This window comes from Schistocerca gregaria, chromosome 2 (assembly GCF_023897955.1).
Source record: "Schistocerca gregaria isolate iqSchGreg1 chromosome 2, iqSchGreg1.2, whole genome shotgun sequence".
NCBI classification, from domain to species: Eukaryota; Metazoa; Arthropoda; class Insecta; order Orthoptera; family Acrididae; genus Schistocerca; species Schistocerca gregaria.
The window spans coordinates 1,008,966,276-1,009,038,364 of NC_064921.1; positions in this window are offsets into that span (position 1 = coordinate 1,008,966,276).

Below are 72,089 nucleotides of genomic sequence, written 5' to 3' on the forward strand. Positions count from 1 at the left end.
AGTATGAGGGTTCGCTGGAAGGTAAGAAACTCGACAGGAGCCGCTAGATGGCAGTGCTTCATCGCCAGGAAGATACGCCCGCCGTGATGGCTTATCAGCGAAAGCGACGGCCGCTTTAAAGCCAGCAGCACAGCAGTTCGGCCGTCGACCCCGGAGCTATCATCTTCCGACGGATAGACGATTTACGACACGTTGTTCGACACCTTGAATATGCAGGCAGTATCGAAACACTTCCGTGCCATAGGTGCAATGTTCCCCAACAACTGATGGACCGTTATCACAATGACATGTCCTGCCCTAAGTTCACCTTAGTACATTGAATATTACCCCGACATTTTCGATCCCAGAGGTATAAAGGACCCACCTGAAAGCTCACACCAGTCCATAAGTGTCTAATAAAGAGAACATTTCAATTTACCAGCAATGCTAGTATCACAGACCGCTTACGGCGGAAAGACTTCAGTACTGCACCTCCGCCGGCCGCGGTGGTCTCGCGGTTCTAGGCGCGCAGTCCGGAACCGTGCGACTGCTACGGTCGCAGGTTCGAGTCCTGCCTCGGGCATGGATGTGTGTGATGTCCTTAGGTTAGTTAGGTTTAAGTAGTTCTAAGTTCTAGGGGACTGATGACCACAGCAGTTGAGTCCCATAGTGCTCAGAGCCATTTGAACCATTTTGAACTGCACCTCCCTCCTACACACACACACACACACACACACACACAAGTCCCCCAGTCAGTAGTCATTTAGTTGCGTTGTTTTACTGATATCGCTACACATCGGTATATTCACTATTTCGTCCATTGAACTGGGTTATCGGCGTTCCACGCTCTTTGCGCTCTTTACGTAGGCGTTTTGGACATCATCTGTATGGATGCCGCGATATAAAATCGAATACTGCGAAAAACGTCAAATCACTACTCACTTGAGCAGTTGAGTGGAACATCCTGTCATGTTAGTGTGTTTCAACTTCCTCATAGCCTTCACAGGTTGGACCTCCTTGGTAGTGACAGTTACCCAAGCGGTTGCGCTACACCCCTCTCCTGACGAGCGTTTCGTTCGTCACCTCACATGCAGCCAGTGAAGGACCTACGCTGCCAGCTAACTGCTGTTAACTGTCATTCTAACATAAAAATTAAATGTTTAATAGCCTAGAAGTACTCAGATTATGGAGCAACTAATTTTCTAAAAGTTTTGAGACAGCCATTAGGGACACCTAGTCTTCTTTATAAGAGAGCATATATTTTGCTGAACCAAATGTTCACTATTTAACAAAAAAAGTGAAACCTGTCGAAGACATGTACAAGTAACTTCGTACACGTGGGAAGTGACAGGCAGAACGGGCACCAGAATGCATTAGTGTTTTTTGTGTTTACTGTTGTTACTAGGCCTGGTAGGCTACACAAGGGGCCTGAAGAGCGTCAGGCACTGTTAGATCACTGTGAAGGACAAGGAGATACTGCGTACTAATTTGAGACAGCGCTATCAGGACATCGTAGATTTCGACAGTGCCCTCACTGAGGGTCTCCATTTGGCTGGCTGGTCGAATCGTCACGTATCCACATTTATCTGGTGTTCAGATGCGACAGTGTCACACTGTTGGGCTACATAGGCACACGACGGCTGGCACACTCGTAGTGAAGGATATAGTAGACCACCTCTGACCACCACAAGGGCGGATGACCATGCTAGGAACCAAGCACGCTGTAACCCATTCACATCTGCGCCTGGCATAATAGAACAAGAACTCCCTGCATTATTCTGTATCACTCTGCCGCCGACCTCGCCCACCCCCGCTACCCTTTTGGTCGGAAACTTGGAGTAGCAGGATTTGGGAATTACTGTTCTCTGCGTAGTATGCCGTGAAACCACTACATACACGGCGGCGTTTGGATTGCTGCCACGAATGCGAAGCACTTATTGCGGTCGAATCGCGTCGCACTGAGTTCAGCGATGAATAGAGATTCTGTATTACGCGGAATGACAGTCATTGGCGAGTATGGCAGAGGTCCCGTTCCTTTAATGTTTTGGAGAGTATAAGCGGCGTTACTACTTGCGTTGTGGTGTGGGGAAGACATCGGGCGTGACTTTTGGTCATGGCTGGTGGTGACTCAGGCAACTGTGACGGCACAACGTTGACACCATGCGCTCTCATGTGTTACCTCCTATGCGGCAATACCGTGGTGCCAGATATGAGCTGGACAATGCTCGTCCACAGATGCTATGTGCCTCTACGAACTATCACTTCACGTTGAGGTACACCCGTGCTCATCAAAATGTGCAAATGCGTTACTGATGGAACATGAGGCCATTTCGGTTGTACACTCCGTTCCAGCGCCAGTATTCAAGATATAAAGGACCATTTACATTATTTGAGGGTCTGCGTGCCTCAGGAGAAGGTACAGCGTCTAAATTACGCCATTCGCAACCGAATCAGTGCATACATTCTCATAGTTGAGAACAAGGTGCCACGTACTTGATATTGTAAAATAAGCGAAATAACATTTCGTACACTCTGAACCAGTGAAGATTCATTTCGTTTCCTCCGGCCTTTCGGGGTCTGTCATCTTATTATCGGGCGGTGTACTAAACCAGCTACGCAAGTGACCCTGACGGGTTTTTCACTACTAAACCATTGCATTAACAAACCTGTTCAAAGGGAAGAAAATACTGCATTTACTTGTGGATGCTGTTCACGAAGTGTGTAACGATAACTGTACATTTGGGCTTTCCTCAATAATCGGACGAAGTCTACATCTTGTTACTATGCAGACAGTCATGTAAACAGTCATGCATCTGAAATTGGGTATATAGCGACCGGAATCTGACAAGACCAGGAACGACTCGGAAATCAATGGAAGCATACCGAGGGCCTTCCAACAAGTCGCCAGGTGGACAACAACTAGCAGAAGATAAATGGCGGAAACGTAACGGTAGAGAGACAAGTGCAGCGAGCAAACCAAGATCGAAACGGTAGTGAATAGGATGCATCGACGTAGATACGGAATAGAATCTCAGAAAGTAGACATCCTGTTTGGAAGTTTCTATGATTATACCGTGAACGACGTTGTCAATTTTTTTTTCATATCAAAGCGCATTTTCTTACGTGTCTACAAGGAATGGTGTGCCACTTGCAATGCGAACAACTGTAAAATTACCCCAACCGCCAGGCATTAGAGACGAGTTTCACCCCTCATTAATAACAATCGGTTCGAAGCACAACGGAAATTGGTACTGTCAGTCAACACAGGACTAATTTCACAAGGTTTTAAGCGGTCGTAGCGAGAGGGTATGCACGCGAAGGACACCCGAAGTTGTACGTTTGGAGCACACCTTGGTCGTCTGAGAATATCGGAAAAGAGCAGAAACGAAGCGTTTGAGAAGTGGTTTCACAAAAAATTTTGAAACTTAGGTGGACCGATAGAATAAGGAATGATGAGATTCTCCGCGAAATCGGTGAAGAACAGAATATACGAAAGACAATAGCAGGAAAACAGGGCAGCATGATAGGACTTGTGTAAAGTCGTCGGGAATAACTTCCATTGAACTAGGAGGAGCAGTAAAGGGTAAAATCTGTACAGGAAGACAGAGATTGGAAAATACCCAACAAATAACTGAGGACGTTGAGTGTAAATGCTGCTCCGAGTTGCAGAGAATGTCACATTAGAGGAAACGGAGGCGAACAGCATAAAACAAGAGAGAAAAACTGATAACTCAATAGAAGACCACTGATATTACTGCTCTCCTGTCTGATTCTGAACGTTTTTGTTCTTAATTTTTTCGTCGGTCAATTGAAATTTGTCTTCCGTCGTGCAAGGGCTTTTCTTAGTTAACTTCCCTGTTCCTACGTCTGTCTGGCTATGTTCTGTGATTGTCCTTTTTAAAGATATCTATTGCTCTTTAACTGAGGTCCCTAAGCTTACACACTACTTAACCTAAATTATCCTAAGGACGAACACACACACCCATGCCCTAGGGAGGACTCGAACCTCCCCCGGGACCAGCCGCAGAGTCCCTACTGTCGTACTCATCATCCCATTATCTATCACCTGAAAGAACTCCTAAGGGAACTCACAGTTCCTCATTACTCCGGTACCCAAATTCTTTACTCTGATTTTTCCGGACGATTCTCATAAACCTGAGCATACACCTCATCAGTAGTAAATTGCGATCCACGTCTATATAACACCCGGCCTTATTTTACTACACTCCTTGAAATGGAAAAAAGAACACATTGACACCGGTGTGTCAGACCCACCATACTTGCTCCGGACACTGCGAGAGGGCTGTACAAGCAATGATCACACGCACGGCACAGCGGATACACCAGGAAACGCAGTGTTGGCCGTCGAATGGCGCTAGCTGCGCAGCATTTGTGCACCGCCGCCGTCAGTGTCAGCCAGTTTGCCGTGGCATACGGAGCTCCATCGCAGTCTTTAACACTGGTAGCATGCCGCTACAGCGTGGACGTGAACCGTATGTGCAGTTGATGGACTTTGAGCGAGGGCGTATAGTGGGCATGCGGGAGGCCGGATGGACGTACCGCCGAATTGCTCAACACGTGGGGCGTGAGGTCTCCACAGTACATCGATGTTGTCGCCAGTGGTCGGCGGAAGGTGCACGTGTCCGTCGACCTGGGACCGGACCGCAGCGACGCACGGATGCACGCCAAGACCGTAGGATCCTACGCAGTGCCGTAGGGGCCGCACCGCCACTTCCCAGCAAATTAGGGACACTGTTGCTCCTGGGGTATCGGCGAGGACCATTCGCAACCGTCTCCATGAAGCTGGGCTACGGTCCCGCACACCGTTAGGCCGTCTTCCGCTCACGCCCCAACATCGTGCAGCCGGCCTCCAGTGGTGTCGCGACAGGCGTGAATGGAGGGACGAATGGAGACGTGTCGTCTTCAGCGATGAGAGTCCCTTCTGCCTTGGTGCCAATTATGGTCGTATGCGTGTTTGGCGCCGTGCAGGTGAGCGCCACAATCAGGACTGCATACGACCGAGGCACACAGGGCCAACACCCGGCATCATGGTGTGGGGAGCGATCTCCTACACTGGCCGTACACCTCTGGTGATCGTCGAGGGGACACTGAATAGTGCACGGTACATCCAAACCGTCATCGAACCCATCGTTCTACCATTCCTAGACCGGCAAGGGAACTTGCTGTTCCAACAGGACAGTGCACGTCCGCATGTATCCCGTGCCACCCAACGTGCTCTAGAAGGTCTAAGTCAACTACCCTGGCCAGCAAGATCTCCGGATCTGTCCCCCATTGAGCATGTTTGGGACTGGATGAAGCGTCGTCTCAGGCGGTCTGCACGTCCAGCACGAACGCTGGTCCAACTGAGGCGCCAGGTGGAAATGGCATGGCAAGCCGCTCCACAGGACTACATCCAGCATCTCTACGAGCGTGTCCATGGGAGAATAGCAGCCTGCATTGCTGCGAAAGGTGGATATACACTGTACTAGTGCCGACATTGTGCATGCTCTGTTGCCTGTGTCTATGTGCCTGTGGTTCTGTCAGTGTGATCATGTGATGTATCTGACCCCAGGAATGTGTCAATAAAGTTTCCCCTTCCTGGGACAATGAATTCACGGTGTTCTTATTTCAATTTCCAGGAGTGTATATGCAGACAAGCAAGAGACCAGGAAAACACTCACTACGAGGGTTGCCCAGAAAGTAATGCATGGCATTTCTTTTTCTCTCCACCGAAAACAATGCTACGAATACGAAACGTTACGTAGGTATTATTTGAAGTCTCCTGTGTGAGCGTGACAAGTTTCCGTCACCTCCGACAAATAGCGTAGCTGCAGTACACTTTAAAAATGGCGTTTATAAGTGATGTACGTTTCAAGCAACGTGTCGTCATTGAATTTCGCACTGCAGAGAAAGGAAACTGTGGGGAATATTCGCAAACGCTTGTGCAAAGTCTAAGGGGCATTTGCTGTCGACCGAGGTACACTTAGTCGCTGGGCACGGAGGGTGAGGTCAACAGAAGGCGGTTCGGCGGAGCTCCAGGATTTGCACCGGTCGGGTAGACCGTCTGAGAGTGTCACACCTGACACACCTGACCTAGCCCCCTCGGACATCCACTTGTTTGGACCATCAAAGGATGCATTTTGAGAACGATGAAGAGGTGATTCACACAGAGAAGCACTGGCTCCTCCATCACAACAATCTGTGCTACCGACAGGGCATACACACCCTTGCAGGAGGAAGGCCATAGAACAGGATGGAGATTGCGTGGAAAAATAGGGTTTGTAGATAAAACCCCGTTCCTTCATGTTTGTAATACTCATTATGTTCAATAAAGAGTTGTTGAAGAAAAAATGCGATCCATTACTTTCTGTGCCATCCCTGTATATGCAAAGTAAGTATGTGTTACCTCTTCTTCCAGTTCTACTTTACTGTGAAAATGGTTCTAAAGTGTTAACTGAGTGGGGCTATCAATTTCGTTTCTTAACATAGACTCTTATTAAAATGAAAGAACGAACCAAGGTGCCTCAGGCAAACAGTCGGTGTACCAGTACGTAACAAGATAAACAAGAGCAGTCGCCAGTCAAAACAGGGCAAATCATAGGCAACATTAATAGTAACGGTATGCAGAAGGACAAAAATATGGTCTCCAGTCGAAACAGGAAAAATAAATTCAGAATAACAATTTATAACCTTCAAACTACAGAAATGGAAACTAAACGACTGATGTTCCTTACAATCCGGCAGCCAAGTAAAATATAGACACTAAGCATCAACCACTTAAACTCACAATGAAGTTGGCAATCGTTATTCTCTATCTACAGCATAAAAGGCCACGTCCTGACTCAATGATTGAATGACTGACTGATTCAACGTCGGCCAGGCCAAACCCCTAAGGATAGAAACTTGAAATTTGTAGAAGGTGTCGATCTTATATTGTTGATGTCGTTTGAGAAGGGATTTTTCGAAATTCCAACCCTAAGGGAATGAAACTTGGATGAAGGTTATTTTAAAAAAAAGTCACTATTAAGGCAATTTTGAAGCTAAACGTACGAAAACTGGTATTTGGTTTCTCGGTCAGAAATAAAGGAATAGGTTTTTCACCATTTTTTCAAATGTAACCCTACAGGATCCAAAAAGTGGTTGAAAGCTTTTTGTGAAAATATATCATTATTAAAGACCTACTAACGTATTTTTAAAGTTACATCTATAAACATTGGTACTTGACTTCTCGTTTAAAAATTACTTGTTTAAGTGTTTTTGGAAATTTAACCGCTAAGGGTGTAAAATAGGGCAGGGGATTTTTTACGAAAATATTTAGTTGCCAATACATTTTTAAAGCTAAATCTATGAAAATTTAAATTTGGCTTCTCAGCTAAAAACAAAAGCATATGTGTTTCACTATTTTTGGGAATTCAATTCGTATCGGGTGAAACACAGGATGAAGGTTTTTATGAAACTGTTTCATTGTGCAAGCATTTTGAAGCTAAATCTATGAGAATTGGTACTTTGCTTCTCTGTTAGCTCTGAAACATACTATGTCACTATATAGGAAATTCAGCCACTAAGGGACTGAAACAGAGAGTGAACGATTTACGAAAGTATTTCATTGTGAAAGCATTTTAAATACTAACTCTTTGACAATTGGTGATGATTAGCTTCTCGGTTAGAGATGAAAAAAGACGGTTTTCATCGTTTTTGGAAATTAAACTTCTAAACAAGGCATCGTTTAAGAAGGAATTATAGGAAATTCTACTCCGAGGGGGGAAATAGCTGATTAAAGTATGTAGCAATTAAGGTAATTTAGGAACTAGAACTAAGAAGACTGGTCTTTTGTTTCTCAGTAAGAAATTAAGAATTGCATGTGTCAGCATTTTTGGAAATTCCGCCACAAAGTGGGTAAAATACTTGGTGAAGATTTTTTGAAGTTTTTTGTACATAAATAATAATAGCAAATAGCTACTACAGAGCTATGAGAACTGGTGTAAGAGGTTCATGATTAAGGAATTTGTTGCTAGTGCACTAGAGCAGGTGTAATTTCGATGTATTGCTCATGCGCTGCCTGCGATATGTAAGCTATAAGATAATCTCAGGCCAAAGAGCAGTGTTGTCAGCAGTGTAGCAGTTGTAGTAGTTGTTGCTAGCGAGCAGTCTGGTGTATCGTGTTGGCTGGGTCGGTCGTGGTGGAGCGATGGCGGTGCCTGAGCGTTGTAGCATAAGGTAAAAGCAGCCTCGCGCATACGTAGTATTGTTATAGCAAGTGCCATATAAATTTTTTAAAAAATCTCTTAATAATAATCTTTCTCATAAAAAGTAGCTTTTGACAATCATTCATTTCAGTTTAAATAATTTACTAATTTCTCCAATCTATGGTCATTCCGATTATTGCAAACAAAAATCAGTTGTTCTTTTTATACATGACAAATCTATCGGTCAGCATTGCACTTGGTTGTTCCTGAAAAAATTCTTATAGAAGCAGATATACACTCCTGGAAATTGAAATAAGAACACCGTGAATTCATTGTCCCAGGAAGGGGAAACTTTATTGACACATTCCTGGGGTCAGATACATCACATGATCACAATGACAGAACCACAGGCACATAGACACAGGCAACAGAGCATGCACAATGTCGGCAGTAGTACAGTGTATATCCACCTTTCGCAACAATGCCGGCTGCTATTCTCCCATGGAGACAATCGTAGAGATGCAGGATGTAGTCCTGTGGAACGGCTTGCCATGCCATTTCCATCTGGCGCCTCAGTTGGACCAGCGTTCGTGCTGGAAGTGCAGACCGCGTGAGACGACGCTTCATCCAGTCCCAAACATGCTCAATGGGGGACAGATCCGGAGATCTTACTGGCCAGGGTAGTTGACGTACAGCTTCTAGAGCACGCTGGGTGGCACGGGATACATGCGGACGTGCATTGTCCTGTTGGAACAGCAAATTCCCTTGCCGGTCTAGGAATGGTAGAACGATGGGTTCGATGACGGTTTGGATGTACCGTGCACTATTCAGTGTCCCCTAGACGATCACCAGAGGTGTACGGCCAGTGTAGGAGATCGCTCCCCACACCATGATGCCGGGTGTTGGCCCTGTGTGCCTCGGTCGTATGCAGTCTTGATTGTGGCGCTCACCTGCACGGCGCCAAACACGCATACGACCATCATTGGCACCAAGGCAGAAGGGACTCTCATCGCTGAAGACGACACGTCTCCATTCGTCCCTCATTCACGCCTGTCGCGACACCACTGGAGGCGGGCTGCACGATGTTGGGGCGTGAGCGGAAGACGGCCTAACGGTGTGCGGGACCGTAGCCCAGCTTCATGGAGACGGTTGCGAATGGTCCTCGCCGATACCCCAGGAGCAACAGTGTCCCTAATTTGCTGGGAAGTGGCGGTGCGGTCCCCTACGGCACTGCGTAGGATCCTACGGTCTTGGCTTGCATCCGTGCGTCGCTGCGGTCTGGTCCCAGGTCGACGGGCACGTGCACCTTCCGCCGACCACTGGCAACAACATCGGTGTACTGTGGAGACCTCACGCCCCACGTGTTGAGCAATTCGGCGGTACGTCCATCCGGCCTCCCGCATGCCCACTATACGCCCTCGCTCAAAGTCCATCAACTGCACATACGGTTCACGTCCACGCTGTCGCGGCATGCTACCAGTGCTAAAGACTGCGATGGAGCTCCGTATGCCACGGCAAACTGGCTGACACTGACGGCGGCGGTGCACAAATGCTGCGCAGCTAGCGCCATTCAACGGCCAACACCGCGTTTCCTGGTGTGTCCGCTATGCCGTGCGTGTGATCATTGCTTGTACAGCCCTCTCGCAGTGTCCGGAGCAAGTATGGTGGGTCTGACACACCGGTGTCAATGTGTTCTTTTTTCCATTTCCAGGAGTGTATATGCGTTATCCGGCGACCTTATTGAGGTAAGAATTTTCTGTTTATTCAGAATGATCTTTCAGGGCCATGACGCAGCACTGCTGACGTCTAAAATTTATCACTTTAAATTCACAGTCAATTATTGAAAGGTTATAAGTGAGCCATAATTTTATTATTGAGAGATTTGTCATTTTTTTAACTGTTAGGTTACACAATTTGGTGTTGGGAGGTTACACTAAATGTCAATGTTATAATTATATTTGTTACTGTTGGGAGGTTATTATTCATATTAATCTTTTGTGGGGAGGTTACACTTGTCTACAAACGGCCACGATCTTATTTCTTTGTGGGTTTCTGAGTAGTAGTCCGTTATATATCTGCTCTTATTTACACTATTGTTAAAGGTAGTATGCATCTGGCGCAACGCATTTACTAATTTGTCACTCATTCTTTCACAGATCATCGGCAATTTATTGCTCCTGGTTGTCACTGTAATTGTTCCATTCTTGCTTTGTCCTTGTTTGATTCAGTGCTTATCGTTGACTTGTGAATATGCCGCGAAAAACTGCTAACAGTACATCGCGATCCGTAACGAGTGAAAATGCCGATTTGAATAATTTGACTGATAATACTAGCGACACTCAGTGTCTTAATGATAATCCTCCATTTACAGACCATCAGTGCGTACCGACCACCAGTAAAGATTCTAATCTAAATTATGAGCAAAGAAATTCAATTGTGTCCACTGTAAATTTATCGACAATTGATGACGCGACACTTTCCGTTACAATGAACGCTGCCCATTTTGAAAAACCTGATTTGCAAAGTTTACACAGTGGACAGACAAATGTTTCTAACGAAGGTGAACAATATACACAAAACGCGTCAGATTTATTTGATTACGGTGTAGTGACCAACAGAGCAAACTTTTTCGTGAGTCAGACAATGACCTAATGGTTACACAAAACGCGACAAATGCAGATACACCAACACACAGCATAGAAAATAGAGTCGCTAATTTTGACATGGATCAAGTTATGGCAGTATTGCTAAAACTTAATTAAAATCTCAAACAGTCGAAGAAAGACCAAGACGACAATTTCAAACGACTTAATGAATCGAGCAAACAACTTAATGAAAATCTCAAACAGTCGAATGATAAACAAGACAACAATTTCAAACAACTTAGTGAACAGATTACAGCCGTTGCCGTGCAATGTCATGGTACTAAAGAAAAATTACGTGAGGAAATTAAGGCTTGTGCTAGGAACAGTAGTGAAGAAATTAGATCTGTGGCACAAGAATTAAGTAATACACATGCAGCAACAACCAAATTACTTAGAAATGAAATTAGTGCAGTCGCTAAACAATGTTCTGAAAACGCAACACAGTTACGCGACGAGTTTAAATTAAAGTCACCAGAACTTTCACGCACACTGGATGCGAAAGTAGATACGAAATTAGAACAACAAAATAGCCAAATTGACGAACGTTTTAATCACCGCTTACAAAACAGTGAAACGCTTTACCGTAAATTTATACAGGAACAGAATAAAGTAAAGAAACAAGTCATGGAAACAATTGCTGCACAGAGACAGGAAGATAAGCGTAAAACGTTTACAAAGGCAAAAACATGCGTAGACAACAATATTACCACAGTATCAGACGAAATCAAACAGTTGAACACCGAATTGCATGGTGAAATCTCCGATCTTAAAGCAAAAACAGAGACACACACATTAGAATTTCAGACAGTGACCAACAGACTTGAAAAGTTGGAACGAATACAGGATCTCGATGCCATCAAAGCAGACGTTAAGAAATTGAACAAAACTACACGTAAAATACAAAAACAAATTAATGCTTGTGACACTAAAAACGACGATCATGCTAAAGCACTGACTGAAAAATTTGATAAATTGGCCAGTCGTATTGACGTTATCGAAAATAACAATGACATCAAATCAGACGATACTTCACCAGTTTCCTTTAATCAAACACCCGAATTCCAAAATTTACAGCAGACAGTCAGTGAGCTAGGTTCGTCCAACAGTACATTGCGTAGAAAATTGTCATATTTACAAGAAGTGTCTGCATATGCCACATTCTGAACATTTGTCACATTTACACATCCAGTATAGTTTAGGTAATTTACAGAGAGTATGTGACTTAGATTCCGAACAGTCACAGACAAACAGATTATCATACAATCCTGAACCTGTTCAGACATTCAGAGACGATAATTTGCATTACAAGCACTTTCTATTCGCTAGGAAATTTTAGGTATTTAAAAATGACAGAACGCAGATTCACCCTTTGGATTGAACAGAACAATTTAGCTTTGCTTTTCCACCAACGTGGCCCATAACACACAAACTTGAATTTATTTGCAGTTTTTTGGAAGGCGAACGCGAGACAATGTTGTTCGGTAGAAGAATTTCAGAATGCTTTTCTGTCAGCGTATTGGTCGAAGACGACACAGCGCGGAATCAAGGATCAATTAAATTTTCACACTGTCACGCAATTTTTGAACACATGGGACAACAAAACCAATACTTAAGTGAGCCATGCAGTGAATCAGCACTTATCCAAATATGTATTTCTAAATTGCCACGATCGTTAAAAGTATTACTTTTAACAGGACAGCAGAAAGAAAATATTTCGGCATTTAGAGATCTGTTACAACTTTTGGAAGTTCAGCAATCTGATTATTTTTTCATAAACAAAAATTTTTCACATCATAATCAAGGCCAACCAACATACAGTAACGCTATTTCAATAGCAACGCTATTTCAATAGCAAAGGTAATAGACGCCCCAGGAACGATAACCTCCAGAACTTTAATAACAGACAAAATTTTAATTATCAGTATCGTCAAAATTATCAGCAACAGGAAACACATTTTGGTAACAATAGAGGTTTTTCCCTACAACAGCAACAAAACCAGCCGGTTAGCATACCTAACCAACAATGTAATGTGCAAGGTCAACCAAGCTTTAATGTTTCGCCGCCTACACGTATAGCGTCGGCTCCACCAAATAGTAACGCACCGGAAGGAAATCACTACGTACAGAAAACACATCATTTCAACTCCTATCGCTACGCGGCGTATAGCAATGACTATCATGACAGAAGTAAAAGTAATGAGCACAGTTTTCAGCGTAATAGTCGGTCTTACCAGCAGCAGAATAATCCGTAACAACAGATTATCATGAATGAACCAGACAGTAGGTATCATCCCGAACCTAATGCGTCAGGACGAAATAGCAGAAAAGTACAAATAGTTGGAATGCTACAGCATCCTCCCGCAAATAACAGTACGTCAAAAACAATTTGACTACATACAGTACAGGTTGCACACAGAGAATCTTGTTCACGAAAATGTTATTACTTTTGACGACATCCGAGACACTCTTTTGCATGAAAAACCAGTTATGCAAAAAACCATTTCCCACCCTGTCATTGAAGTAAAGAGGGATCATCCAAATTTTCAGCGGTAATCGATTCTGGATCACCTATGTCAGTTATAAATGAAGAAACCTTCAATGAATGTAACAAAGAGAATATTTATCCTACGTTACCATTCGGCAAAACTAAAGTAACAGGAGCAGTATCCAGTAGAGGAGTAGATGTAAAACTACAGATACACTTATGATTTTGTATTGCAGGTCATACGTTCGACTCCAATTTTTGGATTGTTCCCTTATTGACAACAGACGTTATTTTAGGTACTAATTTTCTGGTACAACATGACGCAATTATTGACTTTCAAAATCCCTATTTAATGTTAAAGAATGAAAATGTACTACTGGCATTACAATTTCAACACGCTTTATCTGCAGATGAACAGGCAATTTATGGAACAGAGGTCTTTTCTACATCGCGTAACATGGAGTGTCCTTCCACACTGTTCACAGATACGTACGTACACAACTATAATACACCAGATGAAGCCGACTACGACGTTATGCGAATGATTTCTGAGAAGGTAAAACAGAACAGTGCAAATACAGGCGACGATCGTAAAGAGCTACGCAAAATTCTTTTACAGCAAATTGGATCTGAAAATTTCATTTCGTCGTCATTTCGAGACGTAGCACAAGAGCAGAGCAAAGACAACGTATGGAAAGAAATTAAACACCTGTGGCAAGATAAGAATAACGTTACCATTAGAAACGATTATACTGTACGCAATAACATTCTGTTTCGCCGCTCTCACTCTGACAGCAACAACTGGTTATTATGTATTCCTGACGAACTTGTTAACAAATTAATTTGGTATACTCATTTAAGTTACGCACATTACGGAGCCAGAAAATGTTTTCTTATACTGAGACAGAACTGTTATTTTGCGAACATGGAGAAACGAATTCGACGAGTTTTAGCATCATGTAAAATCTACCAGAAAGCTAAATCAGACACGACTTCACATATTCTTCCGTTACATCCCATTGTACATGTTAAATTGAGACACATGGCCGCTGTAGACATTTTTGGTCCGATTCAAAGATCTAATAGAGGTTTTTGTTACATCTTTGTCACTGTTGAACTTACTTCGAAATTTGTTACCTTCACTCCGTTACGCAAAGCTACTACTAAAACTATTTCGAATGCATTTGTAAACGATTTTTTATTTTATGTAGGGCATGTATTGAAAGTAATTTTCGACAATGGACCGCAATTTCGATCTGCTATATGGACACGTATGTTACGAGCTAGAAACATGTCTCCGATCTATATATCCAGGTATCACGCTGCATCGAACCCTTCTGAACGACTGATGAAAGAAATTGGTAAACTGTGTAGAATATAATGCCATAAAAGACATATTGATTGGGATACACACATACTCTCATTCCAGGATGTAATTAACTCCATACCAAATGGATCTATAATTCTATCTCCGACTGTTATATTGAAAAATGTTGAACCACCTAACAAAATTAAAGAATTGGTATCCTTTCCTACATCTCGTCGACTATGCCACCAAGAAATAATTGACACTGCACTCAATAACATCAAAATTGCCGCAGAGCGCCGGAGAAGACAGCATAAACAGGTTTGTACACGCCGTGAGTTTCACATTGGACAGAAGATATTAGTACGCACACACTATTTATCCAACAGAGGAAAGAGTAGATGAAGTAAATTTAAGCTTCTATACACTGGTCCATATAGAATTCGCAGCATTCCTCACCCCAATCTAGTACATGTCGAAACTGTGAGAACCAGAAAAATCAAGGGCAATCACCATATTTCCAATATTAAACCCTTTATTGCATGAACAACGTTTACGATTTATCACACTGTAATGCCATTTCCAAATAATTATATGACCACTTACTGACGATAAAATTTTTTCCTGACAAGTGCCCGGCAAGGTAAGGTTAGCAGGTTCCTTTTGTTGTCTTATGTCAGACAGTGAACATTTTCCATTTTTTGGTGTATGTATGACTGTTTTCCTATCGAAAGTAGAATTTTTGTCTGTATGCACTATGAAATCTTAAAGATTTAACAAACACCAGTTGACTTCTGCATTTTTCCTTATGATATCTCAACATCTTGACTATTCTACAGTTTTTGCTACTACATTATGATACTGAGTGTACATTTTTTGCACTTGAAAACTCTTTTTTTTTGACATAATACGTTTTCTGTCATGCTATGCTCTATGCTTAATTATATCAGTTGACACAAGTTTTTATCTAATGAGTATATGATATAAATGCAAGATATTAATTCATATTCATCGTTTTCAAAAAGCAATACCGTGTTAAAGAAATAAATTAAACAAATCACAATGGTTTACTGTGGACTGGAAATTTCACCATCGGAATGAATGAAAGAAAATGCAGTACTGTATCATGAAGAGTAAATGGATCAGAATTAACAAGCATTAACAAGAATATACTATACACACTGTATAATAACAGTCTTAACTAATTATTTTTCTTTCAGAATACGAGGCGATTTATGCAAGCTGTCAGACAGAACTACACATGTTAATTTTAGTGATGAAATATGCTAGAAATAAGAAACTCTATACTATGAATAGTTGTATGAAGTAAATGGTAATATGAATATGAATAATGAAGTGTCTATTTTTTGCAGATGATAATAAATGATGATGAATAGTTATATGAAGAATATGGTAATATGAATAATGAAGTTTTTCTTTGCAGCTGTCGATGATGATGATGACATTTATTGATTTTCTGTTAGTTAAGAAATGGTATGTAGTTATTTAAGTAGTTGTTGCAGTTCCTTTTGACAGTATGTCTTATGTCACATAGTATAATGACTGAATGTTTTAGGAAAGACAGATAGAGTACATACATATTAAGTACACGTTTCAGTACCTGTTAAATCGAAGTTTACTACTTTTCAGCATAATATACATTTATTCTTTCAGATCAATAATCCATTTTGCATTTTTTCCAGGAGAAGCTTTTCATGATGTTAATACGCTATAAACAGTTATTTATTAAACCTATTCTAGTACTTGCAATTTTCTTTTTTTTTTGCCCAGTTGTGTATATCATTCATGAATGTGATCGCATATACTTTACTTGTTTCATAACCTTGCTACAGCTGACTCATGACGAATGACGTTATTAATCGTTATTTCCAGCAATTCAAAAGCAAATATTTTCATGCCCCAGAAATTAATTATCGATTGTAATGCAATGCATTGCTAGCAAAAATAAAAAAATAACATTATTACCAGTCCCAACTATTACCGGTATACAACTAAATAATGCTACAAGGTGAAGATATATTTCTAGTCCTAAATATAATGCAAATTTCTCTGATGTATTGAGTCTGTTATATCTATGTATTATTGGACTGGAGACCTTGAGTAATAGTTACAATGTGTTATATTTTCAATATGTCCTATGTCACTTGAATGATTAGTTCTGAGTAATATTGAATGATGTTTTGTAATAATGCATAAATGCTATGCCAATGATTAATGTCATGAGATGTATTATGAATGATGATTTGTAAACTGCATAAATGCTATACCAATGATTACTGTTATAAGATGACTTAGGCATTAAAGCAATGCCAATGATTACTGTAATGAGATGACATGATGCGAATAATTACTGTAATGAGATGACTTATGATGCCAATAATGACTGTAATGAGATGAGTTATGAATGATATTTTGTAGTACTGCATTAATGGTATGCCAATGATTATTATAATGAATGACTTATACCAATAATGATGACTTTTGAATAATGCATAAAGGATGCTTTGTAACTGACCAATGCAATGCAATAATTACTGTAATGAATGACTTATGATGCCAATGATTAGTGTAATGAAATGATTTATGGATAAATTTTCTGCAAATAATTTCTGTAAATAACATTTTGTTGTACTCTATAAATGTTATGGCAATGATTAATGTAATGAGAAGACTGATGATGCCACTAATTACTGTAATTAGATGACTTAATGAATAATGTTGTGTAATAATTACTGTAATGACATGTCTTATGGTGCCAATGATAACTGTAATGAGATGACTTATGCATAAATGCAATGCCAATGATATCTGTAAAATTTAATAAGATGACTTATAATGCCAATGATTACTATAATTAGATGACTTATTCATAAATGCTATGCCAATAATTAACTCATTTTGAATTATGACTTCTGAATAATGCATAAAAATGCATTTTAACCTGCCAATGAGGGCCAATGATAACTGTATTGAGATGACTTATGAATAATGTTCTGTAATACTCCATACATACTACTTAAATGCTGTGTAAATAACAAATGAATGCCAACAATTATTCAGATAGGTTGATACACTAGTGTAATTCTATGATGACTACCATAAGACTTAATGTGTCATTCACCTTCTGACGTAATTACCAGCAATTAGTGCAATATCCGTTTGTCCTGTCCATCCTCATGATCATGGAGCACTATATTTGGTTTTTGCACTAACTCTACGTTGATGTAAGAGTTTGGATTCTACAAGAATGTTGTGTTGGCGTACCAAGCTGTCCACCACCTTGAACGATGGAGATTTTATTATGGTCCTACAGTTTGGTGTAATATACTGCCAAAATGATAACATTGAATATTAATACAACATTTCAGTGTCTTGGCTACACTGATAAATACTTCAGGGAAGAGAACTTCCGATTGTCTCACTTGGTGTTGTGCTTCTGTAGAATGATATGGACTTTCAGTGCAGCTACGTGCAACCTACTGTGCTACAACCATGATACTATCCTTCCACTCCTTTCCAAGTTCTTGTAAAATGGTAAAGACTTATGCAGTGCGTTTAAATTCTTGTAAAATGATAGACATATACAGTGAATGTGCACTTAATTTCATTTGTTAATAAGATCAGTTTTCCTAAATATGCTAAGGACTTCTACACTGTGTGTACACTTTATTTCACTCCTTGATATGTTTAACTGTTGTAAAATTGTAAAGACTTTTACAGTGCGTGTGCACTTTATTTATTTTCTTAATGTATCCAGTTCTTGTAAAATGCTAAAGTCTTACACAGTGCGTGTGCACTCTTATTTCATTTGTTACTGTTTTCAGTTCTTGAAAAAAATGCTAAAGACTTATACAGTGCTTGTGCACTTTGTCATTTGTTAATATTTTATACTCATTGCGTATACACTATTTCATTTCTTAATATGTTCTGTACTCATTGCGTATACATTTTGTCATTGCTTGATATGATCTGTACTCAGCGCGTGTGCACTCTATTTCATTTCTTAATACGTTCTGCATTTATCAATAATGTATATACTCTGTGAGTGTAGACTTAGTAACTAAATAGATCATAGAAAAATTTGCTGCTCATGGCAATTCCAATTGACTCACCATCGCTGCCAAATTTTTGCCCCCCCCCCCCATCCCCAGTGGAGGGTTATGAAAGAGGTCCATGATTAAGGAATTTGTTGCGAGTGCACTTGAGTAGATGTAATTTCGATGGATTGCTCTTGCGCTACCTCCGATATGTAAGCTATAAGAGAATCTCAGACCAAAGAGCAGTGTTGTCAACAGTAGGAACTGTGTAGCACTTGTAGTAGTTTTTGCTAGCGAGGAGTCTCGTGTATCATGTTGGCTGGGCCGGTCGTGGTAGAGCGATGGCGGTGCCTGAGCGTTGTAGCATAAGGTAAAAGCAGCCTCGCGCATATGTAGTATTGTTATATCAAGTTCCATGTAAATGTTTTAAAAAATCTTTTAATAATAATCTTTCTCATAAAAAGTAGCTTTTGACAATCATTCATTTCAATTTAAAGAATTTACTAATTTCTCAAATCGATGGTCATCCCGATTATTGCAAACAAAAATCAGTTGTGAAACGTCCCCTTAGAAAAATTATACAAGACTGTGCTTAAACTGACACACAATATCTTTAGCGCAACGCAATCTGACTTCCAAAAATCCCTACGAAAGAATGGCCCTGACTAGCATTAACCTATACGTTTCACAAATCACTTACCTCACAAAAATCTTCGTTACTCAAGCTACTGCAATACAGCGAGCGCCACTACTGCCAGCTAAATAAAAGATTCAAACTACTGAAGGCACTAACTACTGATAGGTATAGTTAGCAAATGAAAGATTTTTAATAGCGAACAAACAATGTATTTACCATAATAGTCATAATATATATATATATATATATATATATATATATATATATATATATATATATATATATATATCAGTTCGTGACACCAATTCTTACAAATTTCAAAACTCCGCCATCTCTCTCCCCACGTCCACCACTTCTGGCGGCTCACCTCCAACTGTGCTACGCTGCGCGCTGTTAACATCCAGCTGCCGCTGCCCAACACTACAATGGCAGACAACAATGCAAACCAGCCACAGACAGCACAAAGCACAGCCAACGATTTTTCATACAGAGCGCTACGTGATGTTGGCGTTACCAATAAAAATACTTAAACAGCCTACTTACAGTTGTTCTTCTGATACATGACATATCTATCGGCCAGCATTGCGCTTGGGTGTGCCAGAAAAATTTCTTATAGGAGCAGATATATATGCGTTATCCGGCGACCTTATTGAGGTAAGAATTTTCTATTTATTCAGAATGATCTTTCAGGGCCATGACGCAGCACTGCTGACGTCTAAAATTTATCAGTTTAAATTCACAGTCAATTATTGAAACATTGTAAGTGAGTCACATTTTTATTATTGAGAGATTAGTCATTTTTTTATTGATTGGTTACGCAATTTAGTGTTGGGAGGTTACACTAAATGTCAATGTTATAATTATATTTTTTACTGTTGGGAGTTTATTATACATATTTTTTGTGAGGAGGTTACAGTTGTATTTGACTTCTCAGACAGAAATAATAAAAACTTGTTTCAGTGTTTCTGGAAATTCAATCCCTAATGGAGAGCAATACGGTACGAAAATTTTTAAGAAAATCATTACGTTAAAAATATTTTAAAGCTTTAGTTATAAAAACTGGTTAGATATAAAGGAAGTACATTCGGAAAAAAACTATGCGTCTATGGCCTTAATTAGCGTGAAAAGTTTGGAAGGTGTTACAATTTCTCAACAACATTCCATTAAATAAATTAAAAAAAATCGCTGCAGGTATAGGAGGAATGTAGAATAATTTGGAACGTGGTTCTTCCTGTAAAAATAAACCCAAAACGATGTATAAACAAGTGCCCGATTTTCGATCGTTACGCAGCTGGAGAGGTTGAAAACTACTCCCATTCTTGAATAATTATGATGTCAGGTATAAATATGGCCGAATGGTTCTAGGCGCTACGGTCCGGAACCGCGGGACCGCTACGGTCGCAGGTTCAAATTCTGCCTCGGGCATGGATGTGTGTGATGTCCTTAGGTTAGTTAGGTTTAAGTAGTTCTAAGATCTATGAGACTGATGACCTCAGAAGTTAAGTCCCATAGTGCTCATTGCCATTTGAACCATTATAAATATTACTCATCGAAATTCTGTGTAGGCACTGAATAATGACTGATCCCAGATGTCTTCAATAAGTCCCCTACTCATCTCAATGCACTTGTCAGCACGTTCGAGGGTGTGTTGTGTTGCACATCGAACATCATCTCGACTGGAATTAATGCAGCCAAGAGCGTCGGTGAAGCGAGCGTCGAGTTCTTCAAGTGTCTCCACCTCCATAGCGTATAGATCCCCCCTTCGTTAACATAAGTCTACGCGGGATAGGTCGTTTCATCATCCAGGCCAGTTAACGGGCCCGCCACAGCCAAACCACCATTCAGAAAATGTGTTATTCAGATACTGGCATACTTATCCGGTAGAGTGATTCGAAGATCCATCATGTTGCACTTACATTTTGTCGTCGTTTCTCTAATGTCACAGCTTGCAAAACTCCAGGTACGTTTTCTATCAGGAAATGTGCGTAGGCTGCGGCTGATATGCGATTTGGCAGGAACACTGGTCCTAGCACAGTCATACCACACAAGACGTCAACTGAGAATCTAACCTGGAATCCTTTTTCTGTAGTATCATGAGGGTTCTCCATCGCCATCGTAAAAGAAATGGCATGTGTTCATTACACCATCGCTTGTAAATGTAGCCTCATCTGTAAATAATGAGTACTAGACGACGTCTCTATGTACAGCCAGCCATTCACAAAATTATTGACTACTTATTGAGTCCTATGGATGCAGATGTTGCACAGACTGCACGTAGAATGGGTACAAGCCCTCGGAATGTAACGTAGCCACACTCGCGCTTGTGGAATATAGAGCTGAGGGCTAATGCCCCTTGTACTGGTGGTGCAACTCTGCTGTACCATTGCGATATTGCCTTCCCATTCGTCAACTGACTGGCGGCCTCAGTGGGTAGTGGTCCAGATTCACATAATGTTTGAAAACCCTGAGAAATACCCTTTCACAGTGTATATGTCGATCAGGGAAACGTCTGTGGTGCTCTGTCACGGTTGCATGAGCTTACCAATTACAGTACCTGCACAGAAACAGCAAGTCTGCATATTCCGCGTGGGTGAACATATGCGACATGTTGGTATTCACGGACACAGTGGACTTGCTCAATCAAACAACACTCAAGCACTATACACACATGGCCTCACACTACTCACTGATCCGCAGATGCACTCCATGTATGCTTGCAGCTGTTGCCTAGGAGCGACGTCACAGCAAAGCCATCTGTTGGTTAACTCCCACACCTCTTGTAGGAAGCATTAGTCATCTGTCCTGCCATTGTTCTGTCCACCACATTGTGTCCACACAGCTTTTCGATAAACAATATTCACACTTGTCATTATATCCATTCATTTATCTGTGTAGTCTTCAACCTCCACCAGTTTTGTAACGATCGGTTATCGCACCCTTGTTCATAGTTCTTTCTCGCTTTGCTTTCTCATGTAGAATCACTTCTGAATCACACTGTGTATATATTAAATTGCCACCTATATTACTAGCATAGAATGCGGCTGAGGTAACATCAGCAGTATAAAGCTTGGTTCATAGTTAATAGTTTCGTGTTCAGGTCCTAGGCTGGCTTATCAGGCCAATGCTATACGGAGAGAAACGGGTCGAGTATATCGCTCTCCCGTTCGTTGGTGAGTTTCTTGACTTTGTGACCCCTTCTGATCTGATGAGTAGCTTCTCAATTGATCTCACGAAGCTTGAGAGCATCCAATACTCGTACAACTAACGAAAAATTCCTGGCAGTACCGGAAATCGAGCCCTGGTCCGCTGCATGACAGTCAGCAATGCTGGAGGCAAACAAGTGGTGTAAAGCCTTGGTGTGAAAATCTACCCCTTCATGTTATTTTCGATCACTATCACACTTCAGAGTCTCTGCCTCACCATGATGTAATGCAGCTGTAATCTTCCATGTCACTGAGAAATTTCCTAGAATACCTCTTCCTCTTGTGATTTTCCAACAGTGTAGTCTTTATTACTAGCCGAAATGCATCCCAGAACTCGAATTCCTGTTCTCTCAGTTCTACTACCAAGCCCCAAGACTATCTGGTAACTATGTCTTCTATTCCTTCAACTATTATCACGTTCCTACAATCCATGAATATTATATTATCATCTTTACATACTGAATTACCTGTTCAGTGCCCTCTTATGTAAGGGACAGTCAAATGGAAATGAGACAGATGGGGAAAAAAGTGAGTAAACTGTTTATTATTTCAAAAGTAATCGCCATAACTCTTAATACGTATTTCCCATTGTGAGACAAGGCGGTAAACGTCTTCAAGGAAAAATGATTGCAGTTTTCTACGGAACGATGATTGTATCCAGGTGTGCACTTCTTCGACCGAGGCCATTATCGCTATTCAGGGCCCCAAAAACATGGAAATCCCATGGGAAGGGGGGGGGGGGGAAGAAATCGCGACGGTATGGATTATGTGTGTGTGCTTCATAGGGAATCTTCTGCAGCGTAGTGGAAAGAAACTTTGCGATATGTGGACGGTCATTATTGTGCAACAGAACAGTGCCGCTTGCACCTAAGTATCTTCACTTGGTGCACTTCTTCAATTTTTGCGAACTGTTTCTGGGCAGGCCAATGCCCGTCAGGCAGTTCCCCTTTCATTTTGTTTCGGTGATTATCACACAACTTCATTCGCCTTTGGTGTATCTAAATTTTCCCTGATTGGTAGTAATCTTCTTGACTATTAGGGTTAGGGTAAACCACTGATTGATCTCACAGTACTTGCATGACTTGAGTAGCAGTAGCAGAATTAAATTCAGAGGTAGAGACAGATCTTAGCACGCTGGAGGTGACCATTGCATTAGGGGCAGCCTTCAACCTTTCCTCGAGCAGCAAGCGAGATCGCCTCCCTGTGTAGTCACCGAAACTGACTGTGGGCCCTCCAGGGCAGTGGTTAATGGGCCACCATTCTGGCGGTCGGGCTTGTTCCGCTAGCTGCCGAAGCAAGAGGGTGGGAACATGGTGACTGAATGCCACTTCTTTAAGAACTGGCGGTGCCGTGCATCCTGGCGCTGGCCTAACCGCTTTATTAGTGTGTGGATGTGGTGTAGGAGTCTCATCTCCTTATCACGTGTGGGGTCCAGGTAAAGTGGCGCAGGGTTGAGGCTTGGCTAATGTGTTTATTACAAGAATATCGTACCTTGTGAAACGGAAAGACGAATTTCTCTGGGTGTCGTCTTTCTTAGATGGCGTCGCGCCTCACTGAAACGGCGCCCAATAAATTGTTTTATGGACAAGACGGAGTTTGTTTTTACTAAGAACCTGCCCTCGTCTTGTGAAATGCGCTGGGGGTTTGGCTGCAGGCCCTCCAGGGACTGTGTACCGTCTTTTCAGAGACCAGAATGTGTACTGCACTCCTGTGATTGGTTAAGGAAGATCGGGTCTCCTTGTCAGGAAGCATGATTTGCACAGTAGCCACTGCTGGACATGATAGGTTTATTCCAGAACATCGGGGGAACGGCTGTTTTTCGGAAGGTTGTGAGAAATGGGAGAGGAAAGGACTTGCTTCTCGACCGTGACAGAGTACAGTCGCTAAAGCTCAACCATTTTTATGGAGAGAGCAGTTAGTTGTAAACACGTCTCGACATCCAGGCGGAACTGTATATTTTCGCGGACGTGGACAATCACTGACGGAGGTGGGGTCATCTCCCATAGTAAAATCAGCCACAATACCTAGCAGCCTCGGAAGCGCCCGCACACAGACGACAGCATCTCGTCTTTCACCGGTTATAACAGTAACATTGCGCAGCTACGGCAAATTCACAAGATTATCAATCGTTTTCATGGCCATCTTCTTTCTTATAGCAGCCTTGTACTTGCAGTAGTCAATCCCAGTGACCATTGCGTGCTTAACAGAATTTGGACACGAGAGACTGTGGGGCGGCGGGTGGAATAATAGAATAAATGTTTTGTATTTATGCTGTTGTTTGCCGTTCTCAACACTGCCTCTCTAACTACAGTATTGGCAACCAGAAAGTGATTAGCAAAACGTGAAGCCTGTAATTAGAAGTCCTAGTGCCCACTTCATCTGAGAAATACATTTACAGCTACAGCTTACAGCTCTGAGGAATTAGGGGATTGTCTGGAATTCATAATCAAAAAACCATTCTCTCTAAAATATTCACTATATTTGAAAGTCACAGACCAAAAAGAATCCACACAATCCAACTACCAGAGCAGTTCAGAGTCTAATTCGCTGATGCCACTATAACTGTTCAAATTAAATGTTTATTTGAACGCTCGCCATAATTTGATGATAATGTTCATCAAACGCGACGCTAAATAATGGTAGAATGTCTGTCCTGCGGCGGCACGTGAAAATACCACACACGAAAACTTAAGATAGATCATTAAAGTCATCCCAGAATTAATACTTCACTCGAAAACGATTTCATGGTTATGGTTATCCCGAGTACCTTATTATGGCATGCGAGGCTGTCTATAGCAATGATACCGATGCGACGCGACTCCCAGCATAGGTGGTGCGCTTATCAGCGTCTGGAGAGAACTGGGTCCTTCCTCCTCGCGCAGTGTTCTTACATATAAAGCCGCGGTGCGGACGGCTAAGGGAACGCCTGACCAAGTCTGCTCTTCCAACTAGCCGCTGGGCTAGTAATGCACCACTTTAAGTTATCTAATATATCATTCCTTCCTTTGCTGATGGCCGATAAAGCTTTCAATTTAATTATGCAATCTGCAGACAAGTAAGTAATCATAATAAAAGTCTGACGTGTCTAAGTCAAATATTTTGGGCGAGAGAATTAATTTAATTACACTAAACGCAGTAGACGAGCTCTGAACTTGCTCTATACGCTATAGCTATAGTTTTATAGTTATTCTGTTGAAACATCTCACATTTTTATTACTATAGCGGATCTCCCTTCTACTTAAATTTAAACATCCTAGCTATATTTATTCGCCTACTTAATCTATCTTGCTTCCGTAATTTGTAAGACAAAACAAGAAAATCATGAATTTCAACTAAAATTTTAATTTGTGAGATCCAGAATACTGTTTCTACTAAATTATTATGCAAAAGGAATCTAAATATAAATTTTTAAGTTTCTAGCTCTTTTCTGTTGCGCCAATGATTTTTATAGAAAAACATCCAAATTTCGAAAATGGTTAAATTTATTGAACTGATATCCAAAACATACTGATTTTGTATTACTCCTGACATGCTAGAAATGTTTCAAGTTATTTACTTAATTTTAAAGTACTGTGCAATATTTATGACGTGAGAGCTAGTTACAGCGGACTTGGCTGGCACACAGTGGAAAGACTGATGTGAATATTATAAGGCATGAGTATGCTGCTTCCCTACAACACCAACCAGTGCAACAATACAGCAGAGTGTGCGTGACTAGATGGGCATCCTTCTCATTTACACGTAAATCCCAGTTAGGTTTCCCAAGTCTATCGACGACCAATCTGAGTTCATGTTAATGAAATGTTACACTGTTGATGTGTCTGTTTATATGTTCGTTCTCTCTTGACCTAGATATTAGTCAATAAATCTCTTTATGAAACTGTAGGTCATTGTTATTAACTTTTCAATGACACTCATTCTCATTCCTTGCGATTTCATTAATTTTGTTATAAGTTTTGAGGAATTAAAATAATTTTATGTCAACTTAGTCAGCTCACCAGGTGATCCATACAGGGGCCACTATTTACAAATGTCAGGTTTCCTTGCTCTACTGACAAACATGGCACCTCTTGGGTTCGGTCGTTACCACTGTTTAGTCGTCTGGCAGACGGAGAACTGCCACCACTATAGGCTAGCTTGTATGTTTGTATACCGCTGTGCGTTAGCGCCATGTTCCAGAAAGTAAATGCCAGCGGGCCCTTGCAGCAAAATAAGATGGTCATCATGACATTCCTGTAGCTGACATGCCCGATGATTCAACAACGCTGGATAAGTATCTGTGTGAAACTCTTATACGTCTCCCATACGCTCCCCATCTCTCTGCATTACGTTCCCGTATTTTTGGAGTCCAGAAGAAGGACAGTCATGGCCATCGATTTGTTTTGGACGATGAGGTGCACCCCTGGGTATAATTATGACCTCTTAGGCAACTTCTTACAGGTTTGTGTGAAGGTGTAAATAGGCTGTTTAGGTTTTTCTGTTGGTAACGTTACCTAGAGCTCTGTATGAAAATCACTGGCTGTGATGTGTGCAGTCTGTGGCTGGTGGGCATTGTTGAAATAATCGCTACTGTTGGGCAGTTAGATGTTAACAGCGCGTAGCGTTGTGCAGTTGGAGGTGAGCCGCCAGCAGTGGTGAATGTGGGGAGAGAGATGGTAGAATTTTGAGAGCAGGCGATCTCGACGTGTGTTCGTCAGAAAGAGTAAATTTGTAAGACTGGATGTCATGAACTGACTTTTGAACACTATTATGGCAAACAAATTGTTTGTTCTCTATCAAAATCTTTCATTTGCTAACTATGCCAGTCAGTAGTTAGTGCCTTCAGTAGTTAGAATCTTTTATTCAGCTGGCAGTATTGGCGCACGCTGTATTGCAGTAGTTCCAGTAAAGAAGATTTTTGCGAGGTAAGTGATTCGTGAAAGGTATAGATTATTGTTAGTCACGGTCATTCTGTTGTAGGGATTACTGAAAGTCAGGTTGTGGTGCGCTAAAAGAATATTGTGTGCAGTTTAGTGATGATCAGAATAAGCAAAGAGAGAAATGTCTGAGTACGTTCAGTAAAATATAAAATTTTTCTAAGGGGATGTTTGCCTCATCTCACAGTGGGATACATCTATTAACAGTCATTGCAATTACTTTTCAAATAATAAGCAAGTTACTTACTTTTTTTTCCATATGTCTCGTTTTCATTCCATTCCCGCTAATATAACTCCGCATGATTGCAGATGACTGTGACAAGTAATTCCGTTAGATATGCAGTATGTGTTACTTCAGAATCACTTCATACATCTTACGTAAGTAGTTTGTTCAGTTTTATCTATCTGTATGAGATAATAGATGGTTTTCTAATGTTATTCATTTTTAATGGTTTGTTGAATGCTCTTGTTAAACTATGAAATAAATACTTCGCACGTCAAAAAAGCTGATTGTTTATGTCATGTAATCCTGTACGTTTTATCAGTTATAATTTTTGTTTATCTTTTTAAGATTTTGTTTCCAAGCGAGTCTTTGTCGTAAGGGGATTTTAATGGCTTCGTTTCTAATTGTAAGATCATCATGTCGTAGCTGCACCATTTTGTCAGCGCTGAGTTCCCTTAAAGAAAAGAGAGATACTAAAGAAGATATATCACGAGGAGACCGTTGTCTCCCTGTAGGTACCACAAAATACGTGATCCTCGCTACACCAAGGCGAAATAGACGATCTTAGTAATGGCGTATCTCCAAAGCTTACTATCAGTAAACATCAAATTTAAACACGGGTTGGGAAATTCTGCCTTGAAAATCCACCAATCTTAAATTTTTCGTATACTGAAAATCTCAGAACTCACCGGCCAGTGTAGGAAAGGAGTTTGAAGTCCAATCAGGGCAAATAGGATTAACACAGTGAAAAGTTGTGGCCTACACGCCAATTCCAAATTTTCTTTTATCACAGCGTGCTCATTCATTTTGATTTACACCCTCATCACGTAAATAGCTAGAATGTCTCACAATCGGTCACTTTGTGACTATTTAAACTTCATGTTTTTGTAAGCACAAAAGTTGATAGTTTCAAATCTTTGTCTCTTCAGTTCTGAAGAACGAAGTTACAGTTCGATACACTTCATGTTTAATTATCCCAATACAGATCTTATCAGGAATTCTCAACTTTTGATCTTCCACCTCCTTCACAGTTTAAAACTTCTAGCTTAATCTTTTAACAACCTACAGGCCTAGTGACCAGTAAATTCAATTTGCATAGTAAATCCGTGAACGAAATTACTGTTCAGCAGCCTCCGTAATAGTTTCTTTGTCCAAATACAACAACAGGACCACTGCAGGACCACTTCCAAAGCTTCTCACGGCCCAAGTACAAATACTTTACCAAAATGTCTCACAATATAATTAAAATCCTCACATAAACGCACAAGTGCTCACATTCTTTTGTTACAACTACAAATTCTGCTTAATCTTGACACTATTTTACATAGACAAAATATATCACAAACTAGACATTCAATTGTATAACACACAGAACTATATTTTCAGCTCTCACTATAATAAAAACCGAAACAATATTTACAAATGCTAAAAACGGAATACAAGTCCACAATATGTTACAATATGTACTCTAACAACGTGTAAGTAGGCAGTCTAGGATTTTGTATTGGTAACATCACGTAGCGCTCTGTATGAAAATCACTGGCAGTGTTGTGTGCAATCTGTGGCTGGTTTGCATTCTTGTTGGCTATTGTAGTGTTGGGCAGCTGCATGTTAATAGCTCGTAGCGTTGCGCAGTTTGAGGTGAGCCGCCAACAGTGGTGAATGTGGCGAGAGAAATGGCGGCGTTTTGAGAGCGGATGATCTGGCTGTGTGTCCATCAGAAACAGTACATTTGTAAGACAGGATGTCATGAACATATATATATATATATATATATATATATATATATATATATATATATATATATATATATATATATATATAAGTAATTTTGAACAATATTAAGGTAAATACATTGTTTGTTCTCTATTAAAATCTTTCATTTGCTAACTATGCCTATCAGTAGTTAGTGCCTCCAGTAGTTTGAATCTTTTGTTTAGCTGGCAATAGTGCCGCTCGCTGTGTTGCAGTAGTTCGAGTAACGAAGATTTCTGTGAGATAAGTGAATTGTGAAGGGTATAGGTTAATGTTAGTCAGGACCATTCTTTTGTAGGGATTATTGAAAGGCAGATTGCATTTCGCTAAAAATATTGTGTGGCACTTTAAGCAGAGTCATGTATAATTTTTCTAGGGGGACATTTTATATGTCGACCCTTAGCCAAGGTACCTCACTGGAATCTTCGGATTTTTTTTCTTGTAGTATGTGTTATTAGTGTAGCTGTTGATTACTGCTAGTGCGTAATTGTTGAGAGAATCTCCTTATTAGTTGTAGTCTTTCATTGTTGTACAGTGAAACAGGTGTGGCATGCAAATTGATTTGCACCAAGTATTTCGCAGCTGCGCTTGCAATTAACTAGATATTATTTTCAGTGCTAAGTTAATGTGTTCTCTTATTTTTGCTCTTCAAATTGTGCTTTTCTGTGTTATTGTGTGAAATATTGTGACAATAATGGCGTGTGAAAAACGTAACACTAGGCTCCAAAGTAAACTGAGAAATAATAGTGCCGACGAGCGTAGCTTATCAGCACCAGTTTGTAATGAATTAACAGACAGTCAAAGTAGTAATTTGGTAACTGTGCATAGCGAAATGAAGCGGGCGGCAAATAATGGTGTAGCAATGAAACAAGTAGTGAACAGGGAAGCATTATCGATCGATCGGTCGGCAACAGCTCGCCTCAGGAATCCGAAATGACAGAACACAATATTGCAAATACTGTAGACTCAGGTTTTGGATCCTCGCCGATTTCTGAAATGAGTCAAGACACATTTTCTGCTTGTCAAAATAATGTTCCCGGTGAAATTGTACTACCAACAAGCATAGAGAAACAGTTTTCACACACTAATACAATATTATTGCAATTAATGTAACAAATGGAACAAAATCAAACACAAACACAGCAAAAGCTTCAAAAAGTTAGACACAATGGAACAAAATCAGAGACAAACACAGCAAAAGCTTCAAAAGTTAAACACCATGCTTGAACAAACATGTGAATACTTAACTACTTAGCTACATAACATTGAATCCAAATGTCAAAAAGTCTGTAATGATGTAAATACACAAATTTGTGAGCATTTTCAACTTATTTTTCCCCGGCATGAAAATGCATTACAGTACCATGAAGCAGACCAACGAACTGCAAACTACTGTTCATGAAAATCATGAGACCTTGCAAGTTAAAACTGACTCAGTTGCATCTATCGATTCAGTTATGCGACTTGCAAAAACTCAGGAAAACTTAAAGGACACAGTAGATACTCTGATAATTGGTTCAGAAAGACACATGGAGGAAATTAGTTTATTATCAGAGAAAGTAGTTGAACTTTCGGATTAGCTAAATAATTTATCTACGAAGCTAAATGATAATATGTACGACACAAAACCGGTAGTCTTTAATAACACATCAGAGTGCGAACAAATTAGGAAATTCAAACAAACTCAGAATCAAATTAATACGCGACACCAAAGAGAAATCTGGGAAGCAGAGGCGAATCAAATTAATATGCGACACCAAAGAGAAATCTGGGAAGCAGAAGATCAGCTGACACAGGTAATACAAGAATTACGTATTTCAGAGGACACTCGCATTCCAATACAGAAAGTAGCATATAGAAATACGGAGCAGCCACAAAATAATAACACGGGGGTACTTCGGAAATTATGCAAGAAATTGGCAAGGTACACCGAATTTTGAGATGGAAACGCCGAAACGAAGTAACAGTGACCGGTATGCGACTCGCCGACATGATGATTTTGACTATAAACTGTTTATTACTAAACGTAAATTCAAAACATTTAAGATTTCCGGCAACAACATTCATCCACAAGCGTGGCTTCATCAATTCTCTCACTGTTTTCCTCCCAACTGGTCATTAGAGCACAGATTAGAATTTATGTCTGGCTATTTCGAGAATGAACCAGCTGTAAGAATGCGATCGGTCATTCACGATTGTCACAGTGAAGGAGAATTTTATCATGCCTTCCTCTCAGCATATTTGTCTCAAGCTACACAAGACCGAGTGAAGCATAGAATCATAATGATGAAACATTTCGAATAATCTGAATTTTCCAGGCTTGTGAAAAATTTTGAAGACATGTTGCACAAGAATCAGTACCTGTCAAACCCTTACAGCCCCTCAGAACTCATCCGCATTGGCTTAATCAAATTATCTGAACATTTACGACATATTTTTGGCAGGACATTGCAAAGACGACAGTGAAGCTTTTCAGGGACTCTTACAAGAATTAGAAATTGGCACTGACAATCGAGGAATGCGAAAACAGGACCACAACAATTACAGGTCACATCCGTCGCAATTACGCGATGAAAGAAATAATAACAAAGCTATTCTTACAATGTAAATCGTGACCAAAACAGACATCACCCGAATTACAACTGTTGGCAGAGTAGTAAGAGTTACAGAGAAAGATCGCACTTTCGTAGTAATGAATATGACAGAGACAATCATAGAAACAAACAATATGGCAACCAGAACTATTATTATCACGGGAGACAGAATAACTTCAGATGCAACGGTCCACCACGCAGTGATAATTCATGGAGAAATTCTCCACCACTTAACCGACAAGAAGGAAACTACAGAAATTACCGACATGACGACTGACCATATACTCATAACGACAGACCTGAATTTCATCAGAACTGGAGGGATTCAAACAGGGCACGGCCTGTTCGTCAAGGTGAATTTGTAGAAGTTGGTCTCCTAATCCTAATAACGACGCGTGCCAACAAAGAGACAGACAATGACTCGCACCGCAGGCAGCCACGTGCGCCGGCTGGCTCAGCGAAAATAACATAGACGCTAACCTTGAAAATAAATTTTAGCAATCCATACTGACATATACAACATGATAATTACTATGAAGTTGAAACTCTGCGCACTAGAAAGGGCAAAGGTTTGCACCACACTTCACATGTAAAACCTTTTATTGAGAGATAATCTGCTTTTTAACTTAGTCTTTGCTATAAAATTTTTCACTTCACATTTCTAGTATGCTTTGTCAGACTTATAAACTGTTAACATGCAACAATGTTTGAAGTTAAATATCCAGTCAAGAACCAAGAGAACTTATTGAAACAGAATTTACCAATGCATTGTTATAGTGAACAGACGACAAAGTGTTGTTATTTGTACATTCTTGCTCGTTAGTTGCACGATTATGTAACGACTACCAGGCTTACATACTTAGAACATATACTGCTAATGAGATTTTAATGCAACATTTTGGTCTACTTGAAAAGATACTCTTTATTTGAAGCACATGTAGTGAGATTAAAGATGACTTTGCATTTGGTTTCTTTGATAACTACACGATTATATCATGACGCTATTAATATGTGACACAATTTACATTGTTGCTTTTGCGGTTTATCTGTTTTATATCTGCGCAGTTTTTCTGAATTCTTCTGGAAAGTAAAACATGTTTTAATAGTAACTACAATGAGACAGCCTTTTCCGTAGCACAACAATAATTACATTATAGTACTTTCTTGATCACGGTAAGGCACATAACAACTACGATATCTATATGCAAAGAATTTCACTTTCGTTTATGATGAAGTAAGTGCATTGACTTCAGCAGAACTTTGCTGACGATAACTACAACACTCCCACAGAATTATCATACAGCAAGACGCACATTTAGCGCTACAGGACACGCATTGAGTGATTAATTTTGTACCTGAACCATTTATTTTTCAAGATTTTTGAATTACAAAGAAAGTTTTCCGTACATTTCATTCCATTGCTGTAATCTGTAACACCTGAGGGTATAATTACATTAATTCTCAGGGGGGTACACACTTACTTTGTGTATCATGTGTGTGGCAAGCACAAGGAGCCCTAGCTAATATAGTATTTGCTTATACAACTTTACACATCGGTACCATATTTTTGTGACACAGAATTACACAGCTATCTGATCATTTAACTCAGATAGACAAACATTTTTTTTTCTATGTCAGTGACACAGGTTTACGTTATTACACAGTTGGATAACTTCACACTTATGAAATTGTATTTTGTGTGTACTTTGTGAACTGTTCATATTTTTTCGGAACCATTGTGATACTATGAGAGCTTTGAATGATTTATTTGGTATGGGATCATGATTTTTAAAGTACGTTTGAGGTAGATGACACTATTGAAATGAGCAGAGAATATTTTTTAGGTTTTGAAATTGTTGCAGAAGGCTACGACGTTTTTGAGATTTGACTGAGGTGTTATGATGATACTATTATGACGGCGATGTGTATTATGCTGTTGAGGTATGTTTATGACCCATAAGCTGATGCTATATGAGGAATCTGATTATGCTACGTGTTTCTTATGATGAAATATTGAAGTAGTGTTGACGAATATGTGTATGTGTAATAAGGTAAGGAATAATGAGTAGTGGTTTGGGCCTCTGACTTGTGAAAAAGGATGTTGAAAACCAAGAGTCGTACTTTAAGAGTTATGAAATGTGTGTAAATGCGTGAATGTATCACAACGCCGGCGAAAATTTTTTGGACACTATTATATTTACAGGATTTTGTTTCTACACATTTGTAATGCAAATTCTCGACCTGTGAAATTTTTATATGAGAGTGTCACTGTAGCGGAAGCTGCTGTCGTAAATATTTCAGTAAGAAATGTAAGTGACGTTGACATAATGTGTGGTGGGCGCCCAGCTGAGAGATAGTTGTCTGACAAAACAAAGCCATTAGGTGGAGAAAAAGGAGACCATTAACCTCGCTATTGGCATTCCTTTACAGAAACATCGCAAATACGACACACTCATTACTTGGAAACATATGGCGTGAAAACATATGATTACACTGTGGAGCTCTTAATCTATGATATTTACTGAAATGCCTAATGAAATGATGAGAAACATTTTACATCTATTTGCTTTCTAGTTGAGAGATTTTTTTACTGCATTTGCAGACGCCATTTGCCTAGTGAATGACGTTTCACGCCTTGCCTTATGTATTAATTTGCTCATTTTGTTTAATATCTAGTCTCTAGCTGCACTGCAGCTTAGGTTAGAATAAAATTTAATAGATTTACTAATATAGATATTTTGTGCCTACAGATCCAGTAAATAATAACTTTATGATCTACTTAAAAACAAAACAAAAACGAGGGAGCACAAAAAGACATCTCCTCTGACAGGAATTGGATATATAATTTTTGTCAATGACTGGTAACTTTTTAGAAGTGTACGTTAAGGTGATGCATCACTCTAGTATTAAGGTGTGACATAGGTATTAAACATGACCATTTTACTGTAATATTTTTTCTGCTTGAGCTGTGCCATGTTTAGATATAAGTTACTGCATTTGATGCTGCTGTTTGCCAGGCATAGTGTTACTGAATTTGACTTTGTATTACTCTGTTAACCCAGTTTTACAACTGATTTATTTTTCTTCTTGCTGCACGTTGGCTCTTATTAGTTGTAATGTTGCATTTGCTCTTCTAATTTAGATTTTCTGCTGTTTGTTTGCCAATTTCTATTTTTTTGTCATTGCTGTTTATGATAATTGTTTTGTGCTGCTGCATTGCCTCGTCCCTTCGTTTAGCATCTGAGCTCCGTAGATTTAAGTTAGCTTAAGAGGGGGTAGTCTATATAAGAGAATGAGTTGCGATGAATTGGAAGAAATTCATGGAGAAGCTATAAGAAAATGGTTTGGCCAAAAAAGTAGTGTACAGTGGAGAAAAACTATTTTTGAAAGTGGATGTGAAGAGAATACAGAAAGTATGCTTGGATAGGATTTTTTTCTTTTTTCATGATTGAAATAAGAGGAAAGATCTACATAATGAAGTTTTGTGTTGGACTGCAGTACCAAATGTCACACTGAAAACAAACCCTGTCCTGTACTTTTGTGTTATTACACTATGTGAATTTGTGTTTTTCCTATCTTTATGTATTTAGCTAATAAGATTTACGTTGTAGAATTTTTCTGATAATATGTTTTTTATTTGTAAAGATGTTTAGACATTATTAATTCTGTTCTCTTTCAATACTACTATGTGAAATTAATGTTGTATTTTATATATTTGTTTATTTCTATTCTTTTCTAAAGCCTGTATTACTACAAATGTTATCTGTGTTATTATGTTTTAACTATGTTTTCTGTATCTCTGTAATTGTATTCTGATGTTATAAAGTGGTAATTGACACCAGTTTATCAAATTGAGTAACTTGTAAGCATTCATTTCACTCCACACATTTCTGTTGGTCATAGCATATGCACAATATGTGAAAAAAAGAGGACTGCTAGTGCTCGCACATGTGTTGATAATTCAGCAAGGGACTGGTTAACAGCATTGCTGGATCTAAGGACAATTCGAAAAACTTTGTGAGTGCACAAATGGTGGTTTATGGACTTTCTATATTGTGTGCAAGACTCTTTGATGGTGATTGTGCACCTGCACTGTCGTAACAGATGGCTGCTGGCCGTCTCTATAAGGACTGCAGTGGGTCTGCACCTTTGATGACCCACCAATACCATTATTTCTACAAGGACTGCAGTTGGTCTGCACATTTGATGGCCCATCAATAACATTATTTCTATAAGGACTGCAGTGGGTCTACACATTTGGTGGCCCACCAAAACCATACTCTCTACCAGGACTACAGTGGGCCTGCTCTGTGATGACCTACCTACCAATATTCTTCAAAACTTCCACTGACTCTGCTGTGGGTTTGCTCTGTTCTGGTCCATTACCCGCCTGCATGTGAAGAGTCAGCACTGTCTTTCTGTTAGACGGACAACACTAATTCTTCAAGACTGCATGGAAATCCACAACTTCCGTGTGTAGTTTCTTTTACTGGTCAGACTTTGAGAAAAAAAAACACTGCGATTTTACTGTAATGAATGATCAGGACTGTTTTTATGGACTGTGAGAAAATTTTTGCTTTTGACCAACATTGTGTCAATAAGTGTGTGCGTTTGATATCTTTGTTATTGTAAGAATGAAAAATTTTTCAAATCGGCATTGGCCAGTGCCCAGAACAATTTGTAAAATTTTTTGTGGGGAGCATGGGGGCTATGTAAGTAGGCTGTCTAAGTTTTTATATTGGTAACGCCACGTAGCGCTATGTATGAAAATCACTGGCTGTGCTGTGTGCAGTCTGTGGCTGGTTTGCATTCTTGTTGGCTATTGTAGTGTTGGGCAGCTGGATGTAAATAGCACATAGCGTTGCGCAGATGGAGGGGAGCCGCCAACAGTGGTGGATGTGGGGAGAGAAATGGCGGCGTTTTGAGAGCTGATGATCTGCACGTGTGTCCATCAGAAACAGTACATTTGTAAGACTGGATGTCATTAACTGTTATATATATTTTAACTTTTGAACAGTATTAAGGTATGTTCTCTATTAAAATCTTTCATTTACTAACTATGCCTGTCAGTAGTTAGTGCCTTCAGTAGTTAGAATCTTTTATTTATCTGGCAGTAGTTCGAGTAACGAAGGTTTTTAAAGAAAATTTTCGTCTTCCGCGTTTCTGCAGTTGTTCTTTTCAGAAATTCTGGAGGAAATGCTTAATGAATTACTAGATGTGTTGAGATTTAAGTACTTATAACATTAGTTACATAAGAGATGCAGGATAACCATACAATACAGCAGAAACTTGTCATCTCAGTTGCAGTCTTAGAGGGCGTGATGAGGGACCACTTGAAAGAGAGATCCAGTGCAGTATTCCAGCCCAGTGGCCGTCCTTTTCAGAGGGCAGCTGCAGGTATTTTCCTTGTGCCTCATGTGTTATGCATGAGTCCGCAGATTCAACTGCCCTACTCTTCAACGCCCTTTCTGTCTGCCCCGGCTCTGCTGCCTCTCGTTACAAAAGTTTTACAAGCCACAAAAATTGACTTCTCCATACGAGTTCGTGGAAGGATTGCGCTTGAATGGCACTATGTTACCCGTGTAAGCCAATTGCTTGAATAGTTGGCAGCAGGTCCACAATTATTCTTGTCGAAAGGAGCTTTGTTTGAAACAATGTTTGTGTTACCAATCACAGGCTACGAAGAAATGCTCTTTTATTTATGTATTTTCGTACAAATATAAACAATGTTTTGTAAAATTTTAGGGCACTGTATGTCTAAAAGAAGTACAATGGTACAGGCCAAAGTACTGGGGCAGGTTAAACACTAAGCCTTAAATTTTCTGCGTGGCTTTCATAGAGATATACCATTACAAAATAATAATAGCTAGATAGATTCTTTGAGTTTAATAACATGCAGAAAAAAATTCTTATTTGTGCGAAATACTTAGTTTTTAAGTTTTGCAGCATGAGGAGGACTAAGAAATATACTCATCTATATATTAACTAGTATACCCATTAACTGGCTCGTCCCACATTATTTCGATAAAAGTGTAGTTCAAATAATCTACGCAACATATAACTAATTACTTTGCACACATTCCACAGCCTCTCCCAGAGATAGTCCACTGTGTACAAATGGTGTAAAAGAGAAGTCATTCACTGAATTTAGTCCTTCCCTATAGGAAATGTCGATCGAGAAAATTATTACGCTTATGACAGCGGAGTACATCACATAATTACGAGTTTTGTGCGCGCAGTGAAATTTTAACTGTATGAAGTCGGATGCGAGTGTCTGATTTTAAATTGTGTACTCTCTTGTGAAAGATGGACTTTAAGTGATTATCTCATTTATCGTTCAATGTTGTGAGACATTCTCATACTGGAGGAAACGTACGACTCACTATTTTAGCTGTAATTGATTCCAGCGACCACAGATATCAAAGCATCATCGGCGTTACATATCAGCCTATAAAGTGACTTTTTTTTAATAATATGAATATTCATGTATGTGTTTGGAGAGAGAGAGAGAGAGAGAGATTGTTTTTTGATTGATATTTTTATTCTAAGTCGTAACTGGTACCTGAATTTTGGTTGCTACCTCCTTGAATGATAAGCTTCTGCACCAGTTGTTGACGTATTGCAATTTGGAGGAAGTTATTGTTCTTTAAGGTTTAAAATACGACTGTGTTAGTTACTTGGCCGTATTGCGGATAGCTTTGACCCCAAGTTTTCGTAGCTTTTCATACCTAAGGGTCCACTGTTGTAAGTAAGTAAGATCAAACCGCAATCTGCTTTTCGTGAGAAAAGGAGATTGCTTGACACACAAACTTCCTTCAAACTACACTTCCTGCTACATCAAAATTGGTCAGTGGAGTTCAGCACCATACTATTGTAAAAGAACATAATCCAATTAATGTAATTATGAAATTTTGAGAGGTTGTAACTTATTGAATGAAAACTACAGAGAATGCATTTCTTTTGCGGTATTTAGTGAACTTTGTACACTTACAGTTCTGTCAATTGATAGACGACGACAACAAATAAGTTCACCTCCTTTTCCAAAAACAAGACATTTCTATTCTTCACTTCCCGAAAATTTGTATACACATAATTCACTCGGTTTTATCACTAAACTATCAATTTTCATTAAATGTAAGAATGCGTTCTGAGAGACGGCCAGGCAACACGTCCTCTTTCCACAAGATACAGATTCACAGTCTCTTTTTTTGACAAAATAAATTACCTTTTTTTTAGAGTCCATACTCAAAGATTCTCTAATACTATCGTTGCGGGTATTGCACGCTAAAGAGTTTCTTGCTGTGCAGGTGCGCTTCACTTCACTTCAAGTACTTTTCGAATGAAATTTACATTTACAAATTAGTTATAGAAAAAAAGCAGTGAGGCACATATAACATTACAAGCCTCTAAATCCTGCATCGAATAACTGCTCAAAATCTGTCAAGATAGATGATTCTGGTCTCATAAATGATGCCTGCAGTTCTGAAGGAAAATGGATACTTCCTTATCAAAACGTTTGGTCGTGATTTTAATTTTTTAGCTAGCAGCTTGCATTTCTTCTGTGACATTTTTTCCTGTAAGGCGACTCTTAAAATTTTGTCATTATTTATGCTCCAGCACCATTAGTTTCCCCCTGCTACCATGCAGATCTTCAACGATGTGTACGAATGTTCAACAGAAGGGTCTTGAACGTACTGTTTAGGACAATATCTAAATTTTTCTCTTCTAAATTCGAAGAAATATACCACAGTCATCTCCCTTTATCTTGAAATACGTAAGGACACTTAACGCTAGTGCTAATATCTAAAACTAGGCGGAGAAAAGCCCCATCGTCAGCATACTGTCCTGCCTAGTTTCCTCTGCCTTTATGCCTCATAAGATGTTGTTCAGGAAATCCAATGCACTGTGTATTATAAATGACGCAAGTATCCAGAAGAAATATGGTTACTGCATAAGCCGATGGTTGTCAATGATTTGCGCAGCCAATCGGACTGTCTGAGGCAAAAGGTAAAGTCATACAGCTCAACTGTAGATGTTACAAAGGTCAAGCTAGTACCCACAATGTAGGGTGAAGATACCATATTACTCCAAATTCATTCTGCTATGATCTATCGACATGGGGTGTACGTGTCTTGGAAAATGCCTTGCATAATTTCAATGGAGACCACTAACTGGCTGGAGCCTAGACCGTTGAGCGATACAAGCTCATATATGCTTCCATAAACTTGCTTATTTTATAAAATCATCCTATGTGCATAAGTCTGTGTCTCCCACTGACAAAGATATTGGTAAGAACTCCGCTTACAACTGGTAAAATTGTTGTTTGTTAAAATACGACCAGTTTCGCAGCTTCAAGCTGCATCATCAGGTGAGCTACACTGTAAAAATCAAAGTTCAGTGTTACCACATTTTGTGGATATTAAAATTAATAAAGCAATATCTAAAAAGACTCACAATTTTAAAAGGTCATAGATACACCCACCGCTCCTAGTCAAAATTTGCTGTTCAGAAAATATCGTCAATACTATCGCGAGTGAAAGGTGACGAAAACGTGCTCCATTCTTTAAAAATTTGCCAACATCTAAAAAGAAAAAAAGATAATAACTTATATTGCGTGGAAGCTATGATTTTTTTTTTAATGAAGAGACCGGATTGGCGATAAAGAATTGTTACTACTACCTTGATTAATGAGGCAAGTGCAAATTACTGTGTGGAAGGTATCAGGTTGAAGTGTCTTTGCAGCGTAGCAGCAGGGAAGCTCAGTGCAGGGCAAGGCAAAAGCGCGCCGCGCGAACGACGAAGAGAGTTTATCTGGCTGGCGAAACAGAAGTTATCCACGTGAAAAGTGTGACGTTATATACTTACGGCTAGGAGCGCTGGGTCGCTATCTTTACAAGCTAGAATAATACAGAATTTAATTACACACTAGCATCTAATCACACAAACAATCAATATTCAGAATGCTATCGTGCTCTAATTCTAATTCGTTATTCAACGTGAACTGTGCGTTTCCTATTTACAAAAATCACCATTTCATTTTATATATTACAAACAAGGTTTTTTTCTTTTTTGTGAAGTACTTTTTAAATTTTCTGAAGGGTTTGTGATGCGTGTAAGTGCCCTGTTAATGCAGATCGCGGTTTATTTAACTTAAGGTGTTCTTCAAATCTTATTCGGAATTATCTACGAGTTTGACCTGTACATTTCTTAAAGCAAACATTGCGTGTAATCCGGTATACACCCGCTTCATTAGGGGTATTTATCACAACTTTATCCTTGTGCCTGAGTTTTCTGCTTAGATCTGAAAATGTAAAATACGCTGGAATAATGTCTGCCAGTTTTTATCGGATCTTGCACCCATATACGATATTATACTAAAACTAGAGCGTTATTTTGGCTGCTCGGCTGGGCTAAGCGTATAAAATCTGCCTCTAATCTGCTATTGGATGGAAGATTTTTATGTTTCAACATACTTCTATTACTTGCGTTAGTACGTTTTGGATCGTAGCCGTTTTGATACTGTGTACTGTATAACTTCATATTCAGCCACTTAAGCTCTGGTAATGGGCTCTTCATACGTACCGTTTAACGTGGCTCGGAATGCTGCGGATTTATATTTCACTAGATGACATGACTGCCTGTGTATAAAAGATCTGTCGTGGTCGGCTTGCAGTAAATATCAAAGCCTATACTTCCATTTCATACAGTCACTTGGAGGTCCAAAAAGAATACAGTGTCCTTCTCAGCGCCCTACCCCGTGAACAGTATCTTTTGGTTCAAACTAGAAGGGCCACAGCGTCACAAGCTCTTAATAATACTTCACTAAAAAGCCATATTTTGAATATATCAGAGGAAGTGGGAATTTTTAGAAATAAAAAAGATAACGCACATTTCACGTTAAATAACCAATTGGAATTAAACAATATAGCATTCTAGCTAATTTTGATTATCTGTGTGATTAGATGCCAGTGTGAAATAAAATTCTGTACTATTACAGCTTGTAAAGGTAACGATCCAGCGCTCCTAGTCATAAGCACACGAAGTCACACTGTTCACATGGATAGCTTCCGTTTCCTCGGCCAGCTAAACTCTCTCTGACGTTCACGCGCCCAGCTTTTGGCTTGCCCTGCACTGAGTTGCCCTGCAGTCACACTGGTAAAACACTGCAACCTGATACATTCCACACATTAATTTGCATGTGCCGCCACTCTATCATATTGATAGGGACAATTCTTTATCATCAGTCCCATCATATAAAAAAAATAAAAAAGAAGTAATAACTTTAGCGTCCGCTCGCTATAAAATATCTTCATTTTTTCTTTTTTAGATGTAGGCAAATTTTTCAAGAATGTAACACGTCTTGTTTACCTTTCGCTCGCCATAGTGTTGGCGATGTTCTTTGAATAGCAAATTCTGACAAGGAGTGATGGGTATACCTCTGATCTTTTAACGTTGTAGGTATATTTTTGATATTCTTTTATCAATTTTAATATCCACAAAATGTGGTAACATTGTACTTTGCTGTTTACCGTGTAGTTCACCTGACGCGGCCCGAAGCCGCGAAACCGGTGGCGTTTTCATAGACAACAATTTTACCAGCTGTAAGTGGAGCTCTTTCTAACACCTGACATTTCAACAGCTGCAATTGACCAGAATACAAAATAATTTGTGAAGATACTGATGATTATATTAAACTGAATCACCCAAAAGCTGACCTGCTATCTGTGAAAAATAAAAAAATACATGTGCAAACTGCATAACGAGACAATAAATGAACGGAACTAGCTGCTGGTGTATGAATAACTCAGAAACAATAGCACTGGAGATTCTACTTTCTCCAATGATTAGCTGGATCAAGCGCACACTATTCATGAAAATGACCACTTTTCGCTTTCCAGTGTTGCTAAAAGAAATAAGTTGTGATCATGCTTTCTGAGATTTCTATCAAGTCACATGCAACTTTAAGACACCTTGCAAGGCCCCATCATCGGAGAATGCTCCGGGAGTCTAGGACACTTAATCTTACGTAACGCAGCTACGAAACATAGAAGCTAGTGTCATACTGAAGTGACAAGCACCAGTGAATAACCTCTGAATATTACGCGTACCTCTTCTAGTTGTGTGAAAATGATCAGTCTCTGTACCTTTCCGCACTCAATAATAGGGATATTCGTATTAGTTATTTTAATCTTTCTGAACGTCTACAATTTTCTTTGTACGGTTCCTTCCTGTGCACTATTAACTGTACCAGATGCGTTAATCTGCTCTTTTCTCTAGGTCAACAGAATTGCTTAAGTTGTGTCTAACACTCTTTTGCCTACTTAATTATTAAATTCAGTAATATTGAATTGCCAGTTATGTCAGTTTCGGCGTTACTTTCATTTTAACACATACCACATGTCACCCCTAGACTCCAATATGTCCAAACGCATAGATTAAAGAATTTCATTCGAAATGGTTATCTTTATTTGATGCAAATAAATGTCCTTCGAGAAAGAAAAGCTCCCTCATCAGCGTCAGTTACCATATTCTGTCTCACTTCGTCGTTTGGTATAGCTATATTTCGTACTTTTATATTTCGTTGACAGAATATTTCCTATGTCACAGAGACTCATTTCGATTTCTGATGACTAGTAAGTCATCAATCCATTTCTACTGTTTCTTTTCGCTGACGTGTTACATATTTATATCTTTAACGTATACTGAATTCTGTAGTAACTATTACACACATTCTTTTAAGTGTCCTAATTCCGTCGTAAAAGGCTACAATTATCGCTGATATTAGCTTTAAAATCTGCACGTTTATTGCTTTTCTCAAATATCCGTTCTCTTCCGACATTCTTCATCGACGTAACAATAGAAAGTCAATGTCAGGTTAGCGCTATTATTGTCAGTCTGTCACTCAACTTTTTACGTGCATTACGCAGCACTTGCACACCTGGGTACTTTCTCGCCACTGGTATTACTTCCTGAAACATTTCATCACATCATACATCGTGTAAGGTTTCTCCAGCGCATTTGTTTGCCCAAACTATTTTTATTTGATTCGTCGTCAGAAGAGTAAAATTGTTCCAATGGCTCTGAGCACCATAGGACTTAACCTCGGAGGCCATCAGTCTCCTAGAACTTAGAACTACTTAAATCTAACTAATCGAAGGACATCACACGCATCCATGCCCTAGGCAGGATTCGAACCTGCGACCGTAGCGGTCGCTCGCTTCCAAACTGTAGCGCCTAGAACCGCTCAGCCACCTAGGCTGGCTCAGGAGGGTAACTACGACAATTGTGTGTCTGGCAGTGACTTCACATTATTTCCCAGTTGTCATCATGGCAGCAAAATTAAACTCTATCGGAATGACTTCATAGCACTATAGCCATGGTTCCCCCCCTCCCCCCTCCCCCCCAAGCACATTGTGTGGGACCCTAACCAGTGCTACCAATTTAGCGACTTTGTCGCTAGAAATGGCGACTTTTGCCTTCGTTCTAGCGACGAAAAAATGTTTTATAGGGACAAAAATTATTTAGCGATTTATCTGGCGACTTTTGGAGCACTGATGACTTTTGAAGTACAAATCAAAACTATTTTGGGGCATAATTTTAGTAACAAAACTAAGATTTTAACTACAGAATGGATACTACTCTGACTTTGTTCTAGATTTACTAAGTTAAATTAAGTTCTTAGCCGATCATGTAGCATTGTTCACCATTTAGTAAACTTGAATGTGGGAATTGCCTACAGAGTAAGAAGACCTTCACTATAGAACAATTCATTATTCATTACCCACTAGCCTGTCATCGTGGATAGCGTAACGATCTATAATTCTTCAGCTTTTGAACTCCCTTTATTTTTAGAATTGACAAAAAACATACTTAATATTAAGTATAATAAAATACATTTATGTCCAGCAACCTCTAATTTTTCGAAATGTTACCTCGCAGTCAAATTATTACCACATGCACAGTGGTAACGCTAGAACAATTCGGTGGGGGTATCTCAGACATTATTATGTTTTAAACATTGAAAAATAGGACTGATATCGAGCTACCGAGTGAGTAGATTGTTTCATGACCTCTAGTTCTCCTGAGTTTTAATGTATTTTCAGTGATTATAAATTGGTGAAACGTATGTTGTGGTGGCTTACATAATCAATTTATCGCAAAAGAAGAAGCAGTACGCTCAAAAATATCGGGATGCGTGGGAAGCAGAACCTGAATTCAATGGGTGTCTGAAACCAGTCGTTGGAGACTTATCCAAGGCAAGATGTCAAGTATGTGCAACAAATTTTCATGCTAAATTGTGTGCTATTAGAAAGCATTCGAAAACTATTAAGCATAAACAAAAAATTGATTAAAAAAAACACAAACCACCTCACCTGTAAAAATTGTTACGAAAACTACAGTTAGAATAGCAAGCAGAGCGGAAGGCGCGCTTTCTTTATTTATTGCTGAACATTGTTCTATTTTAGCTGTAGATCATTTAGGAATACTGTGCAAGACGGTGTTTTCCGGTGATGAGGGTGCTAAAACATGCAATTACGTCGTACAAAGCGCACTAATATTATAACTGAAGTTTTCACTCCATATTTTAAACAATCATTGGTATAAGATATGTTGTTGTTGTTATTGTTGTGGTCTTCAGTCCTGAGACTGGTTTGATGCAGCTCTCCATGCTACCGTATCCTGTGCAAGTTTCTTCATCTCCCAGTACTTACTGCAACCTACATCCTTTTGAATCTGGATAATGTATTCATCTCTTGGCCTCTCTCTATGATTTTTACCCTCCACGCTGCCCTCCGGTGCTAAATTTGTGATCCCTTGATGCCTCAGAACATGTCCTACTAACCGGTCCCTTCTTTTTGTCAAGTTGTGCCACAAACTCCTCCTCTCTCCAATTCTATTCAATACTTCACATTAGTTATGTGATCTACCCTTCTAATCTTCAGCCTTCTTCTGTAGCACCACATTTCGAAAGCTTCTATTCTCTTCTTGTCCAAACTATTTATCGTCCATGTTTCACTTCCATACATGGCTAACTTTCAGAAACGACTTCCTGACACTTAAATCAATACTCGATGTTAACAAATTCCTCTTCATCATGCATTTCATCAATTTCTTCATCATCTGCAGAGCTAGTTGGCATATAAACTTGTACTACTGTAGCAGGCGTGAGCTTCGTGTCTATCTTGGCCACAATAATGCGTTTACTATGCTGTTTGGAGTAGTTATCCACACTCCTATTTTTTATTCATTATTAAACCTATTCCTGCATTACCCCTATTCGATTTTGTGTTTATAAACCTGTATTCACCTGACCAAAAGTCTTGTTCTTCCTGCCACCGAACTTCACTAATTTCCACTATACCTAACTTTCATCTATCCATTTCCCTTTTTAAATTTTCTAACCTACCTGCCCGATTAAGGGATCTGACATTCCACGCTCTGATCCTTAGAACGCCAGTTTTCTTTTTCCTGATAATGCCGTCCTCTTGAATAGTATCCGCCCGGAGATCCGAATGGGGGACTATTTTACCTCCGGAATATTTTACCCAAGACGACACCATCATCATTTAACCATACAGTAAAGCTGCATGCCCTCAGGAAAAATTACTGCCGTAGTTACCCTTTGCTTTCAGATGTTCGCAGTACCATCACAGTAAGGTCGTTTTGGTTAGTGTTACAAGGCCAGATCAGTCAATCATCCAGACTGTAGCCCTTGCAACTACTGAAAAGGCTGCTGCCCCTCTTCAGGAACCACACGTTTGTCTGGCCTCTCAACAGATACCCCTCCGTTGTGGTTGCACCTCCGGTACGGCTATCTGTGTCGCTGAGGCACGCAAGCCTCCCCACCAGCGGTAAGGTCCATGATTCATGGGGGTAGGGGGGTGGAGGGTTTAAGATATAGGTAACCAAAAATACAGTGTACTAATAGATGATTCCACAGATGTACCAATATCTAAAATGCTAGGTATTGTTATGAAGTACTACAGTGTAAACAACCAAACCATTAGATCAACATTTCTCGAAGTCGCTGTAGTAGAAACTGCAGATGCAAGAAATCTGGCTGCTATTCTTGTGAATTCTTTAAAAGATCTCAAACTTCCAATCGCTAATATGGTAGGAATTGGCACAGATAATGTTTCTGCAATGGTTGGAGTAAACAATAGGCTTTTCGAACAACTCAAGAGAGAATATCGTTTAAAGTATTTGGTATTGGTTCCTTTGCATTTGTCACTCTCTTCAGGTTGCAGTTCCGTACGCCTCAGTAAATACCATATCTAGAAACATAGAGTTTCTTCTACGGGAAACCTACAATTGTTTCTCCATTTCATCCAAAAGACAAGAGGAATATAAAAAGGTTTGTGAAGCCATAAATTGTGGAAAACAGCCACTAAAAATTTTGAAGGTCTGTGCAACACGGTGGGTTTCAATTGAACCAGCAATACGAAGAATTCTGGAGCAGTGGGAAGAACTGAAGCCAAATTTTTCTCTTGCTATGGTTCAAGACAATTGTTACACTACCGATCTTTCGTACAAGATGTATTGCGACGACTCAAATCATCTTTACATTTTTTTACCTTAAACATGCTTTAAAAGGCGTACAAATAGCAATAAACGCTTTTGAAGGAGAAGACTATGACCCCAGTCAATTAGTAGATACACTTGTATTTATGATCCAGTCACTCGGATAAAACATAGTTTTTCCAACTGTTGATTTGTTGACAACACCAGTTCCAAGCGAATGTAGTGTAATTAAATCCGAACCTTGGCTTTATGTTTGAACAGAAACTATATGGGTCAATTTTGTCTGAAGAAAATAAAGTTTATTTGAAGAAGAGATGCATTCAGTTTAGTCTGAAACTCATAAAAGAAATTCAACAGACTGTCAAGTAACGTTACGATCCTGAAAAAAATGCCAATGCTGAATGTTGAAGAAACATAAAAAGTGAATAAAAATAATGCTGTAGCGGATGTAGCCAAAGAATTGGGTTTTAGTGGCGATTTCATTGACAATATGCTGCAAAAATGGCATAATATCAACTTCATTAGGTGGAATAACACTACTAACACTGTTCGATTTTGGAGTGAGGTTTTACAGTATAAAAATGACTCAGGGGATAATCCTTTTCCTTTAATTTCACAGTTAGCAATGACTGTTCTTTGTCGCATTCAAATGCAGAAGTGGAAAGAATATTCAGGTCTATGAACATTATAAAAACTAAACAACGTTGCAAATTATCGTTAAAGTGAATTAACGCTTTGATCATTTTGAGAGACCAGCTGAAGAAACAAAATAAAGATTGTGCATATTTTGACATACCGTCAGACGTATTGGAGCTTATTGGAACGAATAAAAGTTACTCTTTTGCGACAAAACCAGTAGAACTGCAACATCATATTTTGAGCGACGTTCAACCCTCTACGTCAACTACAGTTCTGTCAGAGCATGAAACAGAAGAGTTATTCGATCGTCTGAGTGACGACGATGAATAGCTCACTTACCGGTATGTATATATTTTGTAACCTAATTTGAGTTCTTGCTTTCTTTTATTACAATTTTAGTTGTATATTTCTAGTATATTTGACTACCGTGGTTGAAACAACAATTTATGTGTTGCGTCAATTATGACAACATGTTTAATTAAACGTTAGCGTATTTTGTATGTATGTTGATGCAAGCGATGCGTTATTTAATGAAGACAGTATAGCAATTACGTATGAGACAATTTTTATAAATTCCCCCCCCCCCCCCCCCTTTCACTGGCTTATTGCACCATTCACAGCACGAAATTTTCAGTACACCCCTAGTAAAATCTATTGTAGCGACTTTCTAGTGACTTCTGATATTGAATCTAGCGACTCGGGTTTTTTAGAGTTGGCAACACTGTCCCTAACACACTATGAATGGCCCCCGAAATCTTCACACTTCTCCTCTCCTCCATCCCAACTCAACAAAACAGTACCACATAACGTTCCAGGGTAACTGGATACGAAGCCTGCGAAGTTTCTTACAACAAACAGTTTCGATATTCGAACTTTAAATGAAACTGTAATAGACACCAGCTGTGCAGGCAACGGAAGGAGAAATGTTATGCGAAGTCGCTGAATAGTTTAATTTTTAATGTCTTCGTCACAAGTAGTAGAGACGAATGGAGGTGATATTACTCCGTATGTGTCTACATATTAATTCGTTACTAAAGCTAGGTGTTTAGTTACGAAATAATGTGGTGAATCACTCGGTAAATAAACAGTCAATCTATATCTGGTTAGGTCTCGGTCACCCTTCACCATTGTTTTGATTCGTCTGATGCAGAATTTACTTTCTTTGAAAAATGTTGAAAGTTTCGTGAAGCAGTGTCTCAGCCCTTCCTGCCTTACAGTTCCGTTCCAAAGAACTAATACGCAGCTGCAATGCTAATACTCACAGATTTGATGTCCTTAGCTATTAAACTGACGTGGGAAAAACAGTGTCCGAAGGAACTGTGCGACATAAATCTGACTTGCTAGACACGTTTCTACATATGAAAGATTATGTCTATTCTGAGTTCCCGCTAGCCGTATAGTAGTTTTCCTAGTAACACTGATACGAGGATACAAATCACGTTTGTCTTAAATAAACGCTGCCACGGTCGTGAGCTTTAGTTGCATTTGAAGTTGGAGATAGTGAGTTGATCAAGAACGCCTTTAAGCGACAGAGGCGCTATTATCAACACCTCACTGTCACATAATACGGCTAAGACAATATGGATGTTCCTTCTGCAATACTGCAGAAAAACTTGGTAAGAAAGTCGCCACTGTACATGATCGGTGGCAGCGGTGATCACGAGAATATGCAGTCGCAAGAAGACCGGGCTCCGGACGTTCATTTGGCTTTACCGAGTGGCAATACAATAACGTCTCTGTCACAACGTACTGCATCTGCAGCAGCAGTTTGAGGAGCGGTGTCACCACAGTCACACAATGAACTGTTAGAAATCGGTTACTTCGAGGACACCTACGAACCAGATGCCCTTAGCGTTCATTCCACTGACGCTAAACCATCATTATCTGCGACTTCAGTGGTATCAAGCGAGAGCTCACGGAAAGATAGGATGGAAGTCTGTTGTGTTTTTGATGAAAACTGATTCTGCTTCGGTGCCAGTGACAGCCGTCTGTTGATCAGAAGAAGGCCAGTTTAGGGTCTGCAACAAACCTGTCAGGGTGCAAGACACACTGGCCCTAAGCCTCGAGCTATGATCTGGGATGCGATTTCGCCAGAAAACAGAACCATCCTTGTGGTTATCCCACGCACTCTGACTACAAAAATCTTACGTCAGTCTTAATATTCGGCCCGCTGACCTGCCATTCATGAATGGCATTCCAGGGAATTTTTTCCAACAGTACATCGCTATTGCAACCCAACATTATCTACAGTGGGTCAGTACGTTATCTGTGCTTGGTCGCTCACTAGGTCTATCTCCAGTCGAGCATGTATGGGAAATTACCGGATGAAATCTCCAATTTCATCCACAAATAGCATTAACCGCCCCTTTAAATCCTGACCAAGTGCAACAGACATGGAACTCCATCCCACAGACATCCCATTCCTGCACAATACAATGCATGCACGTCTGCATGCCTGCATTCAACAGTTTGCCGATTACGCCGTTTATTAACGAACCAGCATTTCACATTTGCCATGGCGTACCACGCCTTTACATTAATCTGTGACCTTGTAATGTTAATCACTTAAATATGTTACGTGAGCAAGTGCGTCTCCAAAATTTCATTATCCTACATCGTTTATTTCGTGGCGTTGCGATTTCCTTCCCTCAGTGTATATTAATTATTCCTTGTACTTCATACTGAACTGCAAAGCTGCAGGTCCATTACCTTTGTAGGAACTATTGGTGCACATCGTTCTGTGGATATCCTACTCGTAAGATTTATGTTTGTCGTAGTCTTAAGAAATTCAAAGACTCCCTTTGAATGCGTAGATGATGTCCTGTCTGTCAGCCTACAGTGTTCTGTTTGAGTGTATACAACATGTCTGTCAGCCTAAAGTGTTATATTTACTGTCTTAACCATTACCCGCTGAACAACTTCTTAAATCCTATCAGCGTAGCCTGCTGTGGCCAAATGAGCCTTAAAAAGTCAATCATTTCGAAAAACTGGACTTATCCTGTTTACATCAACAATGCCTTTAAATACTAAACCCGAATCGTGACTTAATTTCTTTTCACACCATTGCATACACCAAACATGAGAAAGGCTGCGCCAAAGTCACATGTACCCCCTTTCGTTGTATAGATTCAGTTACCTGATGTTCAAATCCTAATGCAGACTGATCAGGTAACGGAGGTAAATGATTCACACTTTATTACCTCGTAAGATTTCCAGAACTCGTGTTGATTGTCTCAACACAGCGAAAGACGTTATTTAACTGATGGCTCTTACTATTTTTTCTGCACTGTGGCATTGTCAAAGTTACCCTAGCCATGTTGTTCCAGTGAGGGTAGGTCAAATCTCATTTATTGTCAGCGTATTATAAATTTTGAGGAGCTTCTCTCTATCGATCGATGGAACGCAATGGACACGTAATCTAATCACGCTCTTCGTTTGGTCTGGCCAGCTGGTGCCACCGGCGTCAGAAGCAAAATAAAACTTCTCAAATGCTCTAATGCTGTTACTGAAGAAATGACAGTGTCGCGTATCATTGGACAGCAAAATTCGGTGCTTATGTGAATGTAATCAAATTAAAATCAGTAAATTATAGCTAAGCATGACTTATTAAGTCACAGACTCATTTTCAGGTAGAAATTTTGAAACTGCAGCTTTTCTGTTCCGAAATGCACAATGTGAAAAAGGAGCAAATGAGCGCAACGGGAATTCACACATCGGCTTACTAAAAAAGGCTCACCGAACTTTTCTGGTCAAGAAAGAGTACAAGACAATTATGAAGTCACCTATCAACATCACGGATTAAACGAAAGCCACGAAAAAAATAAAAATAAATTTTATAAACTTTTTGCGATAACTAATACACGTACCCCCCCCCCCCCCCCCCAATGAACCATGGACCTTGCCGTTGGTGGGGAGGCTTGCGTGCCTCAGCGATACAGATGGCCGTACGTATGTGCAACCACAACGGAGGGGTATCTGTTGAGAGGCCAGACAAACGTGTGGTTCCTGTAGAGGGGCAGCAGCCTTTTCAGTAGTTGCAGGGGCAACAGTCTGGATGATTGACTGATCTGGCCTTGCAACATTAACCAAAACAGCCTTGCTGTGCTGGTACTGCGAACGGCTGAAAGCAAGGGGAAACTACAGCCGCAATTTTTCCCGAGGACATGCAGCTTTACTCTATGATTAAATGATGATGGCATCCTCTTGGGTAAAATATTCCGGAAGTAAAATAGTCCCCCATTCGGATCTCCGGGCGGGGACTACTCAGGAGGATGTCGTTATCAGGAGAAAGAAAACTGGCGTTCTACGGATCGGAGCGTGGAATGTCAGATCCCTTAATCGGGCAGGTAGGTTAGAAAATTTAAAAAGGGAAATGGATAGGTTAAAGTTAGATATAGTGGGAATTAGTGAAGTTCGGTGGCAGGAGGAACAAGACTTCTGGTCAGGTGACTACAGGGTTATAAACACAAAATCAAATAGGGGTAATGCAGGAGTAGGTTTAATAATGAATAGGAAAATAGGAATGCGGGTAAGCTACTACAAACAGCATAGTGAACGCATTATTGTGGCCAAGATCGATACGAAGCCCACACCTACTACAGTAGTACAAGTTTATATGCCAACTAGCTCTGCAGATGATGAAGAAATTGAAGAAATGTACGATGAAATAAAAGAAATTATTCAGATAGTGAAGGGAGACGAAAATTTAATAGTAATGGGTGACTGGAATTCGAGTGTAGGAAAAGGGAGAGAAGGAAACATAGTAGGTGACTATGGATTGGGGCTAAGAAATGAAAGAGGAAGCCGCCTAGTAGAATTTTGCACAGAGCACAACTTAATCATAGCTAACACTTGGTTTAAGAATCATGAAAGAAGGTTGTATACGTGGAAGAACCCTGGAGATACTAAAAGGTATCAGATAGATTATATAATGGTAAGACAGAGATTTAGGAACCAGGTTTTAAGTTGTAAGACATTTCCAGGGGCAGATGTGGACTCTGACCACAATCTATTGGTTATGACATGTAGATTAAAACTGAAGAAACTGCAAAAATGTGGGAAATTAAGGATATGGGACCTGGATAAACTGAAAGAACCAGAGGTTGTACAGAGTTTCAAAGAGAGCATAAGGGAACAATTGACAGGAATAGGGGAAAGAAATACAGTAGAAGAAGAATGGGTAGCTCTGAGGGATGTAGTAGTGAAGGCAGCAGAGGATAAAGTAGGTACAAAGACAAGGGCTGCTAGAAATCCTTGGGTAACAGAAGAAATATTGAATTTAATTGATGAAAGGAGAAAATATAAAAATGCATTAAAGGAAGCAGGCAAAAAGGAATACAAACGGCTCAAAAATGAGATCGACAGGAAGTGCAAAATAGCTAAACAGGGATGGCTAGAGGATAAATGTAAGGATGTAGAAGCTTATCTCACTATGGGTAAGATAGATACTGCCTACAGGAAAATTAAAGAGAACTTTGGAGAGAAGAGAACCACGTGTATGAATATCAAGAGCTCAGATGGCAGCCCAGTTCTAAGCAAAGAAGGGAAGGCAGAAAGGTGGAAGGAGTATATAGAAGGTTTATACAAGGGCGATGTACTTGAGGACAATATTATGGAAATAGAAGAGGATGTAGATGAAGACGAAATGGGAGAACGATACTGCGTGAAGAGTTTGACAGAGCACTGAAAGACCTGAGTCGAAACAAGGCCCCCGGAGTAGACAACATTCCATTAGAACTACTGACAGCCTTGGGAGAGCCAGTCCTGACAAAACTCTACCATCTGGTGAGCAAGATGTATGAGACAGGCGAAATACCCTCAGACTTCAAGAAGAATATAATAATTCCAATCCCAAAGAAAGCAGGTGCTGACAGATGTGAAAATTACGGAACTATCAGTTTAATAAGCCATGGCTGCAAAATACTAACGCGAATTCTTTACAGACGAATGGAAAAACTGGTAGATGCTGACCTCGGGGAGAATCAGTTTGGATTCCGTCGAAATGTTGGAACACGTGAGGCAATACTGACCTTACGACTTATCTTAGAAGAAAGATTAAGAAAAGGCAAACCTACGTTTCTAGCATTTGTAGACTTAGAGAAAGCTTTTGACAATGTTGACTGGAATACTCTCTTTCAAATTCTAAAGGTGGCAGGGGTAAAATACAGGAAGCGAAAGGCTATTTATAATTTGTACAGAAACCAGATGGCAGTTATAAGAGTCGAGGGGCATGAAAGGGAAGCAGTGGTTGGGAAAGGAGTGAGACAGGGTTGTAGCCTCTCCCCGATGTTATTCAATCTGTATATTGAGCAAGCAGTAAAGGAAACAAAAGAAAAATTTGGAGTAGGTATTAAAATTCATGGAGACGAAGTAAAAACTTTGAGGTTCGCCGATGACATTGTAATTCTGTCAGAGACGGCAAAGGACTTGGAAGAGCAGTTGAATGGAATGGACAGTGTCTTGAAAGGAGGATATAAGATGAACATTAACAAAAGCAAAACGAGGATAATGGAATGTAGTCAAATTAAATCGGGTGATGCTGAGGGAATTAGATTAGGAAATGAGACACTTAAAGTAGTAAAGGAGTTTTGCTATTTAGGAAGTAAAATAACTGATGATGGTCGAAGTAGAGAGGATATAAAATGTAGACTGGCAATGGCAAGGAAAGCGTTTCTGAAGAAGAGAAATTTGTTAACATCGAATATAGATTTATGTATCAGGAAGTCGTTTCTGAAAGTATTTGTTTGGAGTGTAGCCATGTATGGAAGTGAAACATGGACGATAACTAGTTTGGACAAGAAGAGAATAGAAGCTTTCGAAATGTGGTGCTACAGAAGAATACTGAAGATAAGGTGGATAGATCATGTAACTAATGAGGAGGTATTGAATAGGATTGGGGAGAAGAGAAGTTTGTGGCACAACTTGACTAGAAGAAGGGATCGGTTGGTAGGACATGTTTTGAAGCATCAAGGGATCACAAATTTAGCATTGGAGGGCAGCGTGGAGGGTAAAAATCGTAGAGGGAGACCGAGAGATGAGTACACTAAGCAGATTCAGAAGGATGTAGGTTGCAGTAGGTACTGGGAGATGAAGCAGCTTGCACAGGATAGAGAAGCATGGAAAGCTGCATCAAACCAGTCTCAGGACTGAAGACAACAACAACAACAATACACGTACTGAATTCTTATAATGGTAGGGAACAGTGGACAGTATTTACGAGTTGAGTATAGCAGTCACTTATTATTTCAATTTATTGGAGTGTTATAAATTGGAAAGTAGAGTGTACAGTGTGTTACTGGGGTTGTTCTTATCAGAATCGACAGCAAACCAACACCAATAACGATAGTTCAGGTATACATGATGACGTCGCAAGCTGAATATGAAGAAATAGAGAAAGTGTATGAGGATATTGAAAGGGTAATATAGTATGAAAAGGGATATGAAAATCTAATAGTCATGGGAAAGAAGGTTACACGAAAATATGGGCTTGGGAAAAGGAATGAGAGAGGAGAAAGACTAACTGAGTTCTGTAACAACTAGTAGTAGTGAATACTCTGTTGAAGACTCACAAGAGGAGGAGGTATACTTGGGAAATTCCGGGTGATACGCGAAGATTTCAGTTACATTACATCATTGTGTGTTCAAGATTCACAAGTGGAGGAGGTGACACAGGAAGATTTCAGTTATATTACATCATGGTCAGTCAGAGATTCCCAAATCAGATACTGGATTGAGGCGTACCCAGGAGCAGACATAGACGCAGATCACAATATAGTAGAGATGAAGAATAGGCTGAAGTTTAAGACATTAGTGAGGAAGAATCAATACGCAAAGAAGTGGGATACGGAAGTACTAAAGAATGACAAGATATGACTGAAGTTGTCTAAAGTTATATATATACAGCAATAAGGAATAGTTCAGTATGCAGTATAGTTGAAGAGGAACGCACATCCCTAAAAATGGCCACACAGAAGTTGGGCAGGAAAACATAGGTACAAAGAAGGTAACTGCGAAGAAACTATGGGTAACAGAAGAAATACTTCAATTGATCGATGAAATGAGAAAGTACAAAATGTTCCGGGAAAGTCAGGAATGGAGAAATACAAGTCGCTCGGGGATGAATTAAATAGGAAGTGCTGGGAAGCTAAGACGAAACTGCTGCAGGAAAAATGTGAAGTCATCGAAAAGGAAATGGTTGTCGGAAGGGAAAACACAGCATACAGGAAAGTCAAAACAACCATCGGTGACAAAACGCAAGGGTGATGACATTAAGAATTCCACTGTTAAATGGAGAGGAAAGAGCGGATAGGTGGAAAGAATACAATGGAAGCCTATATGAGGGGGGAAATTTGTCTGATGTCATAGAATAAGGAACAGAAGTCGATTTAGAAGAGGTAGGGGACCCGGTACTAAAATCAGAATTTAACAGAGCTTTGGAGGACTTGAGGTCAAATAAACAAGTAAGGATAGCTAACATTCCGTCAGAATTTCTAAAATCATTTGGGGAAGTGGCAACAAACCGACTATTCACGTTGGTGTGTAGAATTTATGACCCTGGCGACATACTATCCGAGTTTTAGAAAAGCATCATCCACACAATTCCGAAGACGGGAAGAGCTGACAAGTGCGAGAATTACCGCAAAGTCAGCTTAACAGGTCATGCATCCATGTTTCTGACAAGATAAATAGACTGAAGAATGAAAAAGGAAACTGAGGATGCCCTAGGATATGTAAAGGCACGAGAGAGGCAATTCACACGTTGCGGTTAATAGTAGAAACAAGACTAAAGAAGAATCAAGACACGTTCATAGGATTTGTCTATCTGGAAAAAGCGTTAGTCAGTGTAAAATGGTGCAAGATGTTCGAAATTATGAGAAAAGTAGGGGTAAGCTATAGGGAGAGACGGTGTAACGTCCCCTTAAAAAAATTTATGAATTACTGCCCTGATAAAACTCTTACGCTATTTGATTTTCAAACAGAAGAGCAAAACTGAACGTACTCAGACATTTCGCTCTTTACCTATTCTGATCAACACTAAACTGACACACAATATTTTTAGCGCAACGCAATCTGACTGTCAATAATCCCTACAAGAGAATGGCCCTGACTAACCTTAACCTATATGTTTCACAAATCACTTACCTCACAAAATCTTCGTTACTCGAACTACTGCAATACAGTGAGCGCCACTACTGCCAGCTAAATAAAAGATTCTATCTACTGAAGGCACTAACTACTGATAGGCATAGTTAGCTAATGAAAGATTTTGATAGAAAACAAACAATGTTTCCAGAATGAGATTTTCACTCTGCAGCGGAGTGTGCTCTGATATGAAACTTCCTGGCAGATTAAAACTGTGTGCCCGACCGAGTCTCAGTCGGGCACACAGTTTTAATCTGCCAGGAAGTTTCAACAAACAATGTATTTACCTTAGTAGTGTTCAAAAGTCATAACGTATATAGCAGTTCATGACATCCAGTCTTACAAATTTACTGTCTCTGATGGACACAAGTCCAGATAATCCGCTCTCAAAACTCCGCCATTTTCTCCCCACATCCATCACTGTTGGCGGCTCACCTCCAACTGCGCAACTCTACTAGCTGTTAACATCTAACTGCCCAACACTACAATAGCGATTATTTCAACAACGCCCACCAGCCACAGACTGCACACAGCACAGCCAGTGATTTTCATACAGAGCTCTAGGTGACGTTACCAACATAAAAACGTAAACAGCCTACTTACAATGGGTCATATACAAAATGTACGACAGCCAGCAGGGAATAGTAGCAGTGGACGACCTAGAACGAAATGCTCGTATTAAGGTGTAAGACAAGGATGTAGCCTTTCACCCCTACTGTTCAATCCGTACATCGAGGAAGCAATGATGAAAAAAAAAGAAAGGTTCTGGAGTGAAATTAAAATTCAAGCAATGATGAAAAAAAAAGGAAAGTTTCAGGATTGAAATTAAAATTCAAAATGAAAGGATATCTATGATACGATTTGCTGATGACATTGCTACCCTGAGTGAATGTGAAGAATAGTTACGTGATCTGCTTAACGCAATGAACTCTCTTATGAGTACACAAAATGGACTGAGAGTAAATCGTAGAAAGACGAATGTAATGAGAAATAGTAAAAATGAGAACAGTGAGAAACTTAACATCTGGATTCATGGTCACGAAGTAGATGAAGTTCATTAATTCTGCTACCTAGGCAGTAAGATAACGAATGACGGACGGAGCAAGGAGGACATGGAAAGCAGACTAGTAATGGTAAAAAGGGCATTACTGTGCAACTACTAATTTGAAATATAAATCTTAATTTGAGGAAGAAATTTCTGAGACGGTGCGTCTGGTGTACAGCACTGAATGGTAGTGAAACATGGACTGTGGGAAAACCGGAACGGAGGAGAATCGAAGAATCTGAGATGTGGTGCTATAGAAGAATGTTGAGAATTAGGTGGATTGATAAAGTAAGGAATGAGGAGGTTCGGCGCCGAATCGGAGAAGAAAGGAGCTTGTGGAAAACACTGACAAGGAGAAGGGACAGGATGATAGGACATGTGTTGCGAAAACAGGGACTGACTTCCATGTTACTGGAGGGAGCTGTAGAGGGAAAAACTGCACAGGATTGGAATACATCCAACAAATAATTTAGGACGTAGGTCGCATGGGCTACTGTGACATGAAGAGGTTAGCACAGGAGAGGAATTCGTAGCGGTCCTCATCAAACAAGTCAGAAGACTGATGTCAAAAAAAATTGTAGTGTATTTTGTAGTGTTTTTATAGTTCGAAGTAAGTGTCTTTCAGAAGGACATCTACATCTAAGTACATCGATCGGTCGCGAAAAGCAGGAAATTCGGATTCGAGTAATCATCCGTCATATATTTTTATGTGTTCCTAGTAAATAGTACAGCCGATGTATAATCGTATTCGCAAACAGCGAATACATTTCTTGCACATATTATTTCTTAGACAGAAAGAGTGAAGACACATCAGTGCAGAAATGTCAAAAGGTAACCATTATTAATGTATGAATAAAGTACACGATTCAATGTGTACGATTATACAGGAGAAATATGACCATATTATACTAAGACAACATGGTGGTTGTAATTAAATTTTCGCTGCTTGAGAGGGTCCCCATGAAAAGCGACTGATCGTAGGACAATGAAACTTTGAGGACACATTTATAAGGACTTGCGGAAGAGAAATAACGAATAAACCATTGAAAGAAACGGATTTTAATTTTCACATGAGAGGGTAAAATTTGTTAATTGCATACAACATTTACATTCCAGTTGCCAACGTTGCTCAATGTGAGGACTGTCTGCAATCCAGACAGTTTGGAACCACACTGGAGACACAGCGTCACAGTTGTTCGCAGCTCTTTCCGAACGGTGGACCACGCAATGTACAGATGTCGTGACACCGCTCGTGCACTGCTAGGAAATCGCACTTTTCGTTCAGCATTCTCAGCTATGGTAACAGTAACTTATTCGGCAGTTAGAGGCGCAATTGGTCGTCGGCCTTTCCCACCAGCGTCTTCCAAAGCGTCAGTTAATTCGAACTTCCGAATGGTGTTCCTCAGCCACGGTATGGAAAGAGCATCGCTCCCTATCTCTTTTAATGCGTAGACGCTCGCGAAGAAGAGAAGCACTATTGCTGTTGTCCTGATAAAGCGGCTGTAATATCAAAGCGCTGCTCACCTTGTCAAGATCTGCAACTCTAGCAGTCCGGTGTGACCGAGAGGTTCTAGGCGCTACAGTCTGGTACCGCGCGACCGCTAGGGTCGCAGGTTCGAATCCTGCCTCGGGCATGGATGTGTGTACTGTCCTTAGGTTAGTTAGGTTTCAGCAGTTCTATGTTCTAGGGGACTGATGACCTCAGAAGTTAAGTCCCATAGTGCTCAGAGCCATTTGAACCATTTGAATAGTTTTCAGCTTATAATGAAGCTTGTGTTTCAATTCCCACGTCGCCGTACCAGTAACGGTGCCTGACGGCAAGTCATGACACTACAAACAACACAAATCCTGATGCACACGCTGTGAGGGTCATTCCTATAAAGTGAGTACACATACGGTAAATAGGTTTTCGTTTACACTGCTCAAATAGTGAAAGTTTAATTATAGCCACCATATATATCTACTATACACATAATGAAGCGCTTTAAAAACTAAACTAAAAAACTAAAAGAACTTTAAAGTAAACGACTGCCGGTTTGTAATTTGATGGGTGTGGGTCTTTGTGGCAGAATAGACTCTGTCCAGTATTGCGTCATACGGTATCTGTCATTCAAATGTTTCACATGCTGTAGTTTCACATGCTATAGTTTCACACAGTAAATTCTTAGATTATTGGGGATGGGAAATAAGAGCCCATATCTCGAGACATTTGAGATCCTCTCGATTTGTGTGCTTCAAAAACAATGTAAAGGCAGTTCTTAGACTCACAGTCCGAATACAGCAGCAGTCTCAGTTACTCATGGAATGGGCCTACAGCCTTCTCATGGATAGAGGTGTGGTTGATAGTAAGCTGTTTAGGTTTTACTTATTGGTAACGCCACGTAGCTCTCAGTATGCAGATCACTGGCTGTGCTGTGTGCAGTCTGTGGCGGTTTGCATTGTTGTCTGCTATTGTAGTGTTGCGCAGAGGCAGCTGGATGAAAACAGCGCGTAGAGATGCGCAGTTGGAGGCGAGCTGCCAGCAGTGGTCGATGTGAGGACACAAATGGCGGAGTTTTGAAATTTGTAAGACTGGATTTCATGAACTGATATATATATATATGTTATGACTTTTGAACACTATTAAGGTAAATACATTGTTTTTTCTCTATCAAAATCTTTCATTTGCTAACTATGCCTGTCAGTGGTTAGTGCCTTCAGTAGTTTGAATCTTTTATTTAGCTGGCAGTAGTGGCGCTCGCTGTATTGCAGTAGTTCGAGTAAGCAAGATTTTTGTGAGGTAAGCGATTTGTGAAACGTATAAGTTAATGTTACTCAGGGCCAATTTTTTTGTAGGGATTTTTAAAAATCAGGTTGCGTTGCGCTAAAATTATTGTGTGTCAGTTTAAGGACAATCATGTATAATTGTTCAAAGAGGACGTTTCATATGTCGACTCTTACCGAGGATACCTCACTGGAATCTTCTGATTTTTTTTTCTTGTAGTTTGTGTAATTAGTGTAGCTTTTGTTTATTGCTAGCGCCTAATTACAGAGAGAATTTCCTTTGTCGTTACAGTCTTTCATTGTTGTGCACTAAAACAGTTGTGGCATGCATGTAGATTTGCACCAAGTATTGCGCAGCTGCGCTTGCAATTAACTAGATATTATTTTCAGCGCTTTGGTAATGTGCTCTCTTATTTTTGGTCTTCAAATTGTGTTTTTCTGTGTTGTCGTGTGAAATATTGTGACAATAATGGCGAGTGAAAAACGTAACACTAAGCTCCAAGGTAAACTGAGAAATGACAGTGAAAACGATAGCAGTGTGTTAGCGCCACCAAGTAATGAATTAACTGATGTTCAAAGTAGTAATTTGGTAATTGTGCATAGGGAAATGGAGCGGGCTGCAAATAATGGTGTAGGCAGTGAAACAATTAGTGAACAGGGAAGCATTATTGATCGATCGGTCGGCAACAACTCTTCTCCTCAGGATTCCGAAATGAAAGGACACAATCTTGCAAATACTGCAGATTCAGGTTTTGCGTCCTCACCGTTTTCTCAAATAAATCAAGACACATTTTCTGCTTTTCAAAATGAGAGTATTGCCGGTTCAAATGCACTGCCGAATAGCACTGACGAACATGTTTCAGTCACCAGTGCATTGTTATTAGAGTTGATGCAACAAATGGGACAAAGGCTACAAAAGTTAGATACAGCGCTTGAACAAAATCTGAAACAAATTGGACAAAATCTTCAAAAGTTAGACATAATGGAACATAATCTTCAAACGTTAGACACAATGGAACAAAATCAGAGACAAACACAGCAAAAGCTTCGAAAATTAGACACAATGGAAGAAAAGCTTCAAAAGTTAGACTCAGTGGAACATACACTTGAACAAACACATGAAAATTTTACTACTGAGTTACATAAAATCGAATCGAAATGTCAAAAAGTCTGTAATGACGTAAAAACACAAAATTGTGAGCATTTACAACCTATTTTTTCGCGGTATGAAAATATATTACAAAATCACGAATTAGCCATAAAAGAACTGCAAACTATTGTTCATGAAAATCATGAGACCTTGCAAGCTAAAATTGACTCAGTTGCACCTACCGATTCGGTTACGCAACTTGCAAAATCTCAGGAGAACTTAAAGGACACAGTAGATACTCTGAAAATGGGATCAGAAAGATACATGGAGGAAATCAGTTCATTATCAGAGAAAGTAGTTGAACTTTCGGATCAGCTAAATAATTTATCTACGAAGGTAGATGATAATCTGAAAGACACAAAGCTGTTAGTTTTTAATGACACACAAGAATTCGAACAAATTAGGAAATTCAAACAAAATCAGAACCAAATTAATATGAAACACCAAAGAGAAATCCGGGAAGTAGAAGATCAGCTGACACAGGTAATACAAGAATTGCGTATTTCAGAGGCACTCGCGCTCCAATACGGGAACAGTTACATAGAAATACGGAAATGCCACAAAATAATAACTCAGGGCACTTCGGAAATTATGAAAGAAATTGGCAAGGTACACCGAATTTTGAGATGGAACCGCCGACACGACGTAATAATGACCGACATGCGACTCGCCGACATGATGATTTTGACTATAAGCTGTTCATTACTACACGTAAATTCAAAACATTTAAGAATTCTGGCAACGACATTCATCCACAAGCGTGGCTTCACCGATTCCTCTCATTGTTTTCCTCCCAGCTGGTCATTAGAACACACATTAGAATTTATGTGTGGCTACTTAGAGAATGAACCAGCTGTAAGAATGCGATCGGTCATTCACGATTGCCACAGTGAAGGAGAATTTTACCATGCCTTCCTCTCAGCATACTGGTCTCAAGCCACACAAGACCGAGTAAAACATGGCATCATAATGATAAAACACTTCGAACAAGCTGAATTTTCCAGTCTTGTGAAACATTTTGAAGAAATGTTGCACAAGAATCAGTACCTGTCAAACCCATATAGCCCCTCAGAACGCATCCGCATTTGCTTAATCAAATTACCTGAACATTTACGGCAAATTCTTTTGGGACGACGTTGCAAAGACGACATTGAAGTTTTTCAGGGACTGTTACAAGAATTATAAATTGACACTGAGAATCGCGGAACGCGTAAACAGGAACACAACAATTACAGGTCACATCCGTCGCAATTCCCCGATGAAAGAAATAATAACTGGACACGACAAGTCTATTCTTACAACGTAAATCATGACCAAAACTGACAGCACTCGTATGACAACCGTTGGCAGAATAATAGTTACAGACAAAGATCGCTTTTCCATAGTAATGAATGTGACACAGACAACCATAGAAACAGACAATATGGGAACCAAAATAATTATTATCAAGGGAGACAGAATAACTTCAGACGCAACGGTCCACCACACAGTTATGATTCCGGAAGAAATTTTCCACCACATGACCGCCAAAGAAGAAACTATGTAAACTACCTACAAAACGACAGACCTAAATTCCATCAGAACTGGAGAGCTTCAAACAGGTCAGGGCCCTCTCGGCAAGGTGAAATTGTAGAAGTTAGGTCTCCTAATCCCAATAACGACGTGCAGCAACAAAGGGACAGACGATGACTCGCACAGCAGGCAGCCACATGCCCCGGCTGGCTCAGCGAAAAATAACATAGTCGCTAACCTTGAGAAAAATTCTAGTATTCTTTACCGACGTATACCGCATGATAATTGCGTTCAAGTTGAAACTCTGAGTACAGTGAAGAGTAAAGGTTTACACCACATTTCACATGTAAAACGGTTTATTGAAAGATAATCTGCTTTTTAACTTTGTCTTTGCCATATAACTTTTCACTTCACCTTACTAGTATGCTTTGTAAGACTTAAGAAATTGTTAACATGCAACAATGTTTGAAGTTAAATATCCAGTCTAGAACCTAGGGAACATTTTTAAACAGAAATTACGAATGCATTGTTATAGTGAACAGACGACACAGTGTTGTATTTGAACATTCTTGATGTTAGTTCCACGATTACGTAACGACTATAAGGCTCACATACTTAGAACATTTACCAGTACTGCTAATCAGATTTTAATGCAACATTTTGGTTTAGTTGAAAAGACATTCTTTATTTGAAGCGCTTTCTGTGAGATACCAGATGACACAGTGGTTAGTTTATGTGACAACTACACGATTTTATCACGACGCTCCTAATGAGTGAAAATTTACAATGTTGCTTTTGCAGTGTATCTGTTTTATATCTGCACAGTTTTTCTGTATTATTCTAGAAAGTAAAACATGTTTTAGTAGTAACTTTTGTTGTATAGCTAGAATCAGACAGCCTTTTCCATAGCACAACAATACGTTACAGCACAGTACTTCCTTCATCACGGCAATAACCGTAATAACTAAGATATCTATATGCAAAGTGATTCACTTCGTTTATTACGTGGTAAGTACATTGACTTCAGCAGAACTTAGCTTACAGAGGACGATAACTACGACACTTCCACAGAATTATCTTAAACAAGACTTACATTTATCGCTACAGGGCATGCATTTGAGTGATTAATTTTGTACTTGAACCATTTATTTTTCAAGATTTTTGAATTACAAAGGTTTTCCGTGGTACATTTCATTCCATTGCTGTAATCTGTAACATCTGAGGGTATAATTACATTAATCCTCAGGGGGTACACGCTTCCTTTGTGTACCATGTGTTTGGCAAGCTCAAGGAGCCCTAGCTAATATGGTATTTGCTTATACAACTTCACACATCGGTACCACATTTCTCTAACACATAAATTACACAGCTATCTGATCATCTAACTGGGAGAGACAAACATTTATTTTACTACATCAGTGACAGATTTTTCCGTAATTACACAGTTGGATAACTTCACACTTATGAAATTGTATTTTGTCTGTACTTTGTGAAATGTTCATATTTTTTTGGAACCATTGTGATACTATAAAAGCTCTGAATGATGTATTTTGTATGAGATCATGACTTTTAAAGTATGTTTGAGGTAGATGACATTTTTGAAATGAGCAGAGAATTTTTTAGGTTTTCGAAATTATTGCAGAAAGCTACGACGTCTTTGGGATTTGGCTGTGGTGTTATGATGTTATTATTACGACGACGATGTGTATTATGCTGTTGAGGTATGTTTATGATCAATAAGTTGATGATATATAAGGAATATGATTATGCTATGTATTTATTATGATGAAATATTGAAGAATTGTCTATGAATATGTATATGTGTAATAAAGCAAGGAATAATAAGTAGTGGTTAGAGACTGTGGTTTGTGAAAAATGATGTTGGAAACCAAAAATCGTACTTTAAGAGTTATCAAATGTGTGTATATGTGTGAATGTATCACTATGCTGGCGAAAATGTTTTGGACACTGTTATATTTACAGGATTGTGTTTCTACAGATTTGAAACGCAAATTATCGACTTGTGAAATTTTTATATGAGACTGTCACTGTAGCGCAAACTGCTGTCGTAAATATTTCGGTAAGAAAGTTAAGTCACCACGTGCACGTAATGCGTTTTGTGCGCCTGGCTGAGAGATAGTCGTCTGACAAAAGAAAGCCATTAGGTGGAGGATAAAAAAAGAGGCCATTATCATCGCTATTGACATTTCTTTGTCGAAAGCATCGCAAATACGACACGCTGATACTTGAAAACGTATGATTACACTGTGGAGCTCTTAATTTATGATATTTACTAAAATGCCAAATGAAATGATGATAAACATTTTACATCTATTGTCTTTGCAGTTGAGAGATTGCTCATGTTGTTTAATATCTAGTTTCTTGTTGCACTGCAGCAGTGTTCAAATTAAAATTTAATAGATGTACTAATAGAAACGTTTTCTGTCTACAGACCCAGTAAAGAATAATTTTATGTTGTACTTCCTTAGAAAAGAGAGCGCAAATACACATTTCCCTTCACAGGAATTCTGTAAATAATTTTTTTAACGACTTGGTAACTTTCTTGCAGAGTAAGTTTTTGTGATGCATCACTCTAGTGTTAAGATGTGACATGAGTATTAATCTTGGCCATTTTTACTGTAATATTTTTCCTGCTTGAGCTTTGTCATGTTTAGATATAAGTTATTGCATTTGCTGCTGCTGTTTGCCAGGCATAGTGCTACTAAATTTCACTTTGTATTACTCTGTTAAGCCAGTTTTACTACTGATTTATTTTTCTTTTTTCTGCACATTGGCTCATATTAGTTGTAATATGGCGATTTCTCTACTAATTTACATTTATTGCGGCTTTCTTTGCCAGTTTGCATTTTTCTTTTTTTTTTGCCCACGCTGTTTCTGTTAATTTGTAATGTGCTGCTGCATTGCCTCGTCCCTTGGTATATATATCTGAGCTCAGTAGATTTAAGTTAGCTTAAGAGGGGGTAGACTATATAAGAAACTAACTGTGATGAATTGGAAGAAATGCATTGAGAAGCTATAAGAAAATGGTTTGGCAAAAAAGTTGTGTACAGTGGAGAAATACTGTTTTTGAAAGAGGATGTGAACAGAATACAGAAAGCATGCTTGGATAGGATTTTTTTGGTGGAAACAAATGTTGAGATAAGACGAAAGCTGTATGGAATGACGTCTTGGGTTGGACTGCAATTCCAAATGTTACACTGAAAACAAACCCTGCCTTGCCCTTTTGTTTCATCCCACTATGTGTTTGTGTACCCTTGGGTATTTGTGTACTTCCTGTCTTTATGTGTTTATCTGATGAGAGTTACATTGTAGAATTTTTCTAATAATATGTTGTTTACTTTGTAAAGATGCTTAGACATTATTTATCTGTTCTGTTTTGTTGCTCATGTATGAAGTTGATGTTTCAAAAGTTATTCTGATGTGTATGTATGTACTTTTGTCATAATTTTTGAAACACTGAAGTGTATGTTTATTTGTATTCTTTTATAAAGCCTGTTTTACTACAAATGTTATCGGTATTATTATGTTTTAATGATGTATTTTGTATCTTTGTTATTGTATTCTCATGTTATAATATTGTAATTGACACCAGTTCATCAAATTAAGTTATGTGTAAGCATTCATTTCACTGCACACATTTCTGTTGGTCATAGTATATGGACAATATGTGAGAAGTTGGGACTGATAGTGTTTGCACGTGTGTTAATAATTCAGCAAGGGACTGGATAACGGCATTGCTGGTTCTAAGGACATTTAAAAAAATGTTTTTGTGAGTGCACAAGTGGTGGTTCATTGACTTGCTATATTGTCCGCAAGACTCTTCGATGATGATTGTTCACCTCCACAGTCGCAACAGATGGTTGCTGGCCGTCTCTACAGGGACTACAGAGGGTCTGCATCTTTGATGTCCCACCAATACCATTATTTCTACAAGGACTGCAGTGGGTCTGCATCTCTGGTGGCCCACCAATACCGTAATCTCTACCAGGACTACAGTGGGTCTGTTCTGTGATGACGTACCTGCCAATATTCTTCAAAACTTCGACTGACTCTGCTATGGGTTTGCTCTGTTGTGGCCAATTACCTGTCTGCATGTCAAGAGTCAGCACTGTCTGTCCGTTGGAAGGACAACACGACTTCTTCAAGACAGCATAGAAATCCACTACTTCCGTGTGCATTTTCTTTTGCTGCTCAGACTTTGAGAAAAACACTGCAATTTTACTGACATGAATGATCAGGACTGTATTTATGGACCATGAGAAAATTTTAGCTTAGGACCAACATTGTATCAATAACTGTGTGCATTTTATATCTTTATTATTGTAATTATGAAATTTTTTTTCAAATCATTATTGGTTAGTGCCCAAAACAATTTGCAAAATTTTTTGTGGGGAGCATGGGGGCTATGTAAGTAGGCTGTTCAGGTTTTCTTATTGGTAACGTAGCGCTCTGTATGCAAATCACTGGCTGTGCTGTGTGCAGTCTGTGGCTGGTTTGCATTGTTTCCTGCCATTGTTGTGTTGGACAGCGGCAGCTGGATGTGAACAGCGCGTAGCGTTGCGCAGTTGGAGGCGAGCCGCCAGCAGTGGTGGATGTGAGGAGACAAATGGCGGAGTTTTGAAATTTGTAAAACTGGATTTCATGAACTGATATATATATATATATATATATATATATATATATATATATATATATATATATATAATGACTATTAAGGTAAGTACATTGTTTGTTCTCTATCAAAATCATTCATTTGCTAACTATGCCTGTCAGTAGTTAGTGCCTTCAGTAGTTTGAATCTTTTATTTAGCTGGCAGTAGTGGCGCTTGCTGTATTGCACTAGTTCGAGTAACCAAGATTTCTGTGAGGTAAGCGATTTGTGAAACGTATAGCTTAATGTTAGTCAGGGCTTTTTTATAGGGATTTTTGAAAGTCGGATTGGGTTGTGCTAAAATTATTGTGTGTCAGTTTAAGCACAGTCATATATAATTGTTCAAAGAGGACATTTCAAGGGTGGTAGTAGATAATAGATTCGTGCGTTAGGTGTAAAAGTTTAATTGTGCTATCGTAAGTGTGGTAAACCTCAGTGCTATTTCTGCTAATCTGACCTTTTGTAAGCATTTTATTACCTCGATGTGCTTCTAAATTTGATTTGATGTTACATGTAATGCAAAGACAAGAGAAAGAGGAGTCTGTGACCACTGCAGACAATCCGATAGATTACACCACAGTCGTACACAAAACACACGAACTTCTTGTTAAAACCCCCCCTTAGAAAAATTTATAAATGACAGTGCTGGAAAACCTCTTACATTATTTCATTTTTAAACAGCTGAGCAAAACTGAACGTACTCAGACATTTTTCTCTTTACTTATTCTGATCGTCACTAAACCGACAAACTTTTTTTTTGTTTTTTTTGCGCAACGCAATCTGACTTTCAATAATCCCTACAAAAGAGTGGCCCTGACTAACAATAACCTATACCTTTCATGAATTACTTACCTCACAAAAATCTTTGTTCCTAGAACTACTGAAAACGGCGAGCGCTCATACTGCCAGTTAAATAAAAGATTCTTAGCTATTGAAGGTTTTATCTATTGATAGTCACATTAGCAAATGAAAGACTTTGGTAGAGAATAAACAACATATTTACCTTAACAGTGTTCGAAAGCCATTATAAACATATATTATTGGGGTTTTGCCCTTAAAAAGGGCATTTGGACTAAACTACATGGCCAGTTCCTGTTGCTGCCTTCGTTGCTGCCCCAACTTCCTTCATTCGCTCGCTGTGTTTCTGTTTCCGGTCCTCTGTTCATGCTTCTTGTCGGCTTTGTGTCTTCGGCTTCATCTTGATTGTCTTTTTTTTGCCCATATTTCTTTCATCTTCTGGCTGTGATCTTGCTTGCGTTCTTCTGTCCATTTTATGCTGTTCGTTTGTCACATTGTATCTCATGTAGTTTACTTTTCTTAATGATGTTTCTGAATTTTATTCTGTCGTTTATTGTGTCTGCTGTTATGTTGAGTTGGTTCAGGTCGTTTTCTACCTCTGCCACCGATTTGTTGTTTCTAGTGGTTACCCAGTCACAATCCTGTGTGATGGCATTCTCTATAGGTGTCCATAGAATTGTAGTCCGCGTTTTCTAATATTTTCTGTGATTGTCTCCGTATGTTTGTATAGTTCCTCTGTAGGTTTCTTGATCCATATTCCATTATTGTTAGTTGCACCAAATATTTTCCTAAGTATTTTCCGTTCGACTTTTGCTAATTGTCTTATACGTGTACGTCCTAGGATTAGTGTGGTCTCTGCTGCATATAGTGCCTTGGGGAGCACCACCGTGTCGTAACGGCGTAATTTGAATTTTTGTGAGATAGACGTCTTGTTGTAATGATTCCACACTACTTTGTATGCCTTGTCCAGTTTAGTCTTTCTTTCTTCGTTTGAGTCTCTGTTATGTCCACTCATTTGTAGTGATTCACCGAAGTATTTGAAGTTTGCCGTTTTGTAAATCGTGCCATACTTTGTGTTCAGAGATGAGAGTTCCTTTGTGCTCATAAACTGTGTCTTTTCGTAAGAGATCTGTAGTCCAGTTTTGGAAGCGATTTCCTGCAGTTTTTCAAAAGTGTCTTTTGTTTCCTTTATACCTTTCGTGACAATCGCCAAATCGTCTGCAATAGCCAGGCATTTAATGTGTAGGTTTCCTAAGGTTATCCCCTGTTGTGATGTTTCCCTTTCTTTGATTACCTTATCTAACACCAGATTGAAAAGGAGAGGTGAACGGTCATCGCCTTGTGGGATACCTGTGCGAATTTCAAAGGGCTCTGATAGTTCCCCACAGAACTTTACTTTGGAGGTCGTGTTGGTTAAAGTTTGCTCTATGATATCCCGTGTTTTGTTGACAACTTTGTATTCTGCTAGCAGTGGTGGATGTGAGGAGAGAGATGGCAGAGTTTTGAGAGCGAACGATCTGGACGTGTGTGCGTCAGAAATACGAAATTTGTAAGACTGGATGTCATTTCTGCCTTCTCTCTCCCAAATCCACCACTGCTGGCGGCTCACCTCCAATTGCGCAACGCTACGCGCTGTTCACATCCAACTGCCCAACACTACAATAGCGAATATTCCAACGATGCCAACCAGCCACAGGTTGCACACAGCACACTCAGTGATTTTCATACAGAGCGCTACGTGGCGTTACCAACATTAATACCCAAACAGCCTACTTACATTATTAATTCACATACTTCTTATTGATGCAGGTTTAAACCTCTGAAACATGTAGTGGACATTAGAAAATTTCACTAGTAACACTAAAAGCGTTGATATCAATAACAGTTCCGGTAAAGCCTATGGTAAGATATTCCTGACTGTGGGTTAGTTTTACCCACCTAAACATTAGTATCAAACATAATTTTCCTATTGACTTCCATTAATACTTACTTCTGTAATGTGGCCAGATGGATGAGTGTATTTAACATCCCATCGTTGAGGAGGTTATTAGAGCTGGAAGCTAGCCACTGATTGCGTATTTCTTGGACATCGGAAGTGTTTTTACAGTTACATTAGCATAAAATATTGATACTAATAACAGTCCCTCTGTATTGCGCGTAAAAACCTAATCCAGTCTCTTCATGGTACAATACATGTTTAGGAATTCCGTTTTCTGAACTTACGAGAACTGTTATTTGTTAGCCACGAGTTTCCCTCCCTTTAGTTTGCCGCCACCTGTTCATCCTGCACTTGCTTTGTATCTCAATGAGAGTGCTACTTCCGAGAAGAGACTGAGACTTCACTGCAGTTGGCAGGAACAGTTGCGTGATGCTCCATAGCTACTCGCTGAACTCGGTGCTAACGTCGTTGTTGGTTTCGCAGGGTAAAATTTATGTTCAGCTGTCGCAGTGGCAGCTTATGCAATTCCATTTTTCGCTCCGGTGGCTACCGTGACGACCGGCTCCACTGTTTCCACGGCGCTTCAGAATCCACGTCTAACTGAGGAGCCGTGCTCCACTGAGCGCGAAATGCGATTAGCTGGCAGAAACTGCAGGCTGCTGCGGGGGTCGCAGCTGGCTCTGATACTGAAAGACAGGTGCCGGGTCACGTGGGCTGCTGTTGCGCAGTTACCGTACTGGTCTGAACTCAAGTCAACACAGGCGGGCGAAATTAGCTCAGGTACACCACGTTCCTGGAAGAGAGTATCAGGGAGGAAATTACATTTAACTGTAATAGAGTGCAAAGGATAAAATTCTCTGCCAATGTCGCTAATATTAAACCTTTATTCTCGATTACCGGTTTCGGTAATCAGTGTTACCA